General features: G+C 40.0%; 1 protein-coding gene and 3 pseudogenes across 1 annotated transcript; 1 reads left to right on the top strand and 3 right to left on the bottom strand.

The window, feature by feature from the left end:
• Positions 1-18,765: 18,765 nt before the first annotated feature.
• LOC132598277 (uncharacterized protein C2orf78-like) lies at positions 18,766-29,169 on the bottom strand. The gene is given in 10 exon segments (XM_070046903.1): positions 18,766-18,902; positions 22,221-22,529; positions 22,532-22,678; positions 22,681-23,040; positions 23,043-23,820; positions 23,822-23,904; positions 23,907-24,125; positions 24,128-24,184; positions 25,464-26,210; positions 29,070-29,169. Coding segments are annotated over 10 exon segments (2,937 nt in total).
• Positions 29,170-33,574: 4,405 nt separating this feature from the next.
• Positions 33,575-57,953, top strand: LOC115847791 (signal transducer CD24 pseudogene; annotated as a pseudogene).
• On the bottom strand, positions 47,816-51,898 carry LOC132598276 (uncharacterized protein C2orf78-like; annotated as a pseudogene).
• LOC132598213 (uncharacterized protein C2orf78-like) lies at positions 52,459-54,055 on the bottom strand (annotated as a pseudogene).
• Positions 57,954-72,089: the final 14,136 nt, after the last annotated feature.

Genomic DNA, 72,089 nt, shown 5'->3' with positions numbered 1-72,089 from the left:
TTTTCAGGCACTATGCTTGGAGCTGGCAATACAGTGGTAGGCAAAATTGATGTGGTCCCTGCCTTCTGGGAGTCTACAGTCTGGTTAGGAGACCAAAATGAAATAAAGAAATTTCGAAATAAGTATATAGAAGTGAACTTATTTTCTTCCATCTAATCTCTCTGGAAGAAAGGATTGTAATATCGCTTGTAAACTCCAGCAGAGGAAGCTTTACTTTGAATCTCATATGTTAGCATCACAGGGTTTGAATAAATGGATAAGATAAAAAAGGATTTTAAACACATGTGCTTTCTTATTTTATTCTTTCTGACACAGTTTTGAAAAGAATCTTGCTCCAAAGAATGTTTTGCCCCCTTGGATCTTTTTTAACAAACTCCAAGAACACAATGAAGAACTTGGGCTGATTATTGACTTAACATATACTCACCGCTATTATAAGCCAGAGGTAAATGGAACCCGTAATTGAAAATGACCTTCTTTCTGATACTGTAATAATTGAGAGTAATTCAGTAGTTATCATCTCATGCTAAGGTGAATCCTGGCCTTCTTTCATGCGTTCAAAAACGGAAGCTAGTGGTTTCCATAAATACACATTTGTAATTGCTGTTTCAAAATGAGATTAAAGATATGAATTGAACTATATATTTGGCAGTAGGCTCTAGATATGCTGAAGAAATTCTATAAGCTTCATGTTTTATATTTTGAAAATGAAGTAAACTTTCAGTAGGAATAGTAGTAGCCTAAAAGGAAAGAAAGGTATGTCCATTATGTCTTTAGCACTTATTTTAAGCAGTTGCCTGAGCATGATTAAGCATCAGGGTAAAAGACACTTGTTCTCTAAGTTTTATGCTTTCTTTTCCTAATATCTTCTGATATAATACAGAAACACATGTATTCTCTTAGCCCATGTAGGACATACCAGTGCAAAAGAATTATCCTTCTTCTGACCTGTTCCATGGCCTTGGGAGACAGTAACACCTAATATTTGTTAAGATTTGTATAGCAGTTTGCCATTTAGAAAGTTCTTTCATATCCATTGACTTAGTTAATCTTCACAACAATCCTTTGCTGTTGAAGTGGAAGTGCTACTGATACCTCCTACTGAGGGCTTACTCTGCACTAAGCTCAGAGGATAGACAACTACAATTACTAATTTTACAGACGATGAAACTGACTGTCGGAAAAGGAAGAATTGAAATTTCAACTCAATTATTCCTCTTTTTTTTATTGTGGTAAAATATACATAAATCATATTTATTTTAACCATTTATAAATATGCAGTTCAGAGGCATTAAATAGAGTCACAGTGTTGTGTAACCATCACCACTGTCAATAACAAAACTTTTTCATCCTCCTCAACAAAAACTCTGTAACCATCAAACAGTAACAACCCCATTATCCCTCCCACCAGCTCTTAGTAACTTCTATTCTATTTTCTGTCTCTATGAATTTGCCTATTCTAGGTACCTCGTGTAAGTGGAATCTGCAGTATTTGTCCTTCTGTGTCTGGCTTATTGCACTAAACATCATGTTTTCAAGGTTTATCCATGTTATAGCACCTAACGAAATGCTGTTTCTTTTTTGGCTTAGAAAATCCCATTGTGTGTATATAGACCATATTTTGTTATTCAACGGTTGATTGACACTTGGTTGTTTTCCACCTTGTAGGTATTGTGAATCATGCTGCTATGATCATTGGTGTACAGATATTTGTTCAAATCCCTGCTTTCAGTTCTGTTAGATGTGCTGTGTAGGTAGTAGCAGAGTTGTTGGATCATATGGTAGCTCTACGCTTAATCTTTGAGAAAGTGCCAAACTGTTTTCTACAGTGTCGCCTTGTTTTTAAGCAATTATCACAAATTTTAAGCATATAGAAAAGCATAAAAATACTGTGAGTGTTCCTTGTATACCCATGAACTCATCCAACTTTCTTATTTACCAGCTGATGGCTGTCATGTTTTATCTATACCCCCACCTGTTTCACCCCATTCCATATTATCTTGAAGCAGCTCCGAGACAACATGTAATTACACCTGTACGTTTTTTTAAATTAATTAATTAATTAATTTTTTTTTTTTTTTGGCTGTGCTGGATCTTCATTTCTGTGAGAGGGCTTTCTCTAGTTGCGGCAAGCAGGGGCCACTCTTCATCGCGGTGCGTGGGCCTCTCACTATCGTGGACTCTCTATTGTGGAGCACAGGCTCCGGACGCGCAGGCTCAGTAGTTGTGGCTCATGGGCCTAGTTGCTCCGCGGCATGTGGGATCTTCCGATACCAGGGCTCGAACCCGTGTCCCCTGCATTGGCAGGCAGATTCTTAACCACTGTGCCACCAGGGAAGCCCCACCCATACATTTTTGGTATATATATTTAAAATATTGGACTTTTTTTCCTTAATATCATTTTTCAATATTAAATACCCAGAGAGTGCTCAAATTTGCAGTTGTCTCCTAAATGTCATAAAAAATTGTTTTTAAGAATTTTGAATTAGATGCAAATAAGGTCCACACTTTGCCGTGGATTGTTAGGTCTCCGAAGCCTTATTTAATCAATAGGTTCTCCCTCCATGTCTCTCTCACTTTTTCTTTCCTCCTTGAATTTTATTTTTAAAGAAAGCAGGTAATTTGTCCCATCTAGATATTGATGATTACATTCCATGTGTTGTTAACATATTTTTCAATCCTTTTATTTCCTGTAAATTGGTAGTTGATCAGAATGAATTTTGCATGTTTTGTTTTGGCAAGACAGTTTCATAGGTGATGATGTGTTCTTCCATGTAGACATATAATTGTCTCCTTCTGTGATGTTAGCAGTCACTGATGATTCATACCTACGTTCATTAATTCAGTTGAGGTTTCAAAAAATGGTGAATTCTGTTGTTCTTTTTTTCACTTAATAGCTGGGTATATTTCTATCAGAAGTTTCCCCTCATCAACTATTTGGTTGCCCAGTTGTACAAGCATGATTCTCTTCTTTTATTTAAGAGTTTTCAAAATAATAAGTTGATTCACAAATATCCTTCAGTGGTGACCAATTTTGTAAAATTTATTTATTCATATCACTGTGGACTCCGTTGCAGTTATTATTCTAACTGAGGCCCTATCTTTGGCCAGTTGCAGCTTTTCAGTGACTCCTGAGTCCTTTGACATGACATCAGTTGTTTCTAGACTTTTTCAGTGGTCAGAGCTAGGAAATATTTATGTTTGTTTTTAATATTTTAAAAATATGTCATAGGTTCATACTGTTACTTTCCATTTAAATTCAGAACTAGAGAATTTTCACTTATCCTTTTCTGTCTTCCATTGATAGTCTACTTTCTCCCACCCCAAGAATACCAGTTCTCAACAATGCCTGAAATTTGCTCTATTTCCTAATTCAAATCCAAGTTCTTCTGACTCTATTCTACTACTCTCCTTAAATCACAGCCGCTTTATGGCCCTTGAAATGTAAGATAGAACATAAATGTAGATAGAACTGTTTATATCATTTTGAGTTACATGTGCATTCATTCACAAAGATTTGCTTCTCATTTTGCATGTCTGGTAACTGTCCGTTCTGCAGTTTTAATGAAAATCAAGTGATACTTACTGGTTAAAGCAGCTTTGGAAAAAATGGCTCTTATCAGAATGACTGACATACAAAGTTTAATGTACTCTCCTGGTTTATATTCTGCCTTCTCTAATTAATTTTTTATTCTTTCCCTACAAAGAAATAATACATATTGTCATGGTTTTGCCTTATAGGACTTACCAGAAACTATTCCTTATTTAAAAATTTGTACAATTGAGCATCAGATACCAGACGATGACACTATTTTTAAATTCCAATGTGCTGTTAATGGGTTTCTGAAAGAAAATAAAGAAAATGGTGAGTTGTTTTTTTTTTTTTTTCCTTTACCTGAACTTTGGTATGCATTGTGAGTGGGGTTGGGGATTTTTAACATTTTTAATAGTTCTGACATTAGTGTCAAGTTGTGTTTTGTAACATTAAGGTGGAAATGTCAGATGGTGCTAATAGAGTACGGTGGTTTTCCTGTTTATGGTCACAAACAATTTAGTTTAGTTTGGAAAGTGATTTTTGTGAGAAATATGAACTGAACTAGCTTACTTATCTCTTTTCTAAAAATTTGAATGGAAAATACATAAAAAAATTAAAATGTTCTTTTGTCCTATTTATTTGTTGAGAGGTGGAAGAAAAGGTTAAGACTCTCAGGGTCTTAGCGTATATAAAAGAGAAAACAAAGAGCAAAGGTTCGGAGTGAGACAGATCCCTAGAAGCAAAACAGAACAGAGTGGACCACAAGAGTGGCTTCCTCATCATATGTGTTTAAGATATTTTTGCTGCTTCTACACTTTGGGTGCAGGTGAGGAAGAACACTCCCACCTCTTATTCTTATCTTCAGACAGGAAGAACTTAAAAGGCTGGTGTTTTCTTGTTTCTGCTTTAAGATCTACTCTGTTGATAGTAGGTCTTAATAGCGTGTGAATTTTAAGGATCCACTTGCCTTTTTCTAGCATCTAACTATCAGAAGGAACATGGTGTTTGCCATGTTTTAAGACTGAGGAATCTTTTGTCTTTGGAACGCCCTGACCCCCATGAGAAAGTATTCATTTTGTCCTCTTTCTAAATTTAGCCTGAGGAGTGTGCACTTTATTAAATAAATATAACAGACAGTAAATATTCCGTGTATATATAAAATGATGCACATATATACATAAAACAGGGAGTAGGGGAGAAGGAATAGAGATGGAGGTGGGAAGATAGGGGATAGGAGGTGAGAGAGAGAGGGAGAGACTGGAATTTCAAGATGACTTTTCATTCTATAACCTGGTTGCTTAATGCATGTACTAGCTCTTAAATATCTGCAGCCCTATTCACAAATCTTCCCTGTACTTTAGGTTTAAAACTTGAGAGGCTTGGCCTTGCCTGTGATAACCAGGGTGTCTAGAAAGGAGGCAAATGATCTGATTTGTGTAAACTGTAGTCACAGAAATATTACCTGTGCTGGCCTACTCGCTTCCTCCAGGCTCCTTTGTGTGTGTTCTGTCTGTTCCGTGTGGGCTAGAAGATCCTTCCTAGTGCATGAGAACACGTTTGTAAACCTTGATTGTTCACATGTTATACCAAGTGTAGTCCAGTGCATATGCTGACTCCTCTGTGGGTCTTCTGCATGTAGTGGGCTAACTTCACCATGCTCTCTGCCATTGCAGTCTCAGGACCTTAGTTATGATCCATTGGTGACTTCCTCTGCTATAAGCCCCTCCCACAGATGTCAGGCTCACTGATAATGAGAGGAGACTATACTGTCCACTCCCTAGAATTGGTAGAGACTCAGAAAATAAATTGTTTCAGTAAACACCGAGAGGCTTATAGGTTTGTTGTTAGGGCACGGGGATACAGTGGTGAGTAGAAGTCTTTGTTCAGTAGCAACTTACAGTTATCTAGGAAGAGAAACATGTAGTGACTATAAATGGGTTAATTATAATAAAAGAATCAAGTGCAGCCAGAATATAGAGGAGAAATTGAGGAAGGCCTGACTGAGGAGACAGCGTTTGAGCTGGGCTTGGGGAAAGAGGATTTTGCCGGAATGAGGAAAGGACAGCCCAGGTATTGGGGACAGGTACAGAAGGCACAGGGCTTGAACTTGTGCTCTGGAGCGGCAGCCTCTGGTGTGACTAGAGGGTAGTGTGAAAGGGCAGAGAATTCATACATTCATTTTCAGCAAATATTTGTATAACAACTTCTAAGTTGAAGGCACTGTTCTAGGAAGTAGGAAGAGAACAAAATTCTTGCCCTTACCTGCTTTACATTCTAGTGGGGGGGAGAGATAAATAAATAAATAAATATATGAAGTGTCAAGTGGTGGTAAATGCTTTGGAGAATAACAAAACAAGATGAAGAGGTGAGGGAATGTGGTAGGTGATCAGGGAAGTCCCCTCTATTAAGATGTCGATTGAGCAGAGCCTTGAAGTAAGAAACAAGCCATTGGCTATCTGGGAGAGTGGAGATGGGGTGGGAGGGTGTGTTCTGGGAGAATGGAGATGGGGTGGGAGGGTGTGTTCTGAAGCAGAAAGAATAGTAGGTGCAAAGTCCCCGAGGCACGACTGTGCTTGGCATGTTTGAGGAAAGGTAAGCAAGCCAGTGTGGCTGGACAGGGGAATGTGAGTGACGGCAGGGCAGTAGAGAATGAGATCAGGGAGGCTGGCAGGGGAAAGGAGGGAGGTAGATGATGTAGGTCCTTGTAAGTCATAGTTTGAACTTATAATTCAGTTGGAGAGACAGACTGATATTTGTTTATAAAGAGTTCTCAATGCTATGCTAAAAACTTGGGTTTTTTCTGTGATAAGTGAAGATCTTTAAACAACAGAGCAATCCAGCCAAGTTTATATTTCAGAAAGATAACATCTTCCAAGTGGAGGATCATTTGAAATACAAGAGATGTTAGAATTGTAGGGCAGTAGTAATCCAGGCAGGAGATGTCACATGCCAGACACCACCTAGTCACAGACATAACTTTTGCAGAGATCAGCTACATGTTTTTGTTTTTTATTTACTTTCTCATATAATTTTTTTTTAAGTGCTGGACCACGAAACACTGTGGCATAGTTGGACAAATCTGAGACTTGATTCTAGTCTTTTTTTCTGTTTGCCTGCTGTGCAGCTTGGACTTACATCTCAAGCCTTACTTTTTCATTGTGAAATAAGAACAGTGCTAGTTAACCCGAGAACTCAACAAGCACATAGACCCGTGGCCTGTGAGGAGCAGTGAATGAGAGAAGGAATGGAGGTGTTTGGGACCCCAAGAGCCCTTCAGAAAACGTTTGTTCTTTTTAATATTGAGCATTAAAAGTGAAGACATTCCATTTGTTTCACTCAAAAACAAATTCTATTCTTCTGTTAGCCTGTTTTTTTTGTGTGTGTGTGCTCCCTTTTTCTATAGTCAGATCAGTTCCTGATGGGCATTCTCCAGTCCACACTATTACATCTGATTGGAGGCTATGCAAAATTTCCCAGAGACAATGAATTTTGACTTTATAATAGTTAATTCTTCATAGTACGTTCCTGCAAAATACTCTTTTCTTCAGAGTTTTTCCTTTTCAGGATAGCGGTCGTGTTTTGGTAACTAATAAACGCTACTCTTCAGAAAATTGTATAACTTGTGTTTAGTGTATCTACTTCGCTTACTTAATTCCATATTCCCTGTTTTATAGACAGACTTATTGGTGTCCAAAGTACCCATGGTTGAAATAGGACTGCCTACCTCATCTGCAGGTGAGTTGCCAACCCCAAGAGGCAGACCATGTTTAAATTGTTTTGTTTACAACAGTAACGTAAGCTAATGTAAGCTGAATGCAAAAAATGCAGTCAGAGAAATGTATGAAGTGGAAGGCAATTTTGCCCCCTACTCAGAGGTTACCACCAGTAATAATTTAGCACATATTTTTTCAGACGTAAAAAATGCAGATATAAGCATATACAATGGTCCCTTGGTATCTGCAGGGGATTGGTTTTAGGACTCCCCATGGATACCAAAATCCTCGGATGCTCAAGTCCCATATGTAAAATGGTGTAGTATATTCGGCCTTCCATATCTGCAGGATATGGAACCGTTGGATATGCAGAACTGACTGTACATGTGATTTAATGGTATAGTATTTAGACATTCTGGTTTATAATTTAATATATGGTGGACATCTTCCTATGAAAATATTTGGAGACCTCATTCTTATTTATTTATTAATATGTTTTTCCTCAAATTTGCTTTATGTAGTTGGATATAAATTAATGAACAAAAACTTAAGCAAGATACATTTAACAATTTACTAGAACCTGATACTCGAATTCTTTCAGTTTTTCTCAAACTCACCATGGGACTCGTAAGAAAAGTCCCTGAGGCACGACTATGCTTGGCATGTTTGAGGAATAGTAAGGAGGCCAGTGTGGCTGGACAGGGGAAATTCAGTGAGGGCAGGGCAGTAGAGAATGGAATCAGGGAGGCTGGCAGGGGAAAGGAGGGAGGTGGATGATGTAGGTCCTTGTAAGTCATAGTTTGAACTTATAATTCAGTTGGAGAGACAGACTGATATTTGTTTATAAAGAGTTCTCAGTGCTATGCTAACAACCTGGGCTGTATTCTGTGCTACGTGAAGATGTTCAAGCAACAGAGCAATCCAGCCAAGTTTATATTTTAGAAAGATAACAGCGTCTCTATCCAAGACACATTGTAGACTATGTATATAGTATGTGTATAGTGTGCTGCTCTTCTATAAACTACAGGATACCTGATACGTACAAATACTTACATACAAGATACAAGTGTGAATGTAAGCACTTGGGAAATATCTGAAAGAACCACACAAGAAACTGGGAGAGTGGGACAACTTTCCATGTCCCGTATGATTGGAATTCTGAAGGGTACACACACGAGCTAATGGACCTCTGCAACCAGTCTCCTGCTAAGGAGGGAAATTGCAGGCATCAAATCCTCTTTACTAATGAAGCGTCTCAGTAGGCCGACGTGATGACGTCATCTCGACGGGCGGTGGCGCATGCGCAGTAGTAGGAGGTCCGCGACCTGCGTGGGGTAACGCCTAGCCGCCTGTGGTTCATGGCCTTGTGCTGGCACCGGGGTCGCCGGGTTGGCGACTTTGGCACTCTTGGCGTTGGGTGGGCGGTATCTTGGGGGGTCACGTGAGACAGTGGCATCATGCCCGAGGGCGCTGGAGTCAGCGTCGCGGCTTTTCCGGACGTTCATCGGCCAGGAGGAAGGGCAGAAAGCACATCTCGGAAAGGTAATACGCCTTGGCCCCTGGGCGTTGCCGTTGGAGCTCAGAGCCCCTGGGCCTGGGCTTCGTCTCTTGTGCTGTTTCCTGTGACTGTTGCCCCCACGCTGCCCCGTCCGCACTGTGCTAGGGGGTATTGGTCGTCTCGCGGCTCAGTTCACAGTAGCTGAAAGGGGCAGTGTGTGGTGTTCTGATTTCCCCCCATCGTTTTAAATGGGAGGCTCTGGCCATTGCTCCTCAGGTAAAATGCAGAGGGACTGTTTTTTAAGATGGGACTGTCTGTCAGTGTTGGGGACACTCCTTAATTACCAAAATGGAATCCCCTTCAGTTCCTCAAGCTGTGTTGTTTTGGCACAGAAAATGTGAGTAAGAGGAACTGGAACTAAGTTTGAGTGAAAAAAATGCACCGGTACCGCCGAATTTTCCATCGAACAGTTGATTTGTGTGCCCCTCGGAATTATAAAGGGCGTACTGTTGCTTCCTAACCGGTGTCATTTGAGAGATCTACCTCTGTACGTTCAAATGATTAATTTTGAGACTTTGCTCATGTGTGCGGTAAATGCTTTAATTCCCTAAGACCTTCCTTTCCTCCATCTCATACCTCATTAAGCCCGCTTCAGTTTATCTGAATTTCTTCTGAATCTGTCAACTCTTCCTCAACATCCTAATACTGAACTTGCCTGTCTGTTGCAATTAGGTCCTAAGTAGTGTCCATATATCTTGTTTCCTTCCAATCCATTCTTCACACAAGAAACCTAAAAAGCAAGTTGGAACATTGCTCATAAACATCGCTCAGAAACATTGTTTTGAGAAGAGAAAACAAACCGTTGGCCTTTAAGACTGTGCGTGGTCAAGAATCCTCTCTGCTTCTATGGCCCCACCTTGTGCCACTTTTGCCCTCACTTTCTATGCTTCAGATACACTGAATTAACCTTAGTTCTAACTCATCTTACAGAAGTCAGTTCAGATATTATTTTTCACTGTGATTCCTAGCATTAAGGAATTTTATCATCAGGTTTTGTATGAGGACTGAAAATAAACTGTGAAGTGGAAGAATTGAGTTTAAACTATTTCAGTCAACACGCATGTATTAATGATACCTTAGTAGTCAGCACCGGACTAGGTTTTATCAGGGATGCAGAAGTTCTGGTCATCTCTGGTTTTAGATATCCCTTATTTGTTGAGACCTTTGCATTGTTTTGTTGCCTTTTATCTGTTATCAAGATGGGACAACAGGAACAAGGGAAGTATAAGTTATTACTAGGTGGGGTTGAATAAGTGGAGCAGCAAAATGCAAAGCAGAAAGAAGAGGGACCTACCCTACAGGGATATGATTTCCATTTTCAAGGCACATCCATCCTATGCAGGGAGACAGCCTAACATAAAATTTGCCTAACAAAAAATATATTAACAGGTGGAAGGACTATCTCCCAGTTGAACAGCGGATGCCTGGGACTCGTTTCATTGCTTTCAAAGTTCCTTTAAAAAAGGTAAGCAAAAGTTAATACCGTATTCTTCCAGAAATCTGAATTCACCATATAGACCTGTCTCTCAACCCTGTCATACTCCATTTTCCCTTTTTGTAGCAAATACTTTTTAATACCTCCTTTACTATCCAGAAATGGAATTCATAGATGAATACAACCTACTTTTGATCTTAATTAAAAAAAAAGAAACCAATGGAATGCCCTAATTATAAATAAAGAATAAAGTAATTTATAAGAAAGTAATATGTATCTCAGTATGTAGATGTTTGGGGATGACCATACTAGAAATAAGAAATAGTCAGTTACTTGTACCATGAATGCAATAAACTATGGACTTTGAATGATAATGATGTGTCAGCGTTGGTTCATGAATTCTAACAAATGAAGCACACTGGTATGGCATGTAGATAACAGGGAAGGCTGTGTGGGATGAAGGAGAGCAGGTATAAGTGGGAACTGTGTACTCTTTGCTCAGTTTTGCTGTGAAGTTCAAACTGCTCTAAAACTAGTCTACTAATTTAACAAACACTGTGTGTTGCTGACACTTGAATAACCAAAGAGATCAATGGAACAGGGTACATGTATAAGCCAAATACATGAAAGAATATTTAGCAGTGAAAGCCATCCTTCCTATATGTAGATATTCAAGAAGTATTTATTTCTGTGTCTATTTTCAGGCACTCTGCTTGGAGCTGGCAATACAGTGGTAGGCAAAATTGATGTGGTCCCTGCCTTCTGGAGGTTTACAGTCTGGTTAGGAGACCAAAATGAAATAAACAAACCTAGAAATAAATGTATAGAAGTGAACTTATTTTCTTCCGTCTAATCTCTCTGGAAGAAAGATCATAATATCGCTTGTAAACTCCAGAGGAGGAAACTTTACTTTGAATCTCATATGTTAGCATCACAGGGTTTGAATAAATGGATAAGATAATAAAGGATTTTAAACACATGTGCTTTCTTATTTTATTCTTTCTGACACAGTTTTGAAAAGAATCTTGCTCCAGAAGAATGATTTTCCCCCTTGGATCGTTTTTAACAAACTCCAGGAACAAAATGAAGAACTTGGGCTGATTATTGACTTAACATATACTCGCGGCTATTATAAGCCAGAGGTAAATGGAACCCGTAATTGAAAATGACCTTCTTTCTGATACTGTAATAATTGAGAGTAATTCAGTAGTTATCATCTTATGCTAAGGTGAATCCTGGCCTTCTCTCGTGGGTTCAAAAAGGGAAGCTAGTGGTTTCCATAAATACACATTTGTAATTGCTGTTTCAAAATGAGATTAAAGATATGAATTGAACTATAGTATTTGGCAGTAGGCTCTAGATATGCTTAAGAAATTCTATAAGCTTCCATGTTCTATATTTTGAAATTGAAATAAACTTTTAGGTAGAATAGTAGTAGCCTAAAAGGAAAGAAAGGTATGTTCATTATGTCTTTACACTTATTTTAAGCAGTTGCCTGAGCATGTTTAAGCATCAGGGTAAAAGACACTTGTTCTCTAAGTTTTATGCTTTCTTTTCCTAATATCTTCTGATATAATACAGAAACACATGCATTCTCTTGGCCCATGTAGGACATACCAGTGCAAAATAATTATCCTTCTTCTGACCTGTTCCATGGCCTTGAGAGACAGTAACACCTAATGTTTGTTAAGATTTGTATAGCAGTTTGCCATTTAGAAAGTTCTTTCATATCCATTGACTTTGTTAATCTTCACAACAATCCTTTGCTGCTGAAGTGGAAGTAGTACTGATACCTCCTACTGAGGGCTTACTCTGCACTAAGCTCAGAGGATAGACAACTACAATTACTAATTTTATGGACGATGAAACTGACTCTCGGACAAGGAAGAATTGAAATTTCAACTCAGTTATTCCTGTTTTTTTACTGTGGTAAAATATAGATAAATCATATTTATTTTCACCATTTATAAATATGCACTTCAGTGGCATTAAATACAGTCACAGTGTTGTGTAACCATCACCACTGTCTATAACCAAAACTTTTTCATCATCCTCAACAAAAACTCTGTAAGCATCAAACAGTAACAACCCCATTATCCCTCCCACCGGCCCTTAGACACCTCTATTCTATTTTCTGTCTCTATGAATTTGCCTATTCTAGGTACCTTGTGTAAGTGGAATCTACAACATTTATCCTTCTATGTCTGGCTTATTTCACTAAACCTAGTGTTTTCAAGGTTCATCCATGTTATGGCACGTAACAAAATGCCATTCCTTTTTTGGCTTAATAAATCCCATTGTGTGTATATAGACCATAGTTTGTTATTCAACGGTTGATTGACACTTGGTTGTTTTCCACCTTGTAGGTATTGTGAATCATGCTGCTATGATCATTGGTGTACAGATATTTGTTCAAATCCCTGCTTTCAGTTCTGTTAGATGTGCAGCGTAGGTAGTAGCAGAGTTGTTGGATCATACGGTAGCTCTACGCTTAACCTTTGAGAAAGCGCCAGACTGTTTTCTACAGTGTTGTCTTGTTTATAAACAATTATCACAATCTTAAGCATATACAAAAGTATACAAAATACTGTGAGTGTTCCTTGTATACCCACGAACTCATCCAGCTTTAATATTTACCAACTGATGGCTGTCATGTTTTATCTATACCCCCACCTGTTTCACCCCATTCCATATTATCTTGAAGCAGCTCCGAGACAACATGTAATTACACCTATACATTTTTTAAAATTAATTAATTTTTGGCTGTGTTGGGTCTTTGTTTCTGTGCGAGGGCTTTCTCTACTGGCGGCAAGCGGGGGACGCTCTTCATCTCAGTGCATGGGCCTCTCACTATTGCGGCCTTTCGTGTTGTGGAGCACATGCTCTAGAGTGCAGGCTCAGTAGTTGTGGCTCACGGCCCTAGTTGCTCCGCGGCATGTGGGATCTTCCCAGACCAGGGCTCGAACCTGTGTTCCCTGCATTGGCAGGCAGATTCTCAACCACTGTGCCACCAGGGAAGCCCCAGGTATACATTTTTGGTATGTATATTTAAAATATAGGACTTTTATTCCTTAATATCATTTTTTAATAGTAAACACCCAGTGAGTGCTCAAATTTGCAGTTGTCTCCTAAATGTCATAAAAAATTCTTTTTAAGAATTTTGAATTAGATGCAAATAAGGTCCACACTTTGCCGTGGATTGTTAGGTCTCTGAAGTCTTATTTAATCTCTAGGTTCTCCCTCCATGTCTCTCTCACTTTTTTTTCCTCCTTGAATTTTTTTTTAAAGAAAACAGGTAATTTGTTCCATCTAGATTTTGATGATTACAGTCCATGTGTTGTTAACATATTCTTCAGTCCTTTTATTTCCTGTAAATTGGTAGTTGATCAGTATGAAGCTTGCATGTTTTGTTTTGGCAAGACAGTTTCATAGGTGATGATGTGTTCTTCCATGGAGACATATATAATTGTGTCTTTCTGTGGTATTAGCAGTCATTGATGATTCATACCTTCATCCATTAATTCAGTTGAGGCTTCAAAGAATGGTGAATTCTGTTGTTCTTTTTTTCACTTATTAGCTGGGTATATTTGTATGAGGAGAAGATTCCCCTCATCAACTATTTGGTTGCCCAGTTATAGAGGCATGATTCTCTTCTTTTATTTAAGAGTTTTCAAACTAATGAGTTGATTCACAAATATCCTTCAGTGGTGACCAGTTTCGTAAAATTTATTTATTCATATCATCGTGGACTGCGTTACAGTTACTATTCTAACTGAAGCCCTATCTTTGGCCAGTTGGAGCTTCTCAGTGACTCCTGAGTACTTTTAACATGACATCAGTTGTTTCTAGACTTTTTCAGTGGTCAGAGCTAGGAAATATGTTTGTTTTTAATATTTTAAAAATATGTCATAGGTTCATACTGTTACTTTCCATTTAAATTCAGAACTAGAGAATTTTCACTTATCCTTTTCTGTCTTCTATTGATAGTCTACTTTCTCCCACCCCAAGAATACCAGTTCTCAACAATGCCTGAAATTGCCTCTATTTCCTAATTCGAATCCAAGTTCTTCTGACTCTATTCTACTCTTCTGCTTAAATCACAGCCTCTTTATGGCCCTTGAAATGTAAGATAGAACATAAAAGTAGGTAGAACTGTTTATATCATTTTGAGTTACATGTCCATTCGTTCACATAGATTTGCTTTTCCTTTTGCATGCCTGGTAACTGTCCATTCTGCAGTTTTAATGAAAATGAAGTGATAATTACTGGTTAAAGCAGCTTTGGAAAAATGGCTCTTATCAGAATGACTGACATACTAAGTTTAATGTACTCTCTTTGTTTGTATTCTGCCTTCTCTAATTTTTTAGTCTTTCCCTACAAAGGAAATAATACATATTTTCATGGTTTTGCCTTATAGGACTTACCAGCAACTATTCCTTATTTAAAAATTTGTACAATTGGGCATCAGGTGCCAGATGACGACACTAGTGTTAAATTCCAGTGGGAATTTAAATGGGTTTCTGAAAGAAAATAAAGATAATGGTGAGTTGTTTTTGGTTTTTTTCCTTTACCTGAACTTTGGTATGCATTTTGAGTGGGGTTGGGGATTTTGAACATTTTTAATAGTTCTGACATTAGGCCTGTTGTGTTTGGTAACATTAAGGTGGAAATGTCAGATGGTGCTAATAGAGTACGGTGCTTCTCCTATTTATCGTCACTAACAATTTAGTTTAGTTTGGAAAGTGATTTTTGTGAGAAATATGAACTGAACTAGCTTATCTCTTTTCTAAAAATTTGAAGATAGGGGATAGGAGGTGAGAGAGAGAGGGAGAGACTGGAATTTCAAGATGACTTTTCATTCTATAACCTGGTTGCTTAATGCAGGTACTAGCTCTTAAATATCTGCAGCCCTATTCACAAATCTTCCCTGTACTTTAGGTTTAAAACTTGAGAGGCTTGGCCTTGCCTGTGATAACCAGGGTGTCTAGAAAGGAGGCAAATGATCTGATTTCTGTAAACTGTAGTCACAGAAATGTTACCTGTGCTGGCCTACTCACTTCCTCCAGGCTCCTTTGTGTGTGTTCTGTCTGTTCCGTGTGGGCTAGAAGATCCTTACTAGTGCATGAGAACACGTTTGTAAACCTTGATTGTTCACATGTTATACCAAGTGTAGTCCAGTGCATATGCTGACTCCTCTGTGGGTCTTCTGCATGTAGTGGACTAACTTCACCATGCTCTCTGCCATTGCAGTCTCAGGACCTTAGTTATGATCCATTGGTGACTTCCTCTGCTATAAGCCCCTCCCACAGATGTCAGGCTCACTGATAATGAGGAGGAGACTATACTATCCACTCCCTAGAATTGGTAGAGACTCAGAAAATAAATTGTTTCAGTAAACACCGAGAGCCTTATAGGTTTGTTGTTAGGGCACGGGGATACAGAGGTGAGTAGAAGTCTTTGTTCAGTAGCAACTTACACTTATCTAGGAAGATAAACATGTAGTGACTATAAGTGGGTTAATTATGGTAAAAGAATCAAGTGCAGCAGGATGTTGAGTGATGATTAGTGATGTTGAGCAGCTTTTCATGTGCCTCTTGGCCATCTTATGTGTTCTTTGGAGAAATGTCTGTTTAGGTCTTCTGCCCATTTTTTGATTGGGTTGTTTGTTTTTTTAGTAATGAGCTGCATGACCTATTTATATATTTTGGAGATTAATCCATTGTCTGTTGATTTGTTTGCAAATATTTTCTCCCATCCTGAGGGTTGTCTTTTTGTCCTGTTTATACTTTCCTTTGGTGTGCAAAAGCTTTTAAGTTTCATTAGGTCCCATTTGTTTATTTTTTTTAAGGCTGCATTGTTCCTTTGCTCACTGATGAACATATAAAAGTCCGAAGTTTTTGATACTATAAAATGTCGAAGTAATGAACATTGCTGTGTGAACACCTTTGAATATATATGCTTTGTCTCAGTTAACTTCACTCAGAATGGGACTTCTGCATCAAAGAGTTGGTGCCCTTATGCTTTTTGTGGTTGTTGCTACACTGTACCAATTTATGGTTGTTCATGCAGGAAATACTTATTGAGCATGTGTTATGTTTAAGCACTGTGCTGGGGGCTAGCAAAAAGACTTGTGAAATTTTGTGAGTGAAAAGACTTGACCTGCCCTTTGTGAATTCTAACAGTCCAGAGAGGGAATAGATATTCAAGAATCATACACTGCATGTAGAATTACATCTCTGACAAGTGCCAAGGCGAGGAACATGGTACCATGAGAGCATATTTTAGGGAGGATTTGATCTCATCATGGAGACTAGAGAAGGTTTATTTAGGGATGTTTCAGCTGATATCTGAAGGATGAGTAGGTATTAAGTAGATAGGGACACTGTAGAGAGATTTCTGAGCATAAGGAATATCAAAAGACCCTATAAGAGGAAAGCATATGGTGTGTTGGAGGAACTGACCAGGAAGGTGGGGCTGTTGGGGGAGCATGTGATTATAATGGAGCTACAAGTATGGGTAGGAGCTCGATCGTGCAGGCTTATGTTTAAGGTTTCAGACTTTAATAGAAAACCATTGAACTTTGTTGTTGAAGGTGAGTGCATGGAACATACCCAATTGCATTTTCAACCTATCATTTTGCTACCAAGTGGAGAATAGACTGCAAGGAGAAAGAGTGGAAGCGAGGAAACAAGTTAGGAGACTTTTGTAGAAATTGGACATAATGATGGCTTGGACCAGGGTATGGTGGTCATTTTGGTGGAAAGATGTGGACAGATTCTAGAGGTATGTAGGCAGTATCATTGTTAGCACTGGTGGTGGGCTGAGGATGAGGGTGAGGGAGAAATAGCTGTCAGTGATGGTGATTCCTAAGTCTCTGGCTCCTATGGTTGGTTAGATAGGGTTTTTTAGATATGATGTTAATATTTGTCCTGATTTGTCTTTTGTTATTTGTTGGTTCTTGATGAATACTCTGTCATATTAAGTCTCCTGTTTTTAGCGTACAGAGCATTTTCACCCAAACTGACTGTTGCACGTTATCAGATAACTTTTTAACATCTGCCAGTTTGGTCCTGTATTTTATTCTCTTTCATTTATTAATTAAGTTGTTGTATCAATGTAAATAATTATATTAATAAATTTTCTAAAGTTGCGTTATCCTTGCATCCTTGGAATAACGCCTTTTTTGTGGTCCTGGTGTATATCATTCTTTAATAATTATTGATTAGATGTGCTGATATTTTCTTAGGATTTTTATATCTATATTTGTAAAGTGATATTGGACCTTTTTTGCAAAACCTTGATTTTCTTTTCTTTTTATTTACAAATGACTCGAATATTGTTGTTTTGTAGATATTTGATTGATGTAGAAGGCATGTGGCCAGATGATGCAATTGGATGTAAGTATAAGGGTTGTCACTACTTTTCCCTTTTTATAAAATTTGAAGGTAGAAGTGTAGGAGAATTTCTCAAATTTTGGACAAAGAGAAAAGTTTGTAATTCATTTGTTCTGACATAAGATAACGTTTTACCAAAAGTGTTAAAAGGGATGTATCTGGAAATAGCGAGATATACCAGCCTGAATAATTAGTCAGTGGATTTCAGCATTTTTTTTCTTTTTTAAAGTTATTTAATTAATTACTTTATTTTTGATATTATATCTACTGCACCACCAAGGAAGTCCCTTTTTCTTCCTTCCTTCCTTCCTTTCTTTAAAGCTCCAAGTCATTTAAAATATATGACTTCTTACTAAAAATCTCCAGTTCATATACCAAGGGGTTTATAACTTCTCCTCTAAAAGTTATATTCCTGGGACTTCCCTGGTGGTCCAGTGGTTAAGACTCTGCGCTTCCAGTGCAGCAGGTGTGGGTTCAATCCCTAGTTGGGGAGCTAAGATCCCAAATGCTGCGCAGCCAAAGAAAAATGTTTTAAAAGTTATATTCCTGTATTATTGAATTTAGTGGTTTAGATTTTTTTTAATGTTTAGAAGATTTCAATTTATTTACCAGGAACAAACAAAACATAATGTAAAAATAGTTTTCCGGAAACTATTTCCATCATTCTCTTCTTCCCTTTCTCCTGCAGACTGGTGTTTTATCCTTACAAGTTCTCCGTCGTTCCATAAGAGAGCTGCTCTTCTTCTGGTTTCATAACAGATGGTGAACAGTGTTAAAATATCCAGTATACCTAAATTTCTAGAGTACACTTCAGGGAGTGAATGATGGGGTGGGATGTTGGGGCAGAGTGAGAGATACAGATTCTGGCGAGACTGAGAGTCATTCACAAAAATTACTGGGCTGTGGTGAGGGGAGAACAAAAATAAATCAGGTTCCTGCTGGTGAACAGGAAGCCAAAATGAAGAAGAATGGTGCGTAGCCGGGCAATGTAATTAGACCCATAAGTGCTGTGTCTTCTGATAGTAATTATGAACAGAAACCAACTAATAATTACAAATAACATGTAGGTGACCAATCCTTGAGAGCTGAGGCAGAGAGAAGGAAAGATGGCATTATACCTTGTCTCTGGTTCATTGAGTTTCCCAGGCTGGTTGGTGACCAATCTTGGGTGAAATCATAACTAAATCATTTTTGCTAAGGTGATCAGCTTTCGTGGGGTCCTTTCTCTGCACTCTGTCCAATGATAAAGCCCACTGGTTTATGCCTCCTGGAAAAGAGTTATTTCAAAACAGTATAAATGAAGCATTGATGAAACAGCCATGAGGAACACGTTTCCACATGGCCTCACACCTCCTTTTCAAAGTGCTTTAAAACTTTTTTCATCCAAAAATCAATAAAAGAAAAGGATTGGGATCATATCCCATACAGAGGTAGTGTAAGAAAAAAGAGAATAAGGAGCAGAATAGCATCTCTTCAGACAATAAAATCAAGTTGGAAAAGACAGGTCCACAAAACAGATCAAAACTGTAACCTGTTATTTCAAAGTGGGCTAAAAGATGCTAAGAAAAACAGTGGAAAAGATTAAAGAACATGGATCAAGGAGGGAATGGGAAGTTATTGTTTAATGGCTCTAGAGTCTCTGTTTGGGATGGTGAAAAAGTTCTGGAAAAGGTAAATGCTGATAAATGCCACCTATGGGTGTTTGGTTTTAGTTGATCTTCTTCCATGAAAGGGTTTGGAGAGATTCAGAAACTATGCTGCTGCCTCCATCTTTCTGAGGTCCTGCTCAATCTTTAGACATAATTATTTTGAATTTGAATAGTGGTGATAGTCGCACAGCATTGTGAGTGTATTTAATGTCACTTAATTATATACTTGAAAATGGTTGAAATACTAAATTTTGTTTTATGTATATTTTACCATAATAAAAAAAAAAGGTGAACGAACAGCATAAACCAGAATATTAGGTAAGATGATAGAACTCAGGACAGAATTCAAAATAAAAGAAAAAAAAATTCAGAAATGAGGACTAAATTTAAAATAATACAAGAGTGGGGACTTCCTTGGTTGTCCAGTGGTTAAGAATCTGCCTTCCAATGCAGGGGATGCAGGTTCGATCCCTGGCTGAGGAACTGAGATCCCCCATGCCGCAGGCCAACTAAGCCCGCACGCCGCAACTACTGAGCCCACGTGCTGTGGAGCCCACGCGCCACAACTAGAGAGCCCACGAGCCGTGAGGAAGAGCCCCAGCGCTGCAACGAAGAGCCCACGTGCTGCAACTAATACCCGATACCACCAAAAGTAAATCATTTAAATAAAATCATATGAGTGAATGAACATAATGCCTTAAGAGAAACAAACAGGAAAAGGAAAAATTTTTTTGAAGATAAAAAGGATTTTAGAGAAATGGAAAACATAAAAGATAGGCAAAAACGAGCCAGGACAGCTCTGAGAAAAGTAATATAAATATGTATAAGAATCTATTATACCATAAAAGTGACATTTCAAATCAGTGGGACAGATTAGTCAATAAATTGTGATACATACACGTTGAGGTATAAATAGTTCTCTGGAAGGATCCACAGCATGGCAAAAGCTGATGTCTCTGAGGAGGGAAATGTGTGGCTGGGGCACGTGGGGAAAAGGGTGACTTTTCGTTGAATACCCTTGTGGACCTTTTCTAATGTTCTGTCATGTGACTCTATTACCTCTGAAGTTCGCCTGAGTTCAAACCCCAGTTCCCCCAGTTGCTAGCTCTTAATCTTGGGCAAACTCTTCACACTCTCCAAGCCTCTTTATCTGTGAAATAAGATCAGTAACTTAGCCTGGTGCTGCCTGGCACAGAATAAACTGTCAATAAATGGAGATTATTAGTGTAAAAAACCCAAATGCCCATGAATGGATGAATGGATTTTTAAAATGTGGTGTATTTGTGAAATATTATACAGTCATAAAAAGGAATGAAGTACTGACACATGCTACGACATGGATGAACTTGAAAACATTATGCTAAGTGAAAGAAGCCACACACAGTGGTCCCATTTGTATTATGTCATGAAATGTCCAGAAAAGGCAAAACCATAGCGACAGAAAGGAAATTAATGGTTGCTGGGACTGAAGGAGGAGGGGATGAAGAGGGCCTGCTGATGGTTATGGGGGCTTCTTTGTGGGGTGATGAAAACGTGATGGGTTAGATGACGGTGATGGTTGCATAGGCTTGTGAATGTACGAAATGACGCTGAATTTGCAGTTTCAGACGGTGAGTGTTATGGCATGTGAATGACATCTCAAAAAATTAATGTTGAAAATGAAAATTGCCAGTTTTCCCATGGTCACTATCCACTATCCACTGTCTCCATCTCTCCATTCTCCCCACTGCATTCCTTTTGACGCCCACCCCTGCCGCTCTCTCCCATCCTCACTCCCTCGACCTGCCCCACAAGGCCTCCCAGGGAGCCCGTGAACCGCTGGGCGCCTGGGTCCTGTGGCTGTTGGAGCGGCTGCCCAGTGTGCGTGCCCCCACCGCTCTCACCCGTGAGAGTGGACGCTTCCGTCGGATTTTTCTCGTGCGTTTCAGTTGATGGTGATGTTTACAGAAGGCGGCATTGCCCTGGTCAATGGAGGAAGCCCCTCAAGATAATATTTAGGCCTGTCCAGAAGTTTGATCTCATCCACCAGTAACCTCAGGATGCTGTGCTCTGAAAGCCAGGTTGGCCGCCTCCGGGCACTTGCAGATACTGAGGACTTTGGAGGCATTTGGGCCTGCAATTGAGGCCTTGTACCTCCACATGCGACGTGACCTCAGCCCTTTGCTGCACCTCTCTAAGTGAAGTGGCACAGGAATACTGGCCTTGCCTGTCGTTGCCAGGATTAACTGAGTAGTGCATTAGCTGCTCTGGTGCTTAGGTGTGGAGTACATGGTGATTTACATACCAGGCCCTACTCGTGGGCCTCCTGATGCAGCAGTTCCTTGGCTGTGCCCCTGTCGTCAGCTGCCCCTAGGATAACTCTGAGCCCTAGCCACCTCTCTGGTAGATTTCCTATCCCCCCACTATAATCACACCTGGGTAAGGCAACTCAAACCTTTCAGAGATGTGTGCTGAACCTCCTGTTTTCTTAAATACCTATCTGGTGGTTGTGAGACTTAAGGCCAACCTCCCCAAGAGACTTTTTCTGTTTCTCCTAGTAAACCTAGACTCACCTTCTGTCATCTTCAATTCTACTCAAATTTTGTTTTTTCACCCCTGACCACTCACCATGCTTTTTACTTCTGCCATTTCATCCCCACTCCTGCTTCCTTTCATAAATCCATAAATGTCTTTTGGCCTTCCTAGCCCTGGGCCAAGTTCCTTTCTCTTTCCTCTGTTTTTATCCCTTTCCTTCATTCTCCCATCCAACTTTCAGTCCTTCCTTTCTCATGCAGACTTTGATTCCAACCCCATCAAAAAACAAAAACAAAAAACACACCACAGTTAGCAGCATCTCAAAATTCAAAAGTTTTATTACTCACCTATGAATTCTATTACATTTATTTATTCAGTTTTATTGTTTTAAAATATATCAAAATAAATAGAGAAATTTATACCTGTCTTATCTGTATATGGAAGAGCAGCTGGTCCCCAAGGTGGCACCAACACTCCTAGCAGCTCTGACTTTACATATCCGTAGTAGTCAGCAATTTCCATTTCTTTTTCCCTCTCAATGAAAAATTGCACTTTCCCCAATGAGGTGTATTTGGCAGCAATACGTTCTTGTTGAGCCCGTCTCTTCATGGCCTCCCGCTCTGGCCTCTGCTCGTGTTCGATGGGCTTTGACATTACTGGCTCAGGAACATTGGGTTCCCTCCATGGAACTGGTTGCTCGCTGAAGTCTTGGAGTAGAAAGGGGTTTGGAGCTTGGGTGGGGACTGGCACTTATTCACAGCAGGGGGAACAGGCTCCCGCTGGAGAGAAGTGCAAGATGAAGTTCCGTAGGGTGCAGGCCTAGGAGCAGCAGACTGAGGGACACGAGGCTGCGTATGGTCGGTCCAAGCCGGTTGGGTTGGTTAGTCATAGTTGGCTGAGATGGTTTGGCAGGACCTGGCAAAGAGGCAGGAGCTGGGTGGGATGAACTCACTGCAGGAGGTTGAGCTGAGTTAGTAAAAACAGGCCGGGCACACTCAGCCACAGCAGGCCGATGTGAGGCCAGAGACTGTGGCCTCCGAGGAGCAGGTCGAGATTGAGGCTTGTCCCAGGCAGAAAACGGCAGAGGTATCAACTTGACCTTCCCAGGAGGCGGCAGCTCCTACTGGGATGGAGATGGACACTCTTTCTCAGCTCTGCTGTCTGGTTTCTGGGCTTTGACTTGAGTTTTCTCAGGACTCTTACCCTCAGGTGGGGTATACCTCCATGGCTGGATAGCTGGGGGTGTTTAGGGTTGCTTGAATTTCCCAAGACCCGACAGGAAGAGAGCCCAGTTTTCTTATCATTCTTCTCCCCCAGTGCATGAAAAACCTTCACAGACGCCAGCCTGCACATGCCTAGGGAGGTTCGAGGCTTTTTAAAGCTCTCTTGGATAAGCTCAGTTTGCTGCTTCCTTCGCTTCGTCTGGGGAATTGTTGGCTTCTCTTCTGCCTTGACTTTGTTCCCTGACTGCTTTTTCTCATCAGCCTTCTTCCTTCGTCTGGTCCTTGAGGTCTTTTCCTGCCCGTGGCTCTTCGTTTTGCTGATCTTTCTGGATGCAGCTTTCTGAGGTTTGCCTTTGGAATGCTTGGCCGTGGTCACAGGAGCGCTGTCCCTGACTGCAGCATGGTGTAGAAGCACTTCTCCCCCTAGCAGGCACTCTGGATTCTTTGGCTGGATTTTGGCCTTGGGAGCACCACTGATAGGCTCAGAGGCTTTATGTTTGTTCTTCCTGGGTTGAGCAGAGGGAACCTTTATGACACTTGGCTTTTCCTGCACCTGATTCACCTTAATGGCTCTGGTGTCTTTGGCTTTGATCATGTTGGGACCTTTGAATTGATCAAGATCTTTCAAAGAATAAAAGAGCTGGGGAAGGTGAATATCCTCCGCCAGTGTAGTAACGTCTGCAAAACCACTGCTAGATTCCATCCCATTTTCAAGTGTCCCTAGGTCCTCAAGACTCAGGCTGTTCTTTCCCAGATCAGCATTTTCAGAAGCAGGCTGCTCCTCTGGGCTAAGGGGATGCATCAGTGCAGGCCAGGAGCTGCTGAATATCAGGGATTTCTAAAGGGAGTAGTGGAGGCTCTTGGTTTTCCCTTGGGATCTGTAGGCATCCAGAGGCTTTGAAAGCTTGGTTTTCATATCCTCCAAGTGCTCACTCTCTATTTGTCCCTGGCTTGGAGCTGGAGGCAGGGCCAGGAGACTACTGGCGCTCTGGACTGGAGCTGTCCCTGAAATGTCCCCAAGTTCAGGTGGTGGGTTACTCTCAAGTATCTGGATATTTCTGCTCCTGCAGGACCTGGGGAGTTCTTGAGTTTGTGTCACACAGATGTCTGGCTTGGAGGTTGCAATCCCAGGGAATTTTTCGTCACCAGGGAAGTCTCGATCCCTACAAAGGAATCAAGGTAGAAGTCAGTCCCTGGTAAGTGAGATGCTCCCCCTAAACACCAACACAGCACTCATGTACCTTTCAAGGTACATGATTGATGTGTTGGTGTTTAGGGGCAAGATGGGCAAGGCATTTCTAGTAACTCTTCTTAAGGATCACGGACAGTGCCCTATGCTACGAGATAAGCGGTGACTGTTGTAATTCTTACTGGTGATCATTTCATGTCACCGATTCTTGGCTTTCTTTGTATTTCCTAGGATTGTTAAAAGTCAAATAAAAAATGAGTCTTATTTTTTAAAGAAATGAAATATTTTACAAAGCCTAGCATTCTCTTATAGCGTCCTTTCAATTCTCCCCACTTTCCTGAGAGGCTAAGAACACTTCACACCATGAACTAGGAGAGGGAGTAGAGCCCTTCCTGATGAAATAAATAAACAAGGACAGAGTCTTAGCCTGCTTGCTCTGGACAGGATCCCGGACCACAAGGTCTTAAATCCTGGTATAAATTAGGGAAGTGAGGACAGTTAAACTGTCACTATGATAACAAGAGTTCTGAAACACCTTCCAAAGAGACTGTAGCAGTAGATCAGGGAAGGGAGTGATACAGTGTGGGAGTACAGGGGGAATGATCGGCTACAGCAGTGAAAAATGTGGTACCTGTTGGTATGCTCTCGGGGTTCTTGTACATGCAGCATAGATGACATTTAGAGTGTCCCTCCCACCTTCCCACCTGAATTAGGTGTTCTTTTTTAAAAATTTATTTTTACTTATTTATTTTTGAACTTACTTATTTTATGTATGTATTTGTTTGGCTGCACTGGGTCTTCATTGCTGTGCACGGGCTTTCTCTAGTTGCGGCTAGCGGGGGCTACTCTTGGTTGCAGTGTGCGGGCTTCTCATTGCGGTGGCTTCTCTTTCTGTGGAGCACGGGCTCTAGGCGCGTGGGCTTCAGTAGTTGTGGCTCACGGGCTCTAGAATGCAGGCTCAGTAGTTGTGGCACATGGGCTTAGTTGCTCCACGGCCTGTGGGATCTTCCCTGACCAGGGCTCGAACCCGTGTCCCCTGCATTGGCAGGCGGATTCTTAACCACTGCGCCACCAGGAAAGCCCTAGGTGTTCTTATATAGAGTCTAAAACCAGAGAGCCCTGAGCGAAGGTAGTGGTTATTAAAGGCTCAGGATCTAAATTCTACCTGTCTGTACACCACTTCCCAGCTGTAGATTTGACCCCACTTTTGAATGCTGACCTCATTGTTCAACTTTCTTGCTGTTTGTACTCACCTTGAAAACTTGTTTCTGTGACGGGTTGAGCAGACACATGGTAGTAGATTCCAGAGGTGGAAGCTGGTGGTTGGATATTTGTGGGCTGAATCTCCTTTAGTACCATAACTACTTTTGGTTGCACAGAGGTCCTACTTCCTGTGTATGACACAGAGCCATAGGATTGCAGGCAGGAGCCAAGTTCTCCATTCAGTAAAGACCCCAATGTGCCTTGGTTATAGTAATATACCTGGCTTCCTTCCTGGTAGGGAAGTGACAGGCTGTGTCCCTGATTTGGAATCTGAGATGGTGTTCCCTGAGCAAGCCTGGCAGAAGGTGATGGATATAGAGGGACCATGTTATTGGTGTCTGCAGTTTTATCATACTGGGCTGCCATAAACATGGAGGAAGCAGCTGTGTGCTGGTCAGTGACTGCCAGAGTAAAGTCTCCGAGTGAAGGAGAATTCTTTTCAGTGCTTCCTGTGATGTCCCAGTCAAGAACACCCGGATAGGAAGCAGCTGAAGTGGACGTCTGGCTCTGATCAGTAACTCCAGATAACATAGTTGTGCTAGACTGTTGGTGAAGGTAGGCGCTACCCATGAGTGTCTGGAAAGAGGTACCAGTAGCTGATGCCGAACTGACAGCAGGAGCAGAGACTCTGGAGAAGTTGCAGACACTTCCTGTTAGGGAAGTTGCATTGCTCACCCCAGGAAGAGAGTGCTGCAGAGAATTCAGAGTTCCAAGTCGAGATGGATTTTGGAAATTTTCTGTAAGAACAAGAGGGTAATGAAAAAGTCAGGGACATTGATAAATTCTCACTATGTTTGAGGAACAGCATTATCTTAAGTTTCTTGCTATCCGGATACCTCTAGTGTCAATACTTACTGAGAAACCAAAAATCAGACCGTTATGATGGTTGCAAGGACTGAGCAGTTTTACAGTCTTCTGTATTAGCTGCCTGTGCTCCCATGTTGGGCACAGATGGGCAGAAGACCCAAGTGGTATGGTTCAGACATTGTTCTCTAGGCTGGAAGCAACTTTCTCCCTGACCTATCTTTCCCTTCAGCCTGCACTAGTATGGACTTCTATGCTGTTTCGTAGACTGGGAGCATTTTAGAACTAGGAGGTCCTTGGAGAACCTCTGTTTTCACAATCTCATTTCATGAGGAAGGCAATTGAGGCGCAGAGAGGTCGGGTTGACTTGTTCAACTTCTCTCATTATGTTAGTATCTTTACCAGGTTTCAGAGCCTAAGTATCCTGACTTACTTGCCAGGACGCTACTCTGAGCATGATACTGCCAGGAAGCAGGAGAAATAGAATTTATAGGCATTTTTTTCGTCCGTTAGAAAACAGTACGGCTATTACCATTGTATTCTTCAGTGTCTCACTTTGCTTGTGCAGTTCCCACGCTATTACCTAGAGTTCACATACAGCTCAGTCCAACTGGTAAATTTAAAGAGTCATTTTTACCCTCTTCAAACCTGGTTTCTTATCCCACCTCAAAATGATTACCTGAAAGTGAATTTCTTAAGTGCTTTTGGAAAGAAAAAAGTTATCTGATTACTTCAGATTACTCATCTGTAAAGTGCTTATAACACCACCACCAATAATAATAGCAGTAATAATTAATACATGAATAAACTGATATATTGCGTATGATTTATATGGAGGAAGATACAATAAGTTCTAGAAAGACAAAGAAATATCATGAAAAACATATTACATAATGTAAAATACATAGTTATGAAAACTGGGGTATGTGGCAAGTGTCAAAGCATAATGAGTTTACTAACAAATGACATTCTGTACCATACATGCAATAATATGAAAGTGAATTTTGCCCACTGTATTTTAGTGAATACTATTAACCAAAAAACACGATAGAAGGTGATTTTGAATGAATTCCAAGCCAATACATACAGACAGAGAAGATATATCAGTAAAAATGCATAACAAGCAACAAAATTCAATCAATGTAAATGTATAGGGGGCCACAATATATGCAGACAAGTATTTCAATGAAAACTGGTACAAAGCAGACAGCAAAATAATAAATGTAAAAGAATTTCATTGTGCTCATTCATATTTTTACCCAGCAATAACAGGTATTAAGCCTGGTAGAAATATATATTTCAAAGAATAGAAACATACAGTAAGCAGAAAGGAAGCTTAAAAAGTATCAAGAAGGTTTTTGTATTTATCCTAGAACTTAGATTATCTTATTATTATCTTCAACATCCACGAAGATGACATCCCAAAACCTAAAAAAACCATCATCACTAGAATCCAATTAAAAAAGATTTTCGAATGTAAGAACATCAAAAGGACTCCACAATATTGTTCTAGATAAATGTGGATTTTTTTTTTTTTTTTTTGCCGTGCCACGTGGCCCTGGCAGTGAAAGCACCGAGTCCTAACCACTGGACTGCCAGCGAATTCCCTCAATTTGGAATTAGAGATGTGGGGCTTGAATTTTTCTTTTTCTTCTTAGGTAGCTAAGATCTAAAAATGAACGATGGCTGTTGATCAATGTGCTCTCTGTGTTAGGAAGGAAAGAACTGTAAAGATGAAAAGCAACCTTGCCTTAGAAGCTACATATCACACAAAGGAAATAGTCCTTCTGATTCAATTTCGAAGATATCATTTAAAAATTTTAATTGGTAAAACGTCTACATAGTTGAAAAATTAGAAAGAATCAAACATTGAAAAGCAGAACCCTAGATAACCACTTTGGTTTCTTGTATATAGGAAGCATCATTTCTGGGACGTATTTCTAAAATGTTTATATTCAAAACTGTCAAGTGCCAACTGTATTCAGAGAGGCAATAAAAGAAAAAAAACTGAGTATGACTTTTCTGGTAAGCTGCCTTTCCTGGTGATACCCTGTTCTGTCCTTACTTTCCTCTTAGTCTGTTAAAATAAGGATTTGCTACAATCAACTTTGTTTTGCCCTGCTCTGAGCAGAATTCACTCTATGCTGTTTCTGCTTTAATTTAAAATCTTTTTTTCCCATCAACATTCCATTGCAAACTACATTTTTCTTGAGAGCTCCTCTATGCTTTCCCTCTTCATTCTTATATTTTTATCCAATCTCTTGGTTCCTCTTGGCCTGTGCTGATGAAAACAATCCTAAACTTCCTTACGTTTGACTCTGTGCCTCCCTATAGCCCAGTACCCTCCATCCTCTCTCCCTATTTTCTCTTTTCAACTAGTCGACATATTAGTGGAGGGAGACCTTTAGAGATGAAACATCTTGCTGTATATTGCTAGTTTTCTGTGTCACCTGGCTTTTCTGTGTTTCTGTTGAAACACTCTTGAGAAGTCTCTGATTTCATTTTCTACATGGGTACCCTTTAAGGCTCAATATTAGAAAAGAAAGGGATCAGAGTGATCAACCAATGTAGTATCCTAACGTAACAGATAAGGAAAATATCAGGCTTTGTGAGACAGTCAATGATTTGTCCAAAGTGACACAGATAGTAAATGCCAAAGTCAAAACTGAAATTAGGTCTCCAGACTTCTAGTTCAGTACTTTCCCTCATTATTCCATGCTATTGTGAATCTACTAGTAAATTTAGGGGCAAAATAAACCTAACGAAAAACTTTAAAAAGTTTCTTTTCTTACCTGACGTGGTCAGAGAAGAAGAGAAAACATCAACTGCAGATACAAGGGATGAGGAGACAACACCAGAGGATGTCTGAGTGGCTGCAGCTGAACGGCGCATGTGTGCAGTACAAAGGTCACAGGTTACTGCTCACTGGTCACTTGTGATGATGTAGGAGAATGATGTCACGAGGCAGGCAGTTTCAAGGTATGAGATAGCCAATAGGGAGGTCCGATCCCCAACAGGAAGGCGGGGTTGGGTGGAGAGAGTGTAGGAGAGCTAAAACAACACCTAAATTTCTGAGCTCTGGGGAGGAAATCCTAGAAGACAGATTTACCTCCCCCAGGCTCTTACATGAGGGAAATCATTGCAACATTTCTTACAGACGTTCATTAATATAATTTACTAACAGTTACCTATATCCTGGAGAGTATTATATTTCATGTATCATATACTTAGAGCTATATATATATATATCTTATTTAATTAATATCCTTAGGAAGGCAAGAGCCATCTAGTTTGAACTATTACAGTTGTTCTGAAATCATACCTGTCTAATTAGTGAACTTATAGCAGCTTTTAAGGAGCAAAAGTAGGGATTAAGAAGCTCTTTTTGTAACTTGGTTGAAGCGTAGGGTGAACTTTGTTGAGTGTACCTTGTGGAGAGTGTTGTGGTCCAAGGCTCTTCTCTTTCAGTTTCGTCTCCTTGACTCCTACCTTCCTTGGGCTGGGCCAGGTTGGACTTGCGACTTACATTTCTCTTCTGCTTTCCTTTTTTTTTTTTTTTTCCATTATGGGCATTGTTTCTAGGACAAGCCTTGATCTTGCATTCTCACCCTCATGGATGTTACTTCCTGTCAACTTCCTGCAGCAGGAATCTTCTTTTCAGTGCTTGATGCTTCACAAAATAGACTCTGCTCGTTGGACGCAAATACCAGAGAGCTAGGAGACAGAGCTGGTTGCAGACCTTTCCTCTTCCAGCCTTTGATTGCAATTTTTTCCCCATAATTTGCTAACTAGAAGTTCCTTGGGCCACACAGGTATCCTGCCATCCAGCTCCTTTATATGTGAGAGACATTCTGAATACTGTCCCTTTTTCTTTGCACAGAAGTATATACAGTGTGGCAGTTACTGTAATCTCCTCCCCCTTGCAAACAGCCACTCTAGAATCTTGGACCTCTAGGATTCTCTGTCTTGCATGCTTGGGTGCAAGGCCAAGCAAAATGAAGAGGAGAATAATTAGAGAAGGAAGAGGACATTTCATGGAGAACTGGGAGCAGATAAGGTGAAAGGGCACAGGAGAAAAGAGATTCATGTAGACTTTTTGGTTTCTGTGGGAAACAAGTTGACACACTTTGGCCTCATTTTGTATTACCAGAACAGACAGTCATAGATGTAAGTAGCTCGATAGTGCGGCAACTGCCATGAATTCTGTACACTAAAGGGAACAGTCTTACATATATTTCTCATTTTGTTTTCTCTCATAGTACCTTATTAATAGCATTCACTGGTACGTTTGTAGAATACAGATTTTTTAAAATGCTCTGGTTTTGTCTGCATGGTTATTTCCTTGTCATATTTTTAAGGACTCCAACATTGTAAGACATACTGCATGTTTTTCTCTTGACGATCGTTTATCTTGAAGCATCATGAATGAACTTGACCTGCTCGATGTTGTGGAGAAACTTTAAAAAGGGTCTGTGAAAAAGGCATTGCGGTGAGTCGCGTTATGCACCCAAGCGTAAGGAGCAGACATCTGCCATCAGCCCAGCTTGGCCTGGGTTGCCTCTGTTTTAGTTCCCGTGGTTGGTGCTTTGCTCCCTAACCACTCTTGTGACTGTGGTGATGTGAGTAAGGGCTGAGTTGCTAATGATTTATATGTGAGGTAAGCTGGTTTGAGGGAGGAAATCCATGGATCTAGTCATTTTCCTTGGTGGTAAGCTTTCAGGGAGGGGTGAAAAGATTGATCTTTCTGGGGACTTTTCTAGTACCAGGAAGATGTCCCATAGATGGGACCTCCAAAGACACACATTTAATTTTTAGGCCTGTTTTTCCTATTATGAGATATGAGTTTTTTCACTGATGGGGATGATGCTTACCTGAGAAGAAATTGTGAAAGGTGTTGTAGTACAGAGATGTGGCTTAAGCTTTTAAGTGTTTTTCAAGGTTTTTCCCCTAAGCTTCCTACTTCAGATGGCCTACTCACATGATGCTAGTATGTGATGTGAGGCTAACAACTACTGAATACCTGCAAGCCAGATCAGTGTCTCTTTTCTCTGTATTTCCATGGAAATCAAGGGACCCATAGCTACTGCAGGTTAGGGTGGGTGGTGTGAGATTGGGGGAAGTGTGGTAAGACACATTTTGGTATCAGTAAAATGTTTACATATTAAAATATTCAGTTCCAACATTCTATTCTATCTAGTTAGGCAAACCCTTAGTTAGGCTTTTCCTGGTTCCGAGCCTATGTAACTTATTTTCTCTCCCTAGTTCCAGCCGTTTAACTTTAGCTTGCAGGTTGAGCATCATCTTAACCTCTAAAGAATCTTACATATGGGAGGAAGAAACTAAAGAGCTCTATTTCAACACTTAGCAACATCAGGCCCTACCCTGACCTAAACCTTTATTCTTACATTTAGGGTATTGTCTTGTCCCGTATACCCACTTCCTGCATTTTGAACCCATCAGGTTAACTGAGACATGTCTTGGTGTAACATCCCCAGTTCATCTACCCCTGAGGCTGTCCTTAATTCCTCCCATTGTCACATTTTGGTTTAATTAAATACTGGAATCCCTCAAACCCTTGCATGGTACCTGAGGCCCTATGGGATACTGGTAGATTTTGTTAGTGTCAAATACTTAGCTGTCAGATTCTCCAAATATCCCTTGCTCCTATATTTTCCATCCCAGCCTACTACATACCCATTAATGCATTGTTTTATCTCATGTTGGACCCACTTCCATCCAGAGGCCTACTCTTTGCTAGTTCCCATACTTTCTGCCAACCCTGTTATGGCCAGGTCTGGATTTTTTTGTGTTCCCACCCAAAGCCTGTATCTTTTAGCAAGCTGGAACTATAGGACCAACATAGATTTTCTAGTTTCTGATAGATTTATGTCACAATTTGTACACTGTCATGTCTATAGATATTTGTATCATTAGTACTTTTTGGCCATTACATGCCTATTGGATATTTTTCATAAATTGCAAAAGAATATTTTATGACTTAGCACCAAATTGAATGTGCCTAATTGTAAGTTTGTAAACTAGGTTGTGCTAACTTGTATTTTTTCTTTATCCAAATAGTAATTTACTACTCTTGTCCCATTTGTAATTCTGTGGAAGTTTTCAGAATTGTAAATAAATGATTGTGGATTGAAACTTGGTTAGACTATGACTGTCCCAGGTACGTTAAAGCTAGTGATGTTTTACTCATTCACTCATTCATTCATTCAATAATTCTGACCTTCCTGACTCAGTTAACCCAGCTCAAATGGTTGTGAAGATTACTCACAGTGTATGTAAGATACTTTCAGAAATTAGAAACTGAAAAGTAAAACTAACAAAAAACATTTGTTATTATAAATAACAATGGAATTTAGTATGCTATTATACCTTCAGACCTACTATAGGACATGCTGTTCTTTGCTGTTCCACTTGTGGCAGGATTCATAGTTTTTCTAACAGGTGCAGATCCCTATGCCTGATACTGTGAGGAAATGTTATACTTAAGCTCCACTCTTATCTCTCTCAGGCATTTTTTGGTGTTGTCTAAAATGTAAATACATACTGTCAACCTCCAGCTTGATACCAGGCTCATAATAGAAACCCAATAAATGTTTCACTGTGAGTGGAGTATAAGTTGATAGAATATTTTTGGAGGTTGATCAGGCAGATTAGATTGTTTGAAAAACTTTCAATATTTTAAGTTTGCATCTCTTTCATTCCAGAAATTCTATGTCTAGAAATTTATATATAGCTATACACATGTATAAAGAGGTTCACATTGCAGCCTATCTGTAACAGAAGACACAAACAAAAACAAACAAAATGCCCCCAAACTGAAAACAACCAAAAGTCCACCAATATTGGACTGGCCATGTAAATTATGTAATGTGACGCAGCTATTAAAGAGAATGGAATGGATGTACGCAAAAATTGACTGGGAGAATCACTATCCAAGACAGATGGTAGACTATGTATAGTACGCTGCTCTTGTATAAAATACAGGATCTCCATTAGGTAGAAATACTTACATACAAGATACAACAAGTGTGAATGTAAGCACTTGGGAAATATCTGAAAGAACCACACAAGATACTGGGAGAGTGGGACAACTTTCCATGTCCCATATGATTGGAATTCTGAAGGGTACACACACGAACTAATGGACCTCTGCTACCATCTTCCGGCTAAGGAGGGAATTGCAGGCGTCAGACTCCTCTTTACCAATGAACCGTCTCAGTCGGCCGGTGTGAGGACGTCATCTGGACTGGCGGTGGCGCATGCGCAGTAGAAGATGGTCAGCGAGCTGCGTGGGCTAGTGCCAAGGCGCTTGTGTTTCGGGGCCTTGTGCTGGCACCGGGGGCGCCGGGTTGGCGACTTTGGCACTCCTGGCGTTGGGTGGGCGGCATCGTGCCCGTGGGCGCTGGGGTCAGCGTCGCGGCTTTTCCGGACGTTCGTCGGCCAGGAGGAAGGGCAGAAAGCACATCCCGGAAAGGTAATACGCCTTGGCCCCTGGGCGTTGCCGTTGGAGCTCAGAACCCCTGGGTCTGGGCTTCGTCTCCTGTGCTGTCTCCTGTGACTGTTGCTCCCGCGCGCTGCCCCGTCCGCGCTGTGCTAGGGGGTACTGGTCGTCTCACGGATCAGTTTCCAGTAGGTGAAAGGGACAGTGTGTGATGTTCTGATTTCCCCCCATCGTTTTAAATGGGAGGCTCTGGCCATTGCTCCTCGGGTAAAATGCAGAGGGACTGCTTTTTAAGATGGGACTGTCAGTGTTGGGGACCCTCCTTAATTACCAGGATGGAATCCCCTTCAATTCCTCAAGCTGTGTTGTTTTGGCACAGAAAATGTGAGTAAGAGGAACTGGAACTAAGTTTGAGTGAAAAAAATGCACCGGTACCGCCGAATTTTCCATCGAACAGTTGATTTGTGTGCCCCTCGGAATTATAAAGGGCGTACTGTTGCTTCCTAACCGGTGTCATTTGAGAGATCTACCTCTGTACGTTCAAATGATTAATTTTGAGACTTTGCTCATGTGTGCGGTAAACGCTTTAATTTCCTAAGATCTTCCTTTCCTCCATCTCATACCCCATTAAGCCCGCTTCAGTTTATCTCCTGAATTTCTTCTGAATCTGTCAACTCTTCCTCAACATCCTAATACTGAACTTGCCTGACTGTTGCAATTAGGTCCTAAGTAGTGTCCATATATCTTGTTTCCTTCCAATCCATTCTTCACAAAAGAAACCGTAAAAGCAAGTTGGAACATTGCTCATAAACATCGCTCAAAAACATTGTTTTGAGAATAGAAAACAAACCGTTGGCCTTTAAGACTGTGCGTGGTCTAGAATCCTCTCTGCTTCTATGACCCCACCTTGTGCCACTTTTGCCCTCACTTTTTATGCTTCAGATTCACTGAATTAACCTTAGTTTAACTCATCTTACAGAAGTCAGTTCAGATATTATTTTTCACTGTGATTCCTAGCATTAAGGAATTTTATTATCAGGTTTTGTATGAGGACTGAAAATAAACTGTGAAGTGGAAGAATTGAGTTTAAACTATTTCAGTCAACACGCAGGTATTAATGATACCTTAGTAGTCAGCACCGGGCTAGGTTTTATCAGAGATACAGAAGTTCTGGCCAGCTCTGGTTTTAGATATCCCTTATTTGTTGAGACCTTTGCATTGTTTTGTTGCCTTTTATCTGTTATCAAGATGGGACAACATGAACAAGGGAAGTATAGGTTATTACTAGGTGGGGTTGAATAAGTGGAGCAGCAAAATGCAAAGCAGAAAGAAGAGGGACCTACCCTACAGGGGTATGATTTCCATTTTCAAGGTGCATCCATCCTATGCAGGGAGACAGCCTAACATAAAATTTTCCTAACAAAAAATATATTAACAGGTGGAAGGACTATCTCCCAGTTGAACAGCCGATGCCTGGGACTCGTTTCCTTGCTTTCAAAGTTCCTTTAAAAAAGGTGAGCAAAAGTTAATACCGTATGCTTCCAGAAATCTGAATTCGCCATATAGAGCCCTGGCTGTCAACCCCGTCGTACTCCATTTTCCCTTTTGTAGCAAATACTTTTTAATACCTCCTTTACTATCCAGAAATGGAATTCATAGATGAATACAACCTACTTTTGTACTTAATTAAAAAACAACAACAACAATGTACTGCCCTAACTATAAATAAAGAATAAAGTAATTTATAAGAAAGTAATATGTATCTCAGTAAGTAAATGTTTGGCGATGACCATACTAGAAATATAGAAATAGTCAGTTACTTGTACCATGAATGCAATAAACTATGGACTTTGAATGATAATGATGTGTCAGTGTTGGTTCATGAATTCTAACAAATGAAGCACACTGGTATGGACTGTTGATCATGGGGAAGGCTGTGAGGGATGAAGGAGAGAGGGTATATGTGGGAACTGTGTACTTTTTGCTCACTTTTGCTGTGAATCTCAAACTGCTCTAAAACTAGTCTACTAATTTAAAAAAAAGTGTGTGTTGCTGACACTTGAATAACCAAACAGATCAATGGAACAGAGTACATAAATAAGCCAAATACATGAAAGAATATTTATCAGTGAAAGCCATCCTTCCTATATGTAGATATTCAAGAAGTATTTATTTTTGTGTCTATTTACAGGCACTCTGCTTGGAGCTGACAGTACAGTGGTAGGCAAAATTGATGTGGTCCCTGCCTTCTGGGAGTTTACAGTCTGGTTAGGAGACCAACATGAAATAAACAAACATAGAAATAAATATATAGAAGTGAGCTAATTTTCTTCCTTCTAATCTCTCTTGAAGAAAGGATTGTAATATCGCTTGTAAATTCCAGAGGAGGAAACTACTTTGAATCTCATATGTTAGCATCACAGGGTTTGCATAAATGGATAATACAATAAAGGATTTTAAACACATGTGCTTTCTTATTTTATTCTTTCTGACACAGTTTTGAAAAGAATCTTGCTCCAGAAGAATGATTTTCCCTCTTGGACCTTTTTTAACAAACTCCAAGAACAGAATGAAGAACTTGGGCTAATTATTGACTTAACATATACTCGCCGCTATTATAAGCCAGAGGTAAATGGAACCCGTAACTGAAAATGTCCTTCTTTCTGATACTGTAATAATTGAGAGTAATTCAGTAGTTATCATCTTATGCTAAGGTGAATCCTGGCCTTCTTTCATGGGTTCAAAAAGGGAAGCTAGTGGTTTCCATAAATACACATTTGTAATTGCTGTTTCAAAATGAGATTAAAGATATGAATTGAACTATAGTATTTGGCAGTAGGCTCTAGATATGCTTAAGAAATTCTATAAGCTTCCATGTTCTATATTTTGAAATTGAAATAAACTTTTAGGTAGAATAGTAGTAGCCTAAAAGGAAAGAAAGGTATGTTCATTATGTCTTTACACTTATTTTAAGCAGTTGCCTGAGCATGTTTAAGCATCAGAGTAAAAGACACTTGTTCTCTAAGTTTTATGCTTTCTTTTCCTAATACCTTCTGATATAGTACAGAAACCCATATATTCTCTTAGCCCATGTAGGACATACCAGTGCAAAATAATTATCCTTCTTCTGACCTGTTCCATGGCCTTGAGAGACAGTAACACCTAATGTTTGTTAAGATTTGTATAGCAGTTTGCCATTTAGAAAGTTCTTTCATATCCATTGACTTTGTTAATCTTCACAACAATCCTTTGCTGCTGAAGTGGAAGTAGTACTGATACCTCCTACTGAGGGCTTACTCTGCACTAAGCTCAGAGGATAGACAACTACAATTACTAATTTTATGGACGATGAAACTGACTCTCGGACAAGGAAGAATTGAAATTTCAACTCAGTTATTCCTGTTTTTTTACTGTGGTAAAATATGCATAAATCATATTTATTTTCACCATTTATAAATATGCAGTTCAGTGGCATTAAATACAGTCACAGTGTTGTGTAACCATCACCACTGTCTATAACCAAAACTTTTTCATCATCCTCAACAAAAACTCTGTAAGCATCAAACAGTAACAACCCCATTATCCCTCCCACCGGCCCTTAGACACCTCTATTCTATTTTCTGTCTCTATGAATTTGCCTATTCTAGGTACCTTGTGTAAGTGGAATCTACAACATTTATCCTTCTATGTCTGGCTTATTTCACTAAACCTAGTGTTTTCAAGGTTCATCCATGTTATGGCATGTAACAAAATGCCATTCCTTTTTTGGCTTAATAAATCCCACTGTGTGTATATAGACCATAGTTTGTTATTCAACGGTTGATTGACACTTGGTTGTTTTCCACCTTGTAGGTATTGTGAATCATGCTGCTATGATCATTGGTGTACAGATATTTGTTCAAATCCCTGCTTTCAGTTCTGTTAGATGTGCAGCGTAGGTAGTAGCAGAGTTGTTGGATCATACAGTAGCTCTACGTTTAACCTTTGAGAAACTGCCAAGCTGTTTTCTACAGTGTCGTCTTGTTTTTAAACAATTATCACAAATTTTAAACATATACAAAAGTATAAAAATACTGTGAGTGTTCCTTGTATACCTATGAACTCATCCAGCTTTAATATTTCCCAACTGATGGCTGTCATGTTTTATCTGTACCCCCACCTGTTTCACCCCATTCCATATTATCTTGAAGCAGCTCCGAGACAACATGTAATAACACCTATACATTTTTTAAAATTAATTAATTAATTACTTTTTTTTTGGCTGTGTTGGGTCTTCGTTTCTGTGCGAGGGCTTTCTCTAGTGGCGGCAAGTGGGGGCCACTCTTCATCGCGGTGCACGGGCCTCTCACTGTCGCGGCCTCTCTTGTTGTGGAGCACAGGCTCCAGATGCGCAGGCTCAGTAGTTGTGACTCACGGCCCTAGTTGCTCCGCGGCGTGTGGGATCTTCCCAGACTAGGGTTCGAACCTGTGTTCCCTGCATTGGCAGGCAGATTCTCAACCACTGCGCCACCAGGGAAGCCCCACCCATACAATTTTGGTGTGTATATTTAAAATATAGGACTTTTATTCCTTAATATCATTTTTTAATAGTAAACACCCAGTGAGTGCTCAAATTTGCAGTTGTCTCCTAAATGTCATAAAAAATTGTTTATAAGAATTTTGAATTAGATCCAAATAAGGTCCGTACTTTGCCATTGATTGTTAGGTCTCTGAAGTCTTGTTTAATCTATAGGTTCTCCCTCCATGTCTCTCTCACTTTTTTTTTCCTCCTTGAATTTTATTTTTAAAGAAACCAGATAATTTGTCCCATCTAGATTTTGATGATTACAGTCCATGTGTTGTTAACATATTCTTCAATCCTTTTATTTCCTGTAAATTGGTAGTTGATCAATTACAAATTAGTTGATCAATGAAGCTTGCATGTTTTGTTTTGGCAAGACAGTTTCATAGGTGATGATGTGTTCTTCCATGGAGACATATAATTGTCTCTTTCTGTGATATTAGCAGTCATTGATGATTCATACCTACATCCATTAATTCAGTTGAGGCTTCAAAAAATGGTGAATTCTGTTGTTCTTTTTTTCACTTATTAGCTGGGTATATTTGTATGAGGAGAAGATTCCCCTCATCAACTATTTGGTTGCCCAGTTATAGAGGCATGATTCTCTTCTTTTATTTAAGAGTTTTCAAACTAATGAGTTGATTCACAAATATCCTCCAGTGGTGACCAGTTTTGTAAAATTTTATTTATTCCTATCACCGTGGACTCCATTACAGTTATTATTCTAACTGAGGCCCTATCTTTGGCCAGTTGGAGCTTCTCAGTGACTCCTGAGTACTTTTAACATGACATCAGTTGTTTCTAGACTTTTTCAGTGGTCAGAGCTAGGAAATATGTTTGTTTTTAATATTTTTAAAATTTGTCATAGGTTCCTGCTGCTACTTTCCATTTAAATTCAGAACTAGAGAATTTTCACTTATCCTTTTCTGTCTTCTATTGATAGTCTACTTTCTCCCACCCCAAGAATACCAGTTCTCAACAATGCCTGAAATTTGCTCTATTTCCTAATTCGAATCCAAGTTCTTCTGACTCTATTCTACTACTCTCCTTAAATCACAGCCGCTTTATGGCCCTTGAAATGTAAGATAGAACATAAATGTAGGTAGAACTGTTTATATCATTTTGAGTTACATGTCCATTCGTTCACATAGATTTGCTTTTCCTTTTGCATGCCTGGTAACTGTCCATTCTGCAGTTTTAATGAAAATGAAGTGATAATTACTGGTTAAAGCAGCTTTGGAAAAAATGACTCTTATCAGAATGACTGACATACTAAGTTTAATGTACCCTCTTGGTTTATATTCTGCCTTCTCTTAATTTTTTATTCTTTCCCTGCAAAGGAAATAATACGTATTGTCATGGTTTTGCCTTATAGGACTTACCAGCAACTATTCCTTATTTAAAAATTTGTACAAGTGGGCATCAGGTGCCAGATGAAGACACTAGTGTTAAATTCCAGTGGGAATTTATATGGGTTTCTGAAAGAAAATAAAGATAATGGTGAGTTGTTTTTGTTTTTGTTTTCCTTTACCTGAACTTTGGTATGCATTGTGAGTGGGGTTGGGGATTTTGAACATTTTTAATAGTTCTGACATTAGGCCTGTTGTGTTTGGTAACATTAAGGTGGAAATGTCAGATGGTGCTAATAGAGTACGGTGCTTTTCCTGTTTATTGTCACTAACAATTTAGTTTAGTTTGGAAAGTGATTTTTGTGAGAAATATGAACTGAACTAGCTTACTTATCTCTTTTTTAAAAATTTGAATGGAAAATAAATAAAAAATGAAAATGTTCTTTTGTCCTATTTATTGGTTGCGAGCTGGAAGAAAACGTTAAGACTCTCAGGTTCTTAGCGTATATAAAAGAGAAAACTAAAAGCAAGGGTTCGGAGTGAGACAGATCCCTAGAAGCAAAACAGAACAAGTGGACCAGAAGAGCGGCTTCCTCATCATATGTGTTTAAGATATTTTTGCTGCTTTTACACTTTGGGTGCAGGTGAGGAAGAACACTACCACGTCTTATTCTTATCTTCAGACAGGAAGAACTTAAAAGGCTGGTGTTTTCTTGTTTCTGCTTTAAGATCTACTCTGTTGATAGTAGGTCTTAATAGCGTGTGAATTTTAAGGATCCACTTGCCTTTTTCTAGCATCTAACTATCAGAAAGAACGTGGTGTTTGCCATGTTTTAAGACTGAGGAATCTTTTGTCTTTGGAACGCCACTGACGCCCATTATAAGTGTTCATTTTGTCCTCTTTCTAAATTTAGCCTGAGGAGTGTGCACTTTATTAAATAAATCTAACAGACAGTAAATATTCCGTGTATATATAAAATGATGCACATTTATACATAAAACAGGGAGTAGGGGAGAAGGAATAGAGATGGAGGTGGGAAGATAGGGGATAGGAGGTGAGAGAGCGAGGGAGAGACTGCAATTTCAAGATGACTTTTCATTCTATAACCTGGTTGCTTAATGCAGGTACTAGCTCTTAAATATCTTCAGCCCTATTCACAGATCTTCCCTGTACTCTAGCTTTAAAACTTGAGAGGCTTCGCCTTGCCTGTGATAACCAGGGTGTCTAGAAAGGGGGCAAATGATCCAATTTGTGTAAACTGTAGTCACAGAAATGTTACCTGTTAAGATGTTAGGGTGCAGCTGCCGGCCTACTCGCTTCCTCCAGGCTCCTTTGTGTGTGTTCTATCTTTTCTGCGTGGGCTAGAAGATCCTTACAAGTGCATGAGAACACGTTTGTAAACCTTGATTGTTCACATGTTATACCAAGTGTAGTCCAGTGCATATGCTGACTCCTCTGTGGGTCTTCTGCATGTAGTGGGCTAACTTCACCATGCTCTCTGCCATTGCAGTCTCAGGACCTTAGTTATGATCCATTGGTGACTTCCTCTGCTATAAGCCCCTCCCACAGATGTCAGGCTCACTGATAATGAGGAGGAGACTATACTATCCACTCCCTAGAATTGGTAGAGACTCAGAAAATAAATTGTTTCCGTAAACACCGAGAGGCTTATAGGTTTGTTGTTAGGGCACGGGGATACAGAGGTGAGTAGAAGTCTTTGTTCAGTAGCAACTTACACTTATCTAGGAAGATAAACATGTAGTGACTATAAGTGGGTTAATTATGATAAAAGAATCAAGTGCAGCAGGATGTTGAGTGATGATTAGTGATGTTGAGCAGCTTTTCATATGCCTCTTGGCCATCTGTATGTGTTCTTTGGAGAAATGTCTGTTTAGGTCTTCTGCCCATTTTTTGATTGGGTTGTTTGTTTTTTTAATAATGAGCTGCATGACCTATTTATATATTTTGGAGATTAATCCATTGTCTGTTGATTTGTTTGCAAATATTTTCTCCCATCCTGAGGGTTGTCTTTTTGTCCTGTTTCTACTTTCCTTTGCTGTGCAAAAGCTTTTAAGTTTCATTAGGTCCCATTTGTTTATTTTTTTTAAGGCTGCATTGTTCCTTTGCTCACTGATGAACATATAAAAGTCCGAAGTTTTTGATACTATAAAATGTCGAAGTAATGAACATTGCTGTGTGAACACCTTTGAATATATATGCTTTGTCTCAGTTAACTTCACTCAGAATGGGACTTCTGCATCAAAGAGTTGGTGCCCTTATGCTTTTTGTGGTTGTTGCTACACTGTACCAATTTATGGTTGTTCATACAGGAAATACTTATTGAGCATGTGTTATGTTTAAGCACTGTGCTGGGGGCTAGCAAAAAGACTTGTGAAATTTTGTGAGTGAAAAGACTTGACCTGCCCTTTGTGAATTCTAACAGTCCAGAGAGGGAATAGATATTCAAGAATCATACACTGCATGTAGAATTACATCTCTGACAAGTGCCAAGGAGAGGAACATGGTACCATGAGAGCATATTTTAGGGAGGATTTGATCTCATCATGGAGACTAGAGAAGGTTTATTTAGGGATGTTTCAGCTGATATCTGAAGGATGAGTAGGTATTAAGCAGATAGGGACACTGTAGAGAGATTTCTGAGCATAAGGAATATCAAAAGACCCTATAAGAGGAAAGCATATGGTGTGTTGGAGGAACAGGCCAGGAAGGTGGGGCTGTTGGGGGAGCATGTGATTATAATGGAGGTACAAGTATGGGTAGGAGCTCGATCGTGCAGGCTTATGTTTAAGGTTTCAGACTTTAATAGAAAACCATTGAACTTTGTTTGTTGAAGGTGAGTGCATGGAACATACCCAATTGCATTTTCAACCTATCATTTTGCTACCGAGTAGAGAATAGACTGCAGGGAGAAAGAGTGGAAGCGAGGAAACAAGTTAGGAGACTTTTGTAGAAATTGGGCATAATGGTGGCTTGGACCAGGGTATGGTGGTCATTTTGGTGGAAAGATGTGGACAGATTCTAGAGGTATGTAGGCAGTATCATTGTTAGCACTGGTGGTGGGCTGAGGATGAGGGTGAGGGAGAAATAGCTGTCAGTGATGGTGATTCCTAAGTCTCTGGCTCCTATGGTTGGTTAGATAGGGTTTTTTAGATATGATGTTAATATTTGTCCTGATTTGTCTTTTGTTATTTGTTGGTTCTTGATGAATACTCTGTCATATTAAGTCTCCTGTTTTTAGCATACAGAGCATTTTCACCCAAACTGACTGTTGCACGTTATCAGATAACTTTTTAACATCTGCCAGTTTGGTCCTGTATTTTATTCTCTTTCATTTATTAATTAAGTTTTGTATCAATGTAAATAATTATATTAATAAATTTTCTAAAGTTGCGTTATCCTTGCATCCTTGGAATAACGCCTTTTTGTGGTCCTGGTGTATATCATTCTTTAATAATTATTGATTAGATGTGCTGATATTTTCTTAGGATTTTTATATCTATATTTGTAAAGGGAAATTGGACCTTTTTTGCGAAACCTTGATTTTCTTTTCTTTTTATTTACAAATGACTCGAATTTTGTTGTTTTGTAGATATTTGATTGATGTAGAAGGCATGTGGCCAGATGATGCAATTGGATGTAAGTAGAAGGGTTGTCACTACTTTTCCCTTTTTATAAAATTTGAAGGTAGAAATGTAGGGGAATTTGTCAAATTTTGGACAACGAGAAAAGTTTGTAATTCATTTGTTCTGACATAAGGTAATGTTTTACCGAAAGTTTTGAAAGGGATGTATCTGGAAATAGCGAGATATAACAGCCTGAATAGTCAGTGGATTTCAGCATTTTTTTTCTTTTTTAAATTTATTTAATTAATTACTTTATTTTTGATATTATATCTACTGCACCACCAAGGAAGTCCCTTTTTCTTCCTTCCTTCCTTTCTTTAAAGCTCCAAGTCATTTAAAATATATGACTTCGTACTAAAAATCTCCAGTTCACATAGCCAAGGGGTTTATAACTTCTCCTCTAAAAGTTATATTCCTGGGACTTCCCTGGTGGTCCAGTGGTTAAGACTCTGCGCTTCCAGTGCAGCAGGCGTGGGTTCAATGCCTAGTTGGGGAGCTAAGATCCCAAATGCTGCGCAGCCAAAGAAATTTTTTTTAAAAGTTATATTCCTGTATTATTGAATTTAGTGGTTTAGATTTTCTTTTAATGTTTAGAAGATTTCAATTTATTTACCAGGAACAAACAAAACAAAATGTAAAAATAGTTTTCCAGAAACTATTTCCATCATTCTCTTCTTCCCTTTCTCCTGCAGACTGGTGTTTTATCCTTGCAAGTTCTCCGTCGTTCCATAAGAGAGCTGCTCTTCTTCTGGTTTCATAACAGATGGTGAACAGTGTTAAAATATCCAGTTTACCTAAATTTCTAGAGTACACTTCAGGGAGCGAATGATGGGGTGGGATGTTGGGGCAGAGTGAGAGATACAGACTCTGGCGAGACTGAGAGTCATTCACAAAAATTACTGGGCTGTGGTGAGGGGAGAACAAAAATAAATCAGGTTCCTGCTGGTGGACAGGAAGCCAAAATGAAGAAGAATGGTGCGTAGCCGGGCAGTGTAATTAGGCTCATAAGTGCTGTGTCTTCTGATAGTAATTATGAACAGAAACCAACTAATAATTACAAATAACATGTAGGTGACCAATCCTTGAGAGCTGAGGCAGAGAGAAGGAAAGATGGCATTATACCTTGTCTCTGGTTCATTGAGTTTCCCAGGCTGGTTGGTGACCAATCGTGGGTGAAATCATAACTAAATCATTTTTGCTAAGGTGATCAGCTTTCGTGGGGTCGTTTCCCTGAACTCTGTACAATGATAAAGCCCACTGGTTTATGCCTCCTGGAAAAGAGTTATTTCAAAACAGTATAAGTGAAGCATTGATGAAACAGCCATGAGGAACACGTTTCCACATGGCCTCACACCTCCTTTTCAACGTGCTTTAAAACTTTTTTCATCCAAAAATCAATAAAAGAAAAGGATTGGGATCATATCCCATACAGAGGTAGTGTAAGAAAAAAGAGAATAAGGAGCAGAATAGCATCTCTTCAGACAATAAAATCAAGTTGGAAAAGACAGGTCCACAAAACAGATCAAAACTGTAACCTATTATTTCAAAGTGGGCTAAAAGATGCTAAGAAAAACAGTGGAAAAGATGAAAGAACATGGATCAAGGAGGGAATGGGAAGTTACTGTTTAATGGCTCTAGAGTCTCTGTTTGGGATGGTGAAAAAGTTCTGGAAAAGGTAAATGCTGATAAATGCCACCTATGGGTGTTTGGTTTTAGTTGATCTTCTTCCATGAAAGGGTTTGGAGAGATTCAGAAACTATGCTGCTGCCTCCATCTTTCTGAGGTCCTGCTCAATCTTTAGACATAATTATTTTGAATTTGAATAGTGGTGATGGTCGCACAGCATTGTGAGTGTATTTAATGTCACTTAATTGTATACTTGAAAATGGTTGAAGTACTAAATTTTGTTTTATGTATATTTTACCATAATTTAAAAAAAAAGATGAAGGAACTGCGTAAACCAGAATATTAGGTAAGATGATAGAACTCAGGACAGAATTCAAAATAAAAGAAAAAAAATTCAGAAATGAGGACTAAATTTAAAATAATACAAGAGTGGGGACTTCCTTGGTTGTCCAGTGGTTAAGAATCTGCCTTCCAATGCAGGGGATGCAGGTTCGATCCCTGGCTGAGGAACTGAGATCCCCCATGCCGCAGGCCAACTAAGCCCGCACGCCGCAACTACTGAGCCCACGTGCTGTGGAGCCCACGCGCCACAACTAGAGAGCCCACGAGCTGCGAGGGAGAGCCCCCGCGCTGCAACGAAGAGCCCACATGCTGCAACTAATACCCGACACCGCCAAAAGTAAATCATTTAAAATCATACGAGTGAATGAACATAATGCCTTAAGAGAAACAAACAGGAAAAGGAAAAATTTTTTTGAAGATAAAAAGGATTTTAGAGAAATGGAAAACATAAAAGATAGGCAAAAACGAGCCAGGACAGCTCTGAGAAAAGTAATATAAATATGTATAAGAATCTATTATACCATAAAAGTGACATTTCAAATCAGTGGGACAGATTAGTCAATAAATTGTGATACATACACGTTGAGGTATAAATAGTTCTCTGGAAGGATCCACAGCATGGCAAAAGCAGATGTCTCTGAGGAGGGAAATGTGTGGCTGGGGCACGTGGGGAAAAGGGTGACTTTTCGTTGAATACCCTTGTGGACCTTTTCTAATGTTCTGTCATGTGAATTTATTACCTCTGAAGTTCGCCTGAGTTCAAACCCCAGTTCCCCCAGTTGCTAGCTCTTAATCTTGGGCAAACTCTTCACACTCTCCAAGCCTCTTTATCTGTGAAATAAGGTCAGTAACTTAGCCTGGTGCTGCCTGGCACAGAATAAACTGTCAATAAATGGAGATTATTAGTGTAAAAGACCCAAATGCCCATGAATGGATAAATGGATTTTTAAAATGTGGTGTATTTGTGAAATATTATACAGTCATAAAAAGGAATGAAGTACTGACACATGCTACGACATGGATGAACTTGAAAACATTATGCTAAGTGAAAGAAGCCACACACAGTGGTCCCATTTGTATTATGTCATGAAATGTCCAGAAAAGGCAAAACCATAGCAACAGAAAGGAAATTAATGGTTGCTGGGACTGAAGGAGGAGGGGATGAAGAGGGCCTGCTGATGGTTATGGGGGCTTCTTTGTGGGGTGATGAAAACGTGATGGGTTAGATGACGGTGATGGTTGCATAGGCTTGTGAATGTACGAAATGACGCTGAATTTGCAGTTTCAGACGGTGAGTGTTATGGCATGTGAATGACATCTCAAAAAATTAATGTTGAAAATGAAAATTGCCAGTTTTCCCATGGTCACTATCCACTATCCACTGTCTCCATCTCTCCATTCTCCCCACTGCATTCCTTTTGACGCCCACCCCTGCCGCTCTCTCCCATCCTCACTCCCTCGACCTGCCCCACAAGGCCTCCCAGGGAGCCCGTGAACCGCTGGGCGCCTGGGTCCTGTGGCTGTTGGAGCGGCTGCCCAGTGTGCGTGCCCCCACCGCTCTCACCCGTGAGAGTGGACGCTTCCGTCGGATTTTTCTCGTGCGTTTCAGTTGATGGTGATGTTTACAGAAGGCGGCATTGCCCTGGTCAATGGAGGAAGCCCCTCAAGATAATATTTAGGCCTGTCCAGAAGTTTGATCTCATCCACCAGTAACCTCAGGATGCTGTGCTCTGAAAGCCAGGTTGGCCGCCTCCGGGCACTTGCAGATACTGAGGACTTTGGAGGCATTTGGGCCTGCAATTGAGGCCTTGTACCTCCACATGCGACGTGACCTCAGCCCTTTGCTGCACCTCTCTAAGTGAAGTGGCACAGGAATACTGGCCTTGCCTGTCGTTGCCAGGATTAACTGAGTAGTGCATTAGCTGCCCTGGTGCTTAGGTGTGGAGTACATGGTGATTTACATACCAGGCCCTACTCGTGGGCCTCCTGATGCAGCAGTTCCTTGGCTGTGCCCCTGTCGTCAGCTGCCCCTAGGATAACTCTGAGCCCTAGCCACCTCTCTGGTAGATTTCCTATCCCCCCACTATAATCACACCTGGGTAAGGCAACTCAAACCTTTCAGAGATGTGTGCTGAACCTCCTGTTTTCTTAAATACCTATCTGGTGGTTGTGAGACTTAAGGCCAACCTCCCCAAGAGACTTTTTCTGTTTCTCCTAGTAAACCTAGACTCACCTTCTGTCATCTTCAACTCTATTCAAATTTTGTTCTTTCACCCCTGCCTGACCTCTGACCCTGCTTTTTACTTCTGCCATTTCATCCTCACTCCTGCTTCCTTTCATAAATCCATAAATGCCTTTTGGCCTTCCTAGCCCTGGGCCAAGTTCCTTTCTCTTTCCTCTGTTTTTACCCCTTTCCTTCATTCTCCCATCCAACTTTCAGTCCTTCCTTTCTCATGCAGACTTTGATTCCAACCCCATCAAAAAACAAAAACAAAAAACACAGCACAGTTAGCAGCATCTCAAAATTCAAAAGTTTTATTACTCACCTATGAATTCTATTACATTTATTTATTCAGTTTTATTGTTTTAAAATATATCAAAATAAATAGAGAAATTTATACCTGTCTTATCTGTATATGGAAGAGCAGCTGGTCCCCAAGGTGGCACCAACACTCCTAGCAGCTCTGACTTTACATATCCGTAGTAGTCAGCAATTTCCATTTCTTTTTCCCTCTCAATGAAAAATTGCACTTTCCCCAAAGAGGTGTATTTGGCAGCAATACGTTCTTGTTGAGCCCGTCTCTTCATGGCCTCCCGCTCTGGCCTCTGCTCGTGTTCAATGGGCTTTGACATTACTGGCTCAGGAACATTGGGTTCCCTCCATGGAACTGGTTGCTCGCTGAAGTCTTGCAGTAGAAATGGGGTTTGGAGCTTGGGTGGGGACTGGCGCTTAGTCACAGCAGGGGGAACAGGCTACCACTGGAGAGAAGTGCAAGATGAAGTTCCGTAGGGTGCAGGCCTAGGAGCAGCAGACTGAGGGACACTAGGCTGCGTATGGTCGGTCCAAGCCGGTTGGGTTGGTTAGTCATAGTTGGCTGAGATGGTTTGGCAGGACCTGGCAAAGAGGCAGGAGCTGGGTGGGATGAACTCACTGCAGGAGGTTGAGCTGAGTTAGTAAAAACAGGCCGGGCACACTCAGCCACAGCAGGCCGATGAGAGGCCAGAGACTGTGGCCTCCGAGGAGCAGGTCGAGATTGAGGCTTGTCCCAGGCAGAAAACGGCAGAGGTATCAACTTGACCTTCCCAGGAGGCGGCAGCTCCTACTGGGATGGAGATGGACACTGTTTTCCAGCACTGCTGTCTGGTTTCTGGGCTTCGACTTGAGTTTTCTCAGGACTCTTACCCTCACGTGGGGTATACCTCCATGGCTGGATAGCTGGGGGTGTTTAGGGTTGCTTGAATTTCCCAAGACCCGACAGGAAGAGAGCCCAGTTTTCTTATCATTCTTCTCCCCCAGTGCATGAAAAACCTTCACAGACGCCAGCCTGCACATGCCTAGGGAGGTTCGAGGCTTTTTAAAGCTCTCTTGGATAAGCTCAGTTTGCTGCTTCCTTCGCTTCGTCTGGGGAATTGTTGGCTTCTCTTCTGCCTTGACTTTGTTCCCTGACTGCTTTTTCTCATCAGCCTTCTTCCTTCGTTTGGTCCTTGAGGTGCTTTCCTGCCCGTGGCTCTGAGTATTGCTGATCTTTCTGGATGCAGCTTTCTGAGGTTTGCCTTTGGAATGCTTGGCCGTGGTCACAGGAGCGCTGTCCCTGACTGCAGCATGGCATAGAAGCACTTCTCCCCCTAGCAGGCACTCTGGATTCTTTGGCTGGATTTTGGCCTTGGGAGCACCACTGATAGGCTCAGAGGCTTTATGTTTGTTCTTCCTGGGTTGAGCAGAGGGAACCTTTATGACACTTGGCTTTTCCTGCACCTGATTCACCTTAAAGGCTCTGATTCACCTTAAAGGCTCTGAGTGTCTTTGGCTTTGATCCTGTTGGGACCTTTGGATCAAGATCTTTCAAAGAATTAAAGAGCTGGGGAAGGTGAATATCCTCCGCCAGTGTAGTAATGTCTGCAAAACCACTGCTAGATTCCATCCCATTTTCAGGTGTCCATAGGTCCTCAAGACTCAGGCTGTTCTTTCCCAGATCAGCATTTTCAGAAGCAGGCTGCTCCTCTTGGCTAAGGGGATGCATCAGTGCAGGCCAGGAGCTGCTGAATATCAGGGATTTCTAAAGGGAGTAGTGGAGGCTCTTGGTTTTCTCTTGGGATCTGTAGGCATCCAGAGGCTTTGAAAGCTTGGTTTTCATATCCTCCAAGTGCTCACTCTCTATTTGTCCCTGGCTTGGAGCTGGAGGCAGGGCCAGGAGACTACTGGCGCTCTGGACTGGAGCTGTCCCTGAAATGTCCCCAAGTTCAGGTGGTGGGTTACTCTCAAGTATCTGGATATTTCTGCTCCTGCAGGGCCTGGGGAGTTCTTGAGTTTGTGTCACACAAGATGTCTGGCTTGGAGGTTGCAATCCCAGGGAATTTTTCATCACCAGGGAAGTCTCCATCCCTACAAAGGAATCAAGGTAGAAGTCAGTCCCTGGTAAGTGAGATGCTCCCCCTAAACACCAACACAGCACTCATGTACCTTTCAAGGTACATGATTGATGTGTTGGTGTTTAGGGGCAAGATGGGCAAGGCATTTCTAGTAACTCTTCTTAAGGATCACGGACAGTGCCCTATGCTACGAGATAAGGGGTGACTGTTGTAATTCTTACTGGTGATCATTTCATGTCACCGATTCTTGGCTTTCTTTGTATTTCCTAGGATTGTTCAAAGTCAAATAAAAAATGAGTCTTATTTTTTAAAGAAACGAAATGTTTTACAAAGCCTAGCATTCTCTTATAGAGTCCTTTCAATTCTCCCCACTTTCCTGAGAGGCTAAGAACACTTCACACCATGAACTAGGAGAGGGAGTAGAGCCCTTCCTGATGAAATAAATAAACAAGGACAGAGTCTTAGCCTGCTTGCTCTGGACAGGATCCCGGACCACAAGGTCTTAAATCCTGGTATAAATTAGGGAAGTGAGGACAGTTAAACTGGCACTATGATAACAAGAGTTCTGAAACACCTTCCAAAGAGACTGTGGCAGTAGATCAGGGAAGGGAGTGATACAGTGTGGGAGTACAGGGGGAATGATCGGCTGCAGCAGTGAAAAATGTGGTACCTCTTGGTATGCTCTCGGGGTTCTTGTACATGCAGCATAGATGACATTTAGAGTGTCCCTCCCACCTTCCAACCTGAATTAGGTGTTCTTTTTTAAAAATTTTATTTTTATTTATTTATTTTTGAACTTACTTATTTTATGTATGTATTTGTTTGGCTGCACTGGGTCTTCATTGCTGTGCACGGGCTTTCTCTAGTTGCGGCTAGCGGGGGCTACTCTTGGTTGCGGTGTGCAGGCTTCTCATTGCGGTGGCTTCTCTTGCTATGGAGCACGGGCTCTAGGCGCGTGGGCTTCAGTAGATGTGGCTCACGGGCTCTAGAATGCAGGCTCAGTAGTTGTGGCACATGGGCTTAGTTGCTCCACGGCCTGTGGGATCTTCCCTGACCAGGGCTCGAACCCGTGTCCCCTGCATTGGCAGGCGGATTCTTAACCACTGCGCCACCCGGGAAGCCCTAGGTGTTCTTATATAGAGTCTAAACCAGAGAGCCCTGTGTGAAGGTAGTGGTTATTAAAGGCTCAGGATCTAAATTCTACCTGTCTGTACACCACTTCCCAGCTGTAGATTTGACCCCACTTTTGAATGCTGACCTCATTGTTCAACTTTCTTGCTGTTTGTACTCACCTTGAAAACTTGTTTCTGTGACGGGTTGAGCAGACACAGGGCAGTAGATTCCAGAGGTGGAAGCTGGTGGTTGGATATTTGTGGGCTGAATCTCCTTTAGTACCATAACCACTTTTGGTTGCACAGAGACCTTACTTCCTGTGTATGACACAGAGCCATAGGGTTGCAGGCAGGAGCCAAGTTCTCCATTCAGTAAAGACCCCAATGTGCCTTGGTTATAGTAATATACCTGGCTTCCTTCCTGGTACGGAAGTGACAGGCTGTGTCCCTGATTTGGAATCTGAGATGGTGTTCCCTGAGCAAGCCTGGCAGAAGGTGATGGATATAGAGGGACCATGTTATTGGTGTCTGCAGTTTTATCATACTGGGCTGCCATAAACATGGAGGAAGCAGCTGTGTGCTGGTCAGTGACTGCCAGAGTAAAGTCTCCGAGTGAAGGAGAATTCTTTTCGGTGCTTCCTGTGATGTCCCAGTCAAGAACACCCGGATAGGAAGCAGCTGAAGTGGAGGTCTGGCTCTGGTCAGTAACTCCAGATAACATAGTTGTGCTAGACTGTTGGTGAAGGTAGGCGCTACACATGAGTGTCTGGAAAGAGGTACCAGTAGCTGATGCCGAACTGACGGCAGGAGCAGAGACTCTGGAGAAGTTGCAGACACTTCCTGTTAGGGAAGTTGCATTGCTCACCCCAGGAAGAGAGTGCTGCAGAGAATTCAGAGTTCCAAGTCGAGATGGATTTTGGAAATTTTCTGTAAGAACAAGAGGGTAATGAAAACATCAGGGAGATTGATAAATTCTCACTATGTTTGAGGAACAGCATTATCTTAAGTTTCTTGCTATCCAGACACCTGTAATGTCAATACTTACTGAGAAACCAAAAATCAGACCGTTATGATGGTTGCAAGGACTGAGCAGTTTTACAGTCTTCTGTATTAGCTGCCTGTGCTCCCATGTTGGGCACAGATGGGCAGAAGACCCAAGTGGTATGGTTCAGACATTGTTCTCTAGGCTGGAAGCAACTTTCTCCCTGACCTATCTTTCCTTTCAGCCTGCACTAGTATGGACTTCTATGCTGTTTCCTAGACTGGGAGCATTTTAGAACTAGGAGGTCCTTAGAGAACTTCTGTTTTCACAGTCTCATTTCATGAGGAAGGAAATTGAGGCTCAGAGAGGTCGGGCTGACTTGTTCAACTTCTCTCATTATGTTAGTATCCTTACCAGATTTCAGAACCTAAGTATCCTGACTTGCTTGCCAGGACACTATTCTGAGCATGATACTGCCAGAAAGCAGGAGAAATAGAACTTATAATATAGGCATTTTTTTCGTCCGTTAGAAAACAGTACGGCTATTACCATTGGAATCTTCAGTGTCTCACTTTGCTTGTGCAGTTCCCACGCTATTACCTAGAGTTCACATACAGCTCAGTCCAACTGGTAAATTTAAAGAGTCATTTCTACCCTCTTCAATCCTGGAGGTTGAGCTGAGTTAGTAGAAACAGGCTGGGCACACTCAGCCACAGCAGGCCGATGTGAGGCCAGAGACTGTGGCCTCCGCGGAGCAGGTCGAGATTGAGGCTTGTCCCAGGCAGAAAACGGCAGAGGTATCAACTTGACCTTCCCAGGAGGCGGCAGCTCCTACTGGGATGGAGATGGACACTGTTTTCCAGCACTGCTGTCTGGTTTCTGGGCTTCGACTTGAGTTTTCTCAGGACTCGTCTCCTCAGGTGGGGTATACATCCATGGCTGGATAGCTGGGGGTGTTTAGGGTTGCTTGAATTTCCCAAGACCCGACAGGAAGAGAGCCCAGTTTTCTTATCATTCTTCTCCCCCAGTGCATGAAAAACCTTCACAGACGCCAGCCTGCACATGCCTAGGGAGGTTCGAGGCTTTTTAAAGCTCTCTTGGATAAGCTCAGTTTGCTGCTTCCTTCGCTTCGTCTGGGGAATTGTTGGCTTCTCTTCTGCCTTGACTTTGTTCCCTGACTGCTTTTTCTCATCAGCCTTCTTCCTTCGTTTGGTCCTTGAGGTGCTTTCCTGCCCGTGGCTCTGAGTATTGCTGATCTTTCTGGATGCAGCTTTCTGAGGTTTGCCTTTGGAATGCTTGGCCGTGGTCACAGGAGCGCTGTCCCTGACTGCAGCATGGCATAGAAGCACTTCTCCCCCTAGCAGGCACTCTGGATTCTTTGGCTGGATTTTGGCCTTGGGAGCACCACTGATAGGCTCAGAGGCTTTATGTTTGTTCTTCCTGGGTTGAGCAGAGGGAACCTTTATGACACTTGGCTTTTCCTGCACCTGATTCACCTTAAAGGCTCTGATTCACCTTAAAGGCTCTGAGTGTCTTTGGCTTTGATCCTGTTGGGACCTTTGGATCAAGATCTTTCAAAGAATTAAAGAGCTGGGGAAGGTGAATATCCTCCGCCAGTGTAGTAATGTCTGCAAAACCACTGCTAGATTCCATCCCATTTTCAGGTGTCCATAGGTCCTCAAGACTCAGGCTGTTCTTTCCCAGATCAGCATTTTCAGAAGCAGGCTGCTCCTCTTGGCTAAGGGGATGCATCAGTGCAGGCCAGGAGCTGCTGAATATCAGGGATTTCTAAAGGGAGTAGTGGAGGCTCTTGGTTTTCTCTTGGGATCTGTAGGCATCCAGAGGCTTTGAAAGCTTGGTTTTCATATCCTCCAAGTGCTCACTCTCTATTTGTCCCTGGCTTGGAGCTGGAGGCAGGGCCAGGAGACTACTGGCGCTCTGGACTGGAGCTGTCCCTGAAATGTCCCCAAGTTCAGGTGGTGGGTTACTCTCAAGTATCTGGATATTTCTGCTCCTGCAGGGCCTGGGGAGTTCTTGAGTTTGTGTCACACAAGATGTCTGGCTTGGAGGTTGCAATCCCAGGGAATTTTTCATCACCAGGGAAGTCTCCATCCCTACAAAGGAATCAAGGTAGAAGTCAGTCCCTGGTAAGTGAGATGCTCCCCCTAAACACCAACACAGCACTCATGTACCTTTCAAGGTACATGATTGATGTGTTGGTGTTTAGGGGCAAGATGGGCAAGGCATTTCTAGTAACTCTTCTTAAGGATCACGGACAGTGCCCTATGCTACGAGATAAGGGGTGACTGTTGTAATTCTTACTGGTGATCATTTCATGTCACCGATTCTTGGCTTTCTTTGTATTTCCTAGGATTGTTCAAAGTCAAATAAAAAATGAGTCTTATTTTTTAAAGAAACGAAATGTTTTACAAAGCCTAGCATTCTCTTATAGAGTCCTTTCAATTCTCCCCACTTTCCTGAGAGGCTAAGAACACTTCACACCATGAACTAGGAGAGGGAGTAGAGCCCTTCCTGATGAAATAAATAAACAAGGACAGAGTCTTTCTGGACAGGATCCCGGACCACAAGGTCTTAAATCCTGGTATAAATTAGGGAAGTGAGGACAGTTAAACTGGCACTATGATAACAAGAGTTCTGAAACACCTTCCAAAGAGACTGGCAGTAGATCAGGGAAGGGAGTGATACAGTGTGGTAGTACAGGGGGAATGATCGGCTACAGCAGTGAAAAATGTGGTACCTCTTGGTATGCTCTCGGGGTTCTTGTACATGCAGCATAGATGACATTTAGAGTGTCCCTCCCACCTTCCAACCTGAATTAGGTGTTCTTTTTTAAAAATTTATTTTTATTTATTTATTTTTGAACTTACTTATTTTATGTATGTATTTGTTTGGCTGCACTGGGTCTTCATTGCTGTGCACGGGCTTTCTCTAGTTGCGGCTAGCGGGGGCTACTCTTGGTTGCGGTGTGCAGGCTTCTCATTGCGGTGGCTTCTCTTGCTGTGGAGCACGGGCTCTAGGCGCGTGGGCTTCAGTAGATGTGGCTCACGGGCTCTATAATGCAGGCTCAGTAGTTGTGGCACATGGGCTTAGTATCTCCACGGCCTGTGGGATCTTCCCAGACCAGGGCTCGAACCCATGTCCCCTGCATTGGCAGGTGGATTCTTAACCACTGCGCCACCAGGGAAGCCCTAGGTGTTCTTATATAGAGTCTAAAACCATAGAGCCCTGAGCAAAGATAGTGGTTATTAAAGGCTCAAACTGAAAGGATCCAAGGGAAGCCAGGGAGAGCAGATCTTGCAATAGATCCAGCTGGGAGGTGCTGGCCGCTGAGATCAGATTTGTACCAGTGGAGGTTTTGAGAAGTAGTTCAGTGATGGATATTATCCTGCAGGATGCAGGTGAAATCAGGTGTTCAGTTTTGAGCATGTGAAGTTGATCAGAAATCCAAGTGAAGATGTCCTGTAGGCATGTTGACAGGCATGAACATGATAGGAGCCCAGGGCCTGTCTGTGTTGTAGATGTATTAGGATACATCAGTGAAGAGACAATATTTAAACCCATGAAAATAGGTGGAATCATCTGGAAAGTGGGTGTTGTAAACAAGGAAGTGTCTGAGGTCAGAGACCTGTAGCACTGCAACATTTGCCAGTTAGAGGATGTCAAGGCACCAGCAAAGAAGGCTGGGAAGGTGTGGCCCATGGGGAGGTGAGTGGAGAGAGATGCGGTCCAGGAAGCTGGGAAATCAAGAGGAAGGTGAGATTCCCTCTGTCATGTGGTGCCACTAGGTCAAACGTTTGTATATATATACTTATGTACAAAATGTATATATATATGTATGTACAGTATTAGCCTTCTTAACTTGACGTTACTTCATGAGGGCATTTTCCCATGTAAATGATGGTTTAACACTGTTAACAAGAAATGTATATTTGACTTTGCCTGTGCCCGCCCTGAGCCAGCGATCCTCCATGCTCCCTGCATCCAGTGAGATGCGCTACACACTGATGGAGCGGACATGAGCAGAACGATGGTGGCCAGGCTCCGACTGGGGCTGCTGCTTCTGGTGCTGCTCTTACCTACGCAGATTTATTCAAATCAAACAATTGTTGTAAAACCTTCAAGTAACCCCTCCCAGAATATCTCAGCTGCCCCCAATCCAGCCAATGCCACCATCATGTCAAGTGATGATGCTCCACAGTCAACAGCTAGTCTCTTCATGATCTCGGTCTCCCTTCTACATCTCTGCTGTTAAGAGACTCAGGGCAAGAAGCATCTATACATCCCCATCTTCTAAACCCAGTTCAAAAGGCGTCTAGACATCTAGTGTGACAAGGAAAATAGCAACAACCAGGGCTTCATTGAATGAATCTGCTGATTTCACACCTTATTTTATTGACAGAAATTGTTGAGGATCCCACATTTGATTGGTTTGAAGAGCATGTGAAGGGTTTGACTAGATGATGAATGCCAATATTAAAGCTGCTGGAGTTTCCTGTACAAGATGAAGAGAGACAATATCCAAAATTAGTTGAGATGATTTTCTTAAATGTGGCTTAAGAAGTATGGGCACATAAAACTCTACCTTGAAAATGAGAATAGATTTTATCTTACTTAGAGATAAAGAATAAGATGTAGAACAAAGATTCAGTTTTCATTTGGTGCCTTAAATTTATAAGGCCATAAAACAATTGGATAAAACAGAAAGCTTCCATGATTCTCTTTATACATACATTAGAAGGAACTTCCAGGTGTTACTGCAAATCCTCCATGTGTTGTTTCAGCATTACTAACTTAATGCCGATGTACTCTAAATAAAATTTTATGTTAAGCTATCACTGTTCTCTTGGGAACTGAACTCTTTCTTCTGGGGCTTTGTGTTTGACATTGAATTTGGATTATTATTTCTTTTTGCGGTACGCGGGCCTCTCACTGTTGTGACCTCTCCCATTGCGGAGCACAGGCTCTGGACGCGCAGACTCAGCGGCCATGGCTCACGGGCCTAGCCGCTCTGCGGCATGTGGGATCTTCCCGGACCGGGGCACGAACCCGTGTCCCCTGAGTCGGCAGGTGGACTCTCAACCACTGCGCCACCAGGGAAGCCCCAAATTTGGATTTTTATATAGCCATTGACATGTGCCAGCTCAATGATGGATTGGAATCTACCCCAAATCCAAGCATAATGAGTACATTTTGCTTATATACTTATCAACTATTCTTATTCAAAAAGAGTGCTAGATTCATTTAGCTAGACAGATAACAAAGAGTAGAAGTATATTAATCTCAACTAATTTCAAAATGCTTTTTATTTCTGCATAGGTTGAATAATTTTTACAATTTAAAAAATGGTCTGTTTTGAAGGTAAAATTGACAAATCTTGAAATTAAAAAGGTAAATATGTGAAGGAACCAAACTGTAAATCAAATATTCGAGAACTGAAGACTGGAAGCTTGCTTACATTAAATTCAGAAAAAAAATTATACTCTTTTCTGTAAATACTTCCTTTTAAACTGAATCAGAATGGCCATATTTGGAACACTTTCTGTTGTCATTCAATATTTTTAGACAGTTGGAACCCGGTCTTAAGCCTAAAGTGGGCTTGATTTTGGAAAGTAAAACTTCACAACTGCTTTGATGCACAGAAACCTTTTTAAAAGTAGCCATTCCCTAAAGTCTTTTGTTCACATGGTCACACAATGATGCTTAGATGTTCCAAAATCTAATATGGTCACAGTTAACCAAAGTCATATTTTTCCATCTTTAAAAACCTACATTGGAATAACCATATCCAACAGATCTCAAGCTACTGTGTGTGTGAATGAACATTCTCTTTTGTTTCATACCTGAATGCTGTATCTCTATTTTGGATTGTATATTGTTTTTTATTGTATTTATGCTTTGATTTATAGTAACTTCTCATGTTATGGAATTGATATTGTATTAAACATAAACTGTAAATAAAAAGAAGTGGCTGAAAGAGCAAAAAAATCAAGATATGTATATTTTCCTTGCTGTGTTATATTTAATATATAGAGGGAATATAGGACAGTTATAATGATATTAATTTCTGTTAGGATAATGGTAACATTAGAGCATGAGAATGATATTACTGCAAACAGTTCTCCATTTAGTTTGATTTTGGGGGTTAAAGTTAGGTTGGTGAGAGTTGCTAGGAGTCATAATGCTGCTATAGGTGGAAGGAGTGTTCATAAACTGTGAGCTAGAACTATAGTTCAACTGTGAATTTGTTCATAATTCAGGTTTGGTAGGTAGAATAATATTGATGATGTAAGGCACTGGACAATTATTAGGGCTGTAGCTCCTATACAGCTTCCTGGTGTTTAAATAAGAATGGCTACAATGACTAGTACTATGTGGCTGAAAGAGTGATTTTAAGTCTGGCATAAACAGATTGAGCTGGTTATGATTGGTCCTCAGAAGAATAATATGAGGAGGAATTATGCCATGTAATTTGTTAAGATGCTTAGTATTGTTCTAATTCATCAAGTTTTAGCAGTAATGCTGCAAGTAGATTCAACAAGTAGTGGCTTTTGCTTTGTGCTTTTGGTAGTCAAATGGTTGTTGCTATGGCTTGAGTGTTGACTATGTGCAAAGCACAGCGTTTTACAAGCATATTATTTCATTTTACCATCATGACAACCTTATGAAGTATTATTTTCATTATATAGATGTAATTTTTGAGGCACAGAAGGTTAAGTAACATTCCCCAAATCGCAAAGTTAGGAAGTAGAGAATCAAAGTCTATGTCCAGTTCCATCTGTCTCTCAAACCACTGTTCTGTTTTAAGGTGATGTCTTTGAAGAGAATAAAACAAAAAGTATGACATGACTCTTTCCTATGGTATATATCTGGAGAAAGCTTTAATCATACCAGATAAAAATAGAAAAAAAGTCCATTTTGAAAAAGGCAGATCACATATTCTGCAGAAGTAGAAAGAACATCAAAGTGGGGTTGTAATTTGTACAGGTAGGAATAGGTTAGAGAGGGCATCTTTTTGCTGATCCATCTTGTTATCTAAGCAGGACTGGAAAGACTATAAAATATAGGACCTGAAACTCAACCCATCTCCAGAGGTGAGTGGGCTCCAGGGGACAGACCCAGCTGGGTATTAGCAGGCAGTATGTGCCACTTAGATGAATGGATCTAGAGTGTCTGCTCCAAAGAAATGCAACCCAAGGAAGCAGAGTATACTGGTGGGTGAGCAGAAATTACACAAGAAGGGGATTTATTTGCCATATGGAGAAGGATAATGAAGTGGGTCAGAGGGAAGGCTGGCTTATTCACACATTTATCAATCACAACCTTCGTGATCTTGGACATGTTATATACTCCCTGATTCTGTTTCTTTATCTAGAAATTGGAGATAATAATGTAATCTACATAATAAAGTTGTAAGGAAGATTAAAATGATTCATGGAAAGCAATTAGCACAGTGTCTAAAATAGGTTAGGTACTATATAAAGGCTTCCTATTATTTTAATCATACACAGGACATAGTAAAAATAAAAGGGGGAAGTTATCAGAACTGGAGAGGTCAGCAAGGGAGAGAGTAAAGCATATGACAGCATGGAAGAAGTTGTTGCCAATGAGATGTACCTTGGATGGTGGATCATGGGCATGTGGTTGGTGGAGTTAAGAGGTACTATAATAACTGATCCTTTTCTATGTGCCAGACATGACTTAACTCATTACATATCTATGATGTAGTCTACTATATTGCTCCATTTTACAGATGTAGAAACTGAGGCTCAGGGATAGGGATTCAAATAATCTATTGTCCTCAGGTTTTTATTACATCATTGGTTCAGAATTATTTTGGTGCCTATACCAGATGTTGGGGAGGATTTTAGTCCTGTCTAGCCTCTAAACTGATTCTCTTTAACCTTTAACAATCCCAGCTACCTAATAAAATGACATTTTGTGTCTTAGGATACATTTGATCTAATCTCACTAGATTATTATCATTTTCCCCACACTTTATCCATCCCCCAAATTATTCATTCAGTCTCTCATTCAACCAATACTTGTTGTTAAGCTCTTTCCAACATTCTAGATACAATTTAGGATGTAGTGACTCAGAGATGATAAAATACAGAGGCAGAGATACAGGTAAATAGATATTCACAGATCGCTCTATAAATATTATGGTAGAAGCTTAATAGACATGTGTATATTGGGAGGGAGTGTCACAGGGAACAGTCAAGAGGCCAATTACCTCACCTAAGCAGCCCAACTCTTGAAATCTAGAATTAGATTAGTTCCTGGACACTCTCATTCATTCCTCTGTCTCATTTCATCTCTGCCTGCTCTGTGCCCAATCCTTGCTTCATCCTTCAAGTCTCACATTGACTTCAGAATCATCTCTGTCTCAGTCCCTGGAATTTCTATTTAAGTTCCTATGACCATATAAGGTTTAAATTGACTAATCAATATTGAAGCTGAGACTTGCCTTTTTCCCAAAAGTCAAAAGTCATCTTTAGATGACAAAGAGATGGAAAATAATGACTAAATTCTGAGGGAAGAAGCAGGGAGAGAACTATGGCAGAAAAATTCTGTATATCTCATTTTCAGTTAAAGGAGATTTTATGTGTTTTTTGTTTGATTGCTAGATCTTGAACTAGTAGCTAATATTGAATGTAGCTATGAATGACACATTAATCAGGGCAAAAGTCTCATAACCACAAAAAGCCTATTTCAATGACACCACAGGGGTTATTCTATCCTTCCCTCTTTTTTAATGAACAGTTGTTTGTCACCTACATTGGGCAAAGCAATGAGATAGATACAAAATGGAGGGTGACATATACCCTACTTTTTTTAAAGGAACTTCTTTGTTTTTTATTGTCACTGTAAATGACTACTGAGATAATTTTTAAAACTTTAACACAGATCTTTCTAGGCTAACAGAATCACAGCCTCTAATTTTATAAATCTCTCTTCTTCTGGTATCAAGAGTTAAAATTTGTGGAACAAAACGATTTTCCTAAAAACACAAAATCAGCTGTTAATCATGCATATACCCTACTTTTAAGGAAAATTATATTATTTACTATAGTGTATATGAAACAGAATCAGTATTACCCCAGAGAAGCAATTAAATAACCAGACTATATATAAAGATTTGACAGGGTCACAAGGATTTTTCAACATACACAAATCAATCAGTGTGATACACCACATCAACAAGACAAAAATTACATGATCATCTCAATATATTCAGAAAAAGTATTTGATAAAATGCAACATCCATTCATGATTTAAAAAATAAAACCTACAAAAGTGGATATAGAAGGAACATATCTTAACATAATAAAACCTATTTATGATAAACCCACAGCCAATATAATATTCAACAGTGAAAAGCTTAAAAGCCTTCATGCTAAAATCTGGAACAAGACAAGGATGCCCACTCTCACCACTTTTCTTCAACATAGTATTGGAAGTCCTAGCCACAGCAATCAGAAAAGAAAAAGAAATAAAAGGTATTCAAATTGGTAGGGAAGAGGTAAAATTGTCATTATATGCAGATGACATGATGCTATATATAGAAAACACTAAAGACTCCACACAAAAACTACTAGAACTGATAAATGAATTCAGCAAGGTAGCAGGATACAAGATTAACATACAAAAATCATTACATTTCCTTACAGTAACAATGAAATATCAGAAAGGAATGTAAACAAACAATCTTTTTAAAATTGCATCAAAAATAACATACTTAGGGGGACTTCCCTGGCAGTAAAGTCGTTAAGACTTTGCTTTCCAATGTAGGCTGTGCAGGTTCGATCCCTGGTTGGGGAGCTAAGATTCCACATACCTCGTGACCAAAAACATTTAAAAAAAGCCATATTGTAACAAAATCAATAAAGACTTTAAAAATGGTTCACATCAAAAGAAAATCTTTAAAAAAAACACTTAGGAATAAACCTAACCAAGGAATGTGAAAGACTTATATGCTGAGAACTACAAAACATTAATAAAGGAAATTGAAGATCATTCAAAGAAATGGAAAGATAGCCAATGCTCTTGGGAAGAGTTAATATTGTTAAAATGGTCATACAACCCAAAGCAATTTACAGATTTAATGCAATCCCTATCAAATTACCCATGACATCTTCTCACAGAACTAGAACAAATAATCCTAAAATTTATATGGAACCATAAAAGACCCATAATTGTCAAAGCAATCTTGAGGAAAAAGAGCAAAGCAGGAGGCATAGCCCTCCCAGACTTCAGACAATACTACAAAGCTACAGTAATCAAAACAGTGTGGTATTGGCACTAAAACAGACATATGGATCAAGGGAACAGAATAGAGAGCCCAGAAATAAACCCACATACTGATGGACAATTAATTCTTTACAAGAGGCAAGAATATACAGTGGGAAAAAGACAGTCTCTTCAACAAGTTGTGTTGGAAAAGTTGGACAGCTACATGTAAATCAATGAAGTTAGAACACACCCTCATACCATGCACAAAAATAAACTCAAAATGGCTTAAAGACTTACATATAAGACGTGACACCATAAAACTCTTAGAAGAGAATATAGGCACAACATTCTCTGATGTAAATTGTACCAATGTTTTCTTAGATCAATCTCCCAGGGCAATAGAAATAAAAGCAAAAATAAACAAATGGGACCTAATCAAACTTATAAGCTTTTGCACAGCAAATGAAACCATAAACAAAATGAAAACTCAACCTACAGACTGAAGAAAGTATTTGCAAAAGATGCGACTGACAAGGGCTTGATTTGCAGAATATACAAACAGCTTATAGAATTCAATAACAAAAGAACAAACAACCCAATTGATAAATGGGTAGAAGACCTAAATAGACATTTCTCCAAAGAAGACATGCAGATGGCCAAAAGGCACATGAAAAGATGCTTATCATTGTTAATTATTAGAGAAATACAAATCAAAACTACAATGAGGTACCACCTCACACCAGTCAGAATAGCCATCATTAAAATGTCTACAAATAATAAAAGCTGGAGAGGATGTGGAGAACAGGAAACCCTCTTACACTGTTGGTGGGAATATGTACTGGTGCAGCCACTATGGAAAATAGTATGGAGGTTCCTCAAAAAACTAAAATTAGAGTTCCATATTATCCAGCAATCCTACTCCTGGGCATATACCCAGACAAAACTATAATTCAAAAAGATACATGGACCACTATGTTCATAGCAACACTATTCACAATATCCAAGACATGGAAACAACCTAAATGTCCATTCACAGATGAAGATGTGGTATATGTGTACAGTGGAATACTCCTCAGCAATGTAATGCCATTTGCAGCAACGTGGATGGACCTAGAGGTTATCATACTAAAGTGAAGTCAGAAAGAGAAAGATAAATACCATATAATACCACTTATATATGGAATCTAAAATACAACACAAGTGAACATATCTACAAAACAGAAACAGACTCACAGACATAGAGAACAGACTTGTGGTTGCCAAGGGGGAGGGGAGTGGGGTAAGGAAGGACTGGGAATTTTGGATTAGCAGATGCAAACTATTATATATAGGATGGATAAAAAACAAGGTTCTAGTGTGTAGTTCAGGGAACTATATTCAACATCCTGTGATAAACCATAACTGAAAAGAATAAGAAAATAATATATAATATATATAATAATATATACATATATAACTGAGTCACTTTGCAGTACAGCAGAAATTAACACAACATTTTAAATCAACTGCGCTTCAATAAAAGTTTTAAAAAATAAAGATTTGACAGTTACTTATGGTCTTAATAGCTAATATTCTCAAAATGCTTTTAAGCTATTCTGATAAGGTCAGTCTATAGCACCAGTGACATTTCCCAAACCCCCCCAGAGGCCAAGAGTCTTTGTCTTTTCATGCTGTTGCTGGAGCTGATGGTCTGGTCTAGTGTGCGTATTCCTTAGAGGACACATGGGTGTCAGTCTATCACAGAGACACTATAGAAAAATCCATCATCACACTAGAATATAAGCTTGACACGGTTTTTTGAGGGCAAAGAAAAATCAAAGGTGGAGGAGCAGGTATGACTAAAAATCATCAGTGTCACTTGGGGTACCTATAAACAGTCCCTCTGATGTCTGCTTTACTACTTTTTTTTGAAGTATAGTTGACTTACAACTATATTTACATTAGTTTCATGTGTAACATAGTGATTCAATATTTTATACATTCCAAAATGAACACCACAATAAGTCTAGTTGCCATATTGACTATATACCGTACACAGTACATCACATCACTCTGGCTTATTTATTTTATAACTGGAGGCTTTTAATATCCTCATCTATTTCACTTATCCAAACACAACCCTTCCCTCTGGCAAACACATTTGTTCTCTGTATCTATGAATCTATTTCTGTTTTTTTATGTTTGTTCATTTCCTTTTTTAGATTTCACATATAAGTGAAATCATATAGTATTTGTCTTTCTCTGTCTGACTTACTTCAGTTAGCTCAATATTCTCTAGGTACATCCATGTTGTCACAAATGGCAAGATTTCACTTTCATGGTTGAATAATATTCCATTGTATATACAATGGACTATTATATATAATATATACCACATCTTCTTTATCCATTCATCTACCAACCTAACAATTAAGTTCTTCCCATATCTTGGGTATTGTAAATAATGCCACAAAAATCCCGTGTTCATATATCTTTTCAAATTAGCATTTTCTTACTTGCAGAATTTCTGCTGAAAGATCAGCTGTTAACCTTATGGAGAGTCACTTGTGTGTTATTTGTTGCTTTTCCGTTGCTGCTTTTAATATTTTTTTCCTTGTATTTAATTTTTGTTAGTTGGGTTAATATGCGTCTTGGCCTGTTTCTCCTTGGATTTATCCTGTATGGGACTCTCTGCACTTCCTGGACTTGATTGACTATTTCCTTTCCCATATTAGGGAAGTTTTCAATTATAATCTCTTCAAATATTTTCTCAGTCCCTTTCTTTTTCTCTTCTTCTTCTGGGACCCCTATAATTCGAATGTTGGTGCATTTAACGTTGTCCCAGAGGTCTGAGACTGTCCTCAATTCTTTTCATTCTTTTTTCATTATTCTGCTCTGTGGCAGTTATTTCCACCATTTTATCTTCCAGGTCACTTATCCGTTCTTCTGCCTCAGTTATTCTGCTATTGATCTCATCTAGAGTATTTTTCATTTCATTTATTGTGTTGTTCATCATTGTTTGTTTGCTCTTTAGTTCTTCTAGGTCCTTGTTAAATGTTTCTTGCATTTTCTCTATTCTATTTCCAAGATTTTGGATCATCTTTACTATCATTATTCTGAATTCTTTTTCAGGTAGACTGCCTATTTCCTCTTCATTTGTTGGGTCTGGTGGGTTTTTACCTTCCTCCTTCATCTGCTGCATGTTTCTCTGTCTTCTCATTTTGTTTATCTTACTGTGTTTGGGGTCTGCTTTTTGCAGGCTGCAGGTTTGTAGTTCCCATTGTTTTTGGTGTCTGCCCCCAGTGGGTGAGGTTGGTTCAGTGGCTTGTGTAGGTTTCCTGGTGGAGAGGACTGGTGCTTGTTTTCTGACGGGTGGGGCTGGATCTTGTCCTTCTGGTGGGCAGGGTTCCATCCAGTGGTGTGTTTTGTGGTGTCAGTGAACTTAGTATGACTTTAGGCAGCCTCTCTGTTAATGAGTGGGGTTGTGCTCCTGTCTTGCTAGTTGTTTGGCATGGGGCATCCAGCACTGGAGCTTGCTGGCAGTTGGGTGGAGCTGTGTCTTTGTGTTGAGATGGAGATCTCTAGGAAAGCTCTTGTCAATTGACATTACGTGAGGCTGGGAGTTCTCTGGTGCTCCAATGTTCTGCACTTGGCTCTTCTACCTCAGAGGCTCAGGCCTGACACCCAGCTGGAGCACAAAGACCCAGCCAGCCACACGGCTCAGAAGAAAAGGAAGAAAAAAAAAGAAAACCAACAGAAAGGACCCCAAACCAAATGGTAAAAGCAAAACTAAACAGACAAAATCACACACAGAAACACACACACTCATAAAAAGAAAGAAAAGAAACAAACAAAAATAACAACCAAAAAAGAACAGTCAGAACCCTAGGAAAAATGTTAAAAGCAAACCTAAACAGACAAAATCACACAAGAAAACATACACATACACACTCACAAAAAGAGAAAAAAGAAAAAAAAATTATAAATTTAAAAAATAATAAAATAAATTTAAAATTTTAAAAAGGAATTGAGAACCAAACCAATAAACAAATGGAGCCAACAAATCAATCCACCTATGATAACAAGCACTAAAAACTAAACTAAGATAAACATAAAAACCAGAAACAAATCAGATGCAGAAAACAAACCCCATGTCTACAGTTGCTTCCAAAGTCTGCCACCTCAATTTTGGGAACTTTTATTGTCTATTCAGGTATTCCACATGTGCAGGGTTCAACAAGTTGATTGTGGGTATTTAATCTGCTGCTCCTGAAGCTGCAGGGAGAAATTTCCCTTTCTCTTCTTTGTTCACACAACTCCTGGGCTTCAGCTTTGGTTTTGGCCCCTCCTCTGCCTGTAGGCCACCCTCAGGCATGTTATTAGTGCTCTCTTGCTCACTCAGGCCAGGGAGAGGGAGGGGTATGGTAGTCGTAATTGGAATGCCGTGCAAGCCTGCAGTGGCAGAGGCCGGTTTGACATTGCAATGGCCTGAGGCATGCCATGTGTTATCCCGGGGAAGTTGTCCCTTGGTCTCGGGACCCTGGCAGTGGCATGCTGCACAGGTTCCCAGCGGGATGTGGTTAGTGACCTGCACTTGCACACAGGATTCTTGTTGGTGGCGGTTGTAAGGTTAACAGTTCATGCCCATCTCTGTGGTCTGAGCTGATAGCTGTGGCTCATGTCTATCTCTGGAGCTTGCTTAGGCAGAGCTCTGCCTTCTGTGGGCACATGGAGTACAAATTCCCTCTCCTCATGCACCCCAAAACAATGATCTCTTGCCTCTTCAGCAGCTCCAGACTTTTCCCCTGACTCCCTCCTGGCTAGCTGTGGCACACTAACCCCCTTCAGGCTGTCTTAATGCAGCCAACCCCAGTCCTCTACCTGGGGTCTGACCTCTGAAGCCAGAGCCTCAGTTCCCAGCCCCCACCCGACCCAAGCAGACAAGCGTCTCAGGTTGGTGAGTGCTGGTCAGCACTGATCTCCTGTTGCTGTGCTCTCCTCTGTGGCTCTGAAGCTTCTGCCCTGCCCACACCCTGTCCCCACCAGTGAAGGGGCTCCCTAGTGTGTGGAAATTTTTCCTCCTTCACAGCTCCCTCCCAGAGGTGCAGGTCCTGTCCCTATTCTTTTGTCTCTGTTTTTCCTTTTTTCTTTTGCCCTACCCAGGTACGTTGGGATTTTCTGGCCTTTTGGGAAGTCTGGGGTCTTCTGCCAGCATTCAGTAGGTGTTCTGTAAGAGTTGTTCCACATGTAGATGTATTTTTGATGTATTTGTGGGGAGGAAGGTGATCTCCACATCTTACTCCTCTGCCATCTTGAAGGTCTCCCCTTTGATATTTTGGATATTAACCCCTTGTCAGATATATTGTTTGCAAATATCTTCTCCTATTCAGTAGGCTGCCTTTTCATTTTATTGATAGTTTCCTTTGCTATGCAAAAGGTTTATAGCTTGATAGAGTCCCATTTGTTTATTTTTGCTTTTGTTTACCTTGACATATCCAAAAAAAATACTGCTAAGACCAATGTCAAGGAGTATACTGCCTGTGTTTTCTTTTAGACATTTATGACCTTACATTTAACTCTTTAATCCATTTTGAGTTTATTTTTGTATACGGTGATAGAAAGTAGTCCAGTATGATTGTTTTGCATGTAGCTCTCCAGTTTTCCCAACACAATTTATTGAAGATTGTTTTTTCTCTATTATATATTCTTGCCTCTTTTGTCATAGATTAATTGCCCATATAAGTGTGGGTTCATTTCTGTCTGTCTATCCTGTTCCATTTATCTATGTGCTTGTTTTTGTGCCAATGCCATACAGTTCCAATAAGAGTAGCTTTGTAGTATAGATTAAATTAGGGTGTGTGGTATCTTCAATTTTGTTCATCTTTCTCAAGATCATTTAGTCTATTTGGGGTTTTTTGTGCTTCCATAGAAATTTTAGAATTATTTTTTCGAAATCCATGGGGAAAAAAATGTCCTTGATATTTTGATAGGAGGAATTGCCTTGAATCTCTATATTGCCTTGGGTAGTATGGTCATTTTAACAATAGTAATTATTCCAATTTATAAACATTATATCTTTTTATTTTGGGTGTCTTCTTCAGTTTCTTTCATCAATGTGTGATAGTTTTCTGAGTACACGCCTTTTACCTACTTGGTTAAGTTGATTCCTAGATATTTTATTCTTTTTGATGCAGTTGTAGATCAGATTGTTTTCTTGATTTCTCTTTCTGATTGTTAATATATAGCAATGAAACAGATTTCTGTACATTAATTTTGTAACCCTGAAACCTTACTGAATTCATTTATTAGTTCTAATAGTTCTTTGCTAGAGTCTATAGAATTTTCTATATATAATATCATGTCATCTGCAAATAATGACAGTTTCAATCCTCTCTTCCAATTTGGGTCCTTTTATTTTTTCTTGCTTATTGCTGTGGCGGGGACTTTCAATACTATGTTGAACAAAAGTTGAGTGAGTGGGCATCCTTATCTTTTTCCTGATCTTAGAGGAAATGCATTCAGCTTTTCACCATTGAGTAACGTGTTGTCACATATGGCTTTTATGTTAAGTATGAGTAACATATTAAGATATGTTTCTATACCCACTTTTTTGAGAGTTTTAAAAATCATAAATGTATGTTGAATTTTGTCATAAGGTTTCTCTGCATCTATTGAGGTAACCATAAGATTTTTATTCTTCAATTTGTTAAGGTAGTGTATCACATCAGTTGATTTGCAGATATGGAACCATCCTTGCATCCTGGGATAGATGCCACTTGATCGTGGTGTATGACCCTTTTAATGTATTGTTGAATTCAGTTTGCTAATATTTTGTTGAGGCTTTTTGCTTCTATGCTCATTAGTGATATTGGCCTATACTTTTCTTTTTCTGTAGTATCTTTGTCTAGTTTTGGTACCAGGGTGATGCTGGCTCTGTAGAATGAGTTTGTAAGCATTATTTACCCATCAATTTTTTGAAATGGTTTGAGAAGGATAGGTGCTAATTCTTTAAATGTTTTATAGAATTCACCTGTGAAGCTGTCTGGTCCTGGACTTTTGTTTGTTGAGCATTTTTTGATTACTAATTCAACCTCAATTACTGGTAATTGATCTGTTCACATTTTCTATTTCTTTTTGACTCAGTAGTGGGAGATTGTATATTTATAAATTTATCCACTTCTTCTAGGTTGTCCATTTTATTGGCCATATAATTATTCATAATAAATCTCTTATGATCTTTGAATTTCTGTGGTTTTGGTTGTAACCTCTCTTTCATTTCTGTTTTTATTTATTTGAGCCTTCTCTCTTTCTTCATGTCTGGCTAGAGGTCTGTCAATTTTGTTTATCTTTTCAAAGAACCAGCTCTTAGTTTCATTTTCATTTTTAATCTTTATTTTATTTATTTCTGCTCTGATATTTATTATTTCTTTTCTTCTACTACTTTTGGGTTTTATTTGTTCTTTTTCTAGCTCTTTTAGGTGTAATGTTAGATTGTTTATTTTGAATTTTTGTTTTTCCTGAGGTAGGCTTGTATCCCTATAAACTTTCTTAGAACTGCTTTTTCTATATTCCACATGTTTTTGGATCATTGTCTTTCCATTTTCATTTGTCCCCAGGTATTTTTTAAATTTCCCTTTGATTTCTTCAGTGACCCATTCGTTGTTTAGCATGTTGTTTAGCCTCCATGGGTTTGTGTTTTTTGTAGTATTTTTCTTGTGGTTGATTTCTAGTCTTATACCATTGTGGTTGAAAAATGTGCTTGATAGAATTTCAATCTTCTTAAATTTGAGACTTGTTTTGGGGTTTAACTTGTGATATATCCTGGAGAATACACCATGTGCCCTTGAAAAGAATGTGTATTCTGCTACTTTTGGATGGAATGTTATATATATATAAAGTTTTATATATATATATATATATATATATATATATATATATATATATATATATATAAAGTAAGTCCACCTGGTGTAAAATGTCATTTAAGGCCAGAGTATACTTATTAATTTTCTATCTGGATGATCTGTCCATTGATGTAAGTGGGGTGTTATGTAATGTCCTTCTTTGTCTCTTGTTACAGTCTTTGTTTTAAAGTCTACTTTGTCCGATATAAGTATAGCTACCCCACCTTTCTTTCCATTTTCATTTGCAGGGAGTATCGTTTCCCATTCCCTCGCTTTCAGTCTGTGTGTGTCTTTAGCTCTGAAGTTTTATTTTTGTTTGTTTTGGTTTTTTTTGCAGGCAGCATATATACAGGTCTTATTCTTGTATCCATTCAGCCACTCTATGTCTTTTGGTTGGAGAATTTAGTTCATTTACATTTAAAGTAATTATTGGTAGGTATGCATTTATTGCTATTTTGTTACTTGTTTTCTAGTTGTTTTTGTTGTTCTTTTTTGTTCCTTTCTTTTTATTTTGCTCTCTTCCCTTGTGATTTGATGACAATCTTTAGTGTTATGTTTGTATTCCTTTTTCTTTGTGTGTGTGTATGTATCTAATATGTATATATATATGATTATTTTAAGTCGATCTCTTAATTTTGAATGCATTTGAGCAACCCAGCATTTTTACTGTTACACCCCACATTTAAAGTTTTTGACATCATATTTTACATCTTTTTTGTGTGTGCACACCTTAACTACTTATTGTGCCTATAGATGGATTACTGTTTTTTTCTCTTAACCTTCCTATTAGCTTTATAAGTGGTTGATCTACTTCCTTTGCTTATATTTTCCTTTACCAGTGAGATTTTTCCTTTCATAATTTTCATATTCTAGTTGAGGTCTTTTCTTTTTCACTTAGAGGAGTCCTTTTAACATTTCTTTGAAAGCTGATTTAGTAGGCAGAATTCTTTTAACTTTTGCTTGTTTGTAAAACTCTTTATCTCTCCTTCAATTCTGAATGATAACTTTTCAAGGTAGAGTATTCTTGGTTAAATTTTTTTTTCTCCTTTTATCACTTTGAACATATTATGCCACTTTTTCTGGTGAAAAAATTTCTGCTTAATAGTCAGCTGATAGTCTTATGTGAGTTTCCATTATTAACTAATTGTTTACTGCTTTTTGATGTTGTCATATTTTTCACTTTCTCCAGAGGTCAGGTCAGATCCATGACAGACACCCTGGGAGTAAGAAGACCATGTCAGTGATCTTTCTGTTCAGCTCATAGAGGTCCTTCCCACAGCCTTGACAGTACCAGTGGATGTTCTGAGAAGAACCCCAGCCATCATGCCAGTTTTCCAGAGGAGATATGTAAAGCTTTTGATATGGCAATAATAGCATGGATATAGTTACCAATCTCCCTAAAATGCCAATGTTGTCATGGTGACCTAGGCCAGGGAGGCCAAGACTTCTGCTGGAGGCATTACTGATCATCTTGAGGGAGTGGTCATACATCATGTTTCACTGCCATCACATTGAAACATCAGCTAGGCAGCATCAGCAGAAGGGGCAGAGGTGATGATCCTTTGGTATCTATACTTTAAGTGAACCCCAGGCTTCTATAAGGTAAGGAAGACACCAGTGGATTCCACATCATATTCAGCACTAGCATCACCCCCATTTGATATTTTAAGATGGAGATTTACTGCCATTGATCACAAGCTTTCCTGTCTCAGCTTAGACACTGCCATTGAACTTTCCATGGACACTAAAACCACAGATCATGTGGTTGAGGTCAAAGAGAGGACCAATGATGGTGACAATATTGCCTTTCCAGTGTTGAAAGAAGTACTCCCTGGTAATCATGCACCCTGTATGGCCAAATCTGTTTATTTTGACTTTCATCATCATGTCTTAGTGGAAAAGAACTTTCTCTTAAGGAGGCAAGATAGCAACATGATTCTATGTACCTAGTCTCTCCTTTCTCACATTTTCAATGAAGTAACCAAAGAGGAATTCATCTATATTAGCAC

The sequence above is a fragment of the Globicephala melas genome, chromosome 12, assembly GCF_963455315.2.
Source record: "Globicephala melas chromosome 12, mGloMel1.2, whole genome shotgun sequence".
Taxonomy (NCBI): domain Eukaryota; kingdom Metazoa; phylum Chordata; class Mammalia; order Artiodactyla; family Delphinidae; genus Globicephala; species Globicephala melas.
This window is presented reverse-complemented; position numbering and strand designations above follow the sequence as displayed.